At 44.5% G+C, this 72089-nt stretch overlaps 3 protein-coding genes and 1 pseudogene across 7 annotated transcripts; 1 reads left to right on the plus strand and 3 right to left on the minus strand.

Annotated features, from left to right (window-relative positions):
* Nucleotides 1-1984: 1984 nt before the first annotated feature.
* LOC109747716 (F-box/FBD/LRR-repeat protein At1g13570-like) lies at nucleotides 1985-4516 on the minus strand. 2 transcript variants are annotated; one of them, XM_040386038.3, is made up of 4 exons: nucleotides 4253-4516; nucleotides 2791-3633; nucleotides 2543-2707; nucleotides 1985-2452 (listed from the first exon to the last, which is right to left on the minus strand). In XM_040386038.3, the coding sequence occupies exons 2-4, from the start codon at nucleotides 3610-3612 to the stop codon at nucleotides 2180-2182; spliced, it is 1260 nt and encodes a 419-aa protein (XP_040241972.1). In that variant the 5' UTR covers nucleotides 3613-3633; nucleotides 4253-4516; the 3' UTR covers nucleotides 1985-2179. The 2 variants fall into 2 exon arrangements, with proteins under 2 accessions (XP_040241972.1, XP_040241973.1); XM_040386039.3 differs by having other exon boundaries at nucleotides 2552-2707; nucleotides 4253-4512.
* A 13626-nt stretch (nucleotides 4517-18142) lies between these two features.
* On the minus strand, nucleotides 18143-20864 carry LOC109747717 (F-box/FBD/LRR-repeat protein At1g13570-like). Its single transcript, XM_040403098.3, has 4 exons — nucleotides 20701-20864; nucleotides 19095-19936; nucleotides 18853-19008; nucleotides 18143-18752 (listed from the first exon to the last, which is right to left on the minus strand). The coding sequence occupies exons 1-4, from the start codon at nucleotides 20837-20839 to the stop codon at nucleotides 18483-18485; spliced, it is 1407 nt and encodes a 468-aa protein (XP_040259032.2). The 5' UTR covers nucleotides 20840-20864; the 3' UTR covers nucleotides 18143-18482.
* Nucleotides 20865-24466: 3602 nt separating this feature from the next.
* On the minus strand, nucleotides 24467-27285 carry LOC109747710 (F-box/FBD/LRR-repeat protein At1g13570-like). Of its 4 annotated transcripts, XR_006671301.2 has the most exons (4): nucleotides 27072-27269; nucleotides 25336-26167; nucleotides 25090-25122; nucleotides 24886-24988 (listed from the first exon to the last, which is right to left on the minus strand). XR_006671301.2 is itself a non-coding variant. In XM_073511362.1 (3 exons), the coding sequence occupies exons 1-3, from the start codon at nucleotides 25339-25341 to the stop codon at nucleotides 24719-24721; spliced, it is 309 nt and encodes a 102-aa protein (XP_073367463.1). In that variant the 5' UTR covers nucleotides 25342-25472; the 3' UTR covers nucleotides 24467-24718. The 4 variants fall into 4 exon arrangements, 3 of the variants coding, with proteins under 3 accessions (XP_073367463.1, XP_040241975.1, XP_040241974.1); XM_073511362.1 differs by lacking the exon at nucleotides 27072-27269 and having other exon boundaries at nucleotides 24467-24988; nucleotides 25336-25472; XM_040386041.1 differs by lacking the exon at nucleotides 24886-24988 and having other exon boundaries at nucleotides 25090-25233; nucleotides 25336-26162; nucleotides 27072-27285.
* Nucleotides 27286-36448: 9163 nt separating this feature from the next.
* LOC141020842 (uncharacterized) lies at nucleotides 36449-39406 on the plus strand (annotated as a pseudogene).
* Nucleotides 39407-72089: the final 32683 nt, after the last annotated feature.

Genomic DNA, 72089 nt, shown 5'->3' on the forward strand with positions numbered 1-72089 from the left:
CTAGCAATATCGTCGCATATCTGCCGGGGATGGTGCCCGGTACCAATCCTGGTGATTACCTGGGCGATGATGTACATTTTGATACAATGGAGGTGGATCAATTCAGATACCAGTACGGGAAGCCTCTCGTCAAAGATGGAAGTCCTGCTCTAACAACAATGATGCGAAGATTCCATGAATGGTACATGGAAACCTGCAGCAAGTCTGGGAAGGATGCTTTGACGATGAGAATTAAAGAGGAGCACGACTTCGTTGGACAAGATCTGATTACTGTTGATTTTGACGAGTTTTTCCAGTTCTACAATCAAAAGGCCCTCGACAAATCACTCGTGGCTTGCTACTGTCTGCAAGTACTACTTCTGTAATTAAGTCTCTATATATAGCTTAGCTCTTTCATTGCATGTATATATAATTATCCTCGCTATATTATGCAGATTAAAGATCGTCGAATCCAAAAAAGCACAAATCTATGACATTGGGTTCATTAACCCAAATGTCATATATGAATGGACGGTTAAACACAATGTCTCAGAAACCGAGGATAACTTGCTACAATCGTTGCTCAAAAATCAAAGCAAAGATAAAATACTCTTTCCTTACAACTTCAAGTGAGTATTACTGTCTTGTGCATATTCGATTTCCCTTATTATTCAAGGTTATAGTAATGTAACTGATGAGTTATGCATGCGTGCGCAGGTTTCACTTTATTCTCTTAGAGATTAAGCTTAAGTGGGGAGAAGTAACCGTCTTAGACTCGACACGAAAAGATCCTGAGGACTATGCGGACATGACTCGAATGCTCCAGAAGTAAGTTCAATCGGTCATTATCGCACCATATCGGCAACTTCGTTCATTTCCTGATATCAAGTAATTATTTTCTTTGTCTGGCAGGGTTTGGAAAGAGTTCACCGCAATTTCTCCGGGACTGCCGACCGAGCTGCGATTTAAACACCCGAAAGTAAGTACTACTACCTAGTTCCGCGCATCTCCCATTGATTCTAGCTAGTTTCATCAATACCATTTAGCATGCTTGCTTATCAGTTTGATTGACCTCTATTTCTCATAAAGTGCTTGTGGCACGAAGTCGGGAATGATTTCTGTGGATACTACATTTGCGAGTTCATCTACAACGCGACGGCTTCTAATAAGCGGGGCTACTCTGAAAAACAATATGAAGTGCGTAAGCAAAAATATTCACAATTTTATTTTATTACCTTCATTTGTGTTGAGTTTCATCCATACACATGTATTGACCCTCTTCTTCAATTTAGATCTGGCAAATGCGGGATGAACTCCTACCAAAAGATCGCATACGAGCAATTCAAGAGGAATTGGCGGGATTCTTTCTTGACTACGTCATCAATCCAGCCGGAGAATACCATATGAAACTTGACTTCAGATGTTAGGGATTGTAAGAGATCTTATATTGTATATATGTAGCTAGTAGCGTCGGATAGATTTATGAAAACTTGTTGTTCGACCAATCTCTCGGAGAAGGAGAGGTCAATCACTTCTCTCTGTATATGTTCATGACGATCTTGTGTACTTAATGGTTTCCTTCATTTGCTTACTAGCTAGCGTGTCGAGTTCTCTCTATACATATAGTACGTAGCGTCGACCAAGCACGGAGATAAGAGAGATCACTTCCCTCTATTAGATAGTTAACACAATATATGAAACCCCTAAATTAACTCTTCAAAACCCCCAAACCCCCCCCCCCCCCCCCTTCAAAAAAAACAAAAACTCCGGCTCCTGAGCTACTGACGCGTGGATGCTTTTTGGTCCCGGTTGGTGTTACCAACCGGGACTAAAGGCCCCTCCTGCCTGGGCTCGCCGCAGCGGCCACGTGGAGCACCACATGTCCCGGTTCGTAAGCAAACCGGGACTAAATGTTTTGGGCTTTATTCCCGGCCCTTTAGTCCCGGTTCCAGAACCGGAACAAATGGGCCTCTTGAACCGGGGCAAATGGGCCTTTTTCTACTAGTGATGGAAAACTTCCTCAAGTGTTTCATATGAAAAACACATGCTGGTGTCACATTAAATACTCCCACAAAATGTCCTCGACAACACACACTACCTCCACCTGATGATTTGTATTAGATGCACACATATAACCACCAGCTAGTCGTAGGTGGTACATTCGCATGAACTCAGAGCAGGTGATGGGGCAGCATGCTTATCAAAATGTAACAATGACCTTGGCCCTGGCAGACACCCTCGGCATAGCTAATAGCTTGGCAAAAACCATGCTGCAGTCTGTTTCGCCCTTCCATTCTATCTTCACTTCTTCCAGAGCAGGTGCCCAACTCAGTAACTTTCCCACGAAATCGACTTCGTTGTCAAGACCCCGGAAGCATCCAACACTAGCCGTCACGAGATGGTCCATTTGCATTTGCAGCGTATGCTCTAGAATCCTCGCCTGACACTGATCCCATGTGCTCGAAGGGTAACTCTGCAAAAAAAGCAAAAATAACAACTCATAAGGCGTTGCAAACACAAGAAACATGGAGTGCGTGATTGAGGGAGGGAGAGGATTTACTACCATACGTACCCACACCGCAAGCTTCTTCAAGTTGGGGGCATTCTGAAATAATGAATAAGCAGCAAAGACTTGCCTCCGGTCCCAAAAGCATATATTAAGATAAATATTCTCGAGCCGAGTAAACACAGAAGGGAGCTTTGTAAGTATACGCCCTTTTGATAGATACTGCGACAAGGGGGAAATGGCAACACAGATTAGTCAGCAGGCAGAAGAAGACCATAGCAATGCTGGAGGTAATAATAGCTCACCTTCATGAAACTACCAGTGATTCCAAGTATTTTGATCTCACTTAGGCCTCCCAATGACTTCTTGATATGGTTTTCCTTGTCATGCACAATTGGAACAGATTGATATGCTTTAGCTTGGTGACCTAGATAGAGGATGGCCACCTTTAGATTAGGGGCCTCCAAATTAATGTCTTCAAAGTCCCCATAAACACGAAGATATTCTAGCTTAGGAGCTTGAATGTTTAGTTGGTTGATGCCCTCAAAAGTAGTTAATATCAAATCTTTCAGTACGGGGCAGAACGAGATCAGATTTTGGATATTCCTGTCTGTGGATGAGAAATTGTTTAGGCTCAGGTAGGTTAGGCTCTTGAAACCTTGGAATGCCCGGGGCAAGCTGATGATGCAGTTTTCCAGTTGCAGAAACTTCAAATCACCGATGGAAAAGACGCATGAGGAAATCTTATACCTTGGCCCTGAGTTCAACTTGATTGTAACTGACCTTGGTGATCTCCTTGACAGCATGAGCATCCACCTAGCGAACTCATCGTGGTAACTTTTTTCACTTGATATATCAAACTCTTCTATGGTTCCCATGTGGAGTGCTAGCACCATATCGACCAACGTAACGAACCTGGTTCGCGTAAAATTTCCATCGCGCAAAGATATTTTTGGCATATTTGTCCATGCATCCCTCCAAGTACTTGATAAGGTGCTAGTCCTAACCGCTTCTCTGACATCCAAACGGGAGAGGACGTTGCCCTTTATCTTTGGAGGTAGACTGCTCAGTCTGTCTGAACTCACAACAGATGTAGCTTCTGCCCTGGTCTTTTTGCAGGTACTCATTGCTTCAGAATCCAGATTAAACTGTTGTAGCATTTCCAAAAGACGGGGAGCCTAAATTAGCGTGGATTCTACCACATATCACTACATGCAGAAATTAAATTGTGCACTGCATAGTTGCTTATTCATGGCATAACAAAGAATAAGCAACAGCCGAAAGATGACAGTTTTAGGAAACAAGTAAGCCGGCATGTTTCTATTAACAGAACTGAACTCGACTACTTGTGTTGGTAGGCTGAAAAGCTTGATTACTCCAACATTAAAGATAAGCATGATGAGGATGCAATAACTTATAGTCATGGTTACTCAGTTACGACTGTCCTAATTTGATCAACGATTATGTCTGGCATACTATGCACTATACTAAGGTCCAACTGACAATTAAATAATTTTCTTACCAAATCAACATGCTAGCTAGGAAAAGATTAATTCTACGAAATTGTCACTTTAGATGTCAGAGATAGAAAAAAACAATGTAAATAATATAGCAGTAATAAACTGGATTAATTTAACCAACAAATCTAATCAAGCATGTGAACAAGCAGTACAACTAATTGTACAACACATGTTTGGGCATAGATTCATACAACTGATAAAAAAATCAAATTGTTCGACTCTGAAATAGGAAGCCAAATCAACTTACTCCTATGTCGCGTGTTGGTGTTCGATGTGGCTCGACGACGCTCGCGCTCAGTTTCTGCAGGCGCGACGGAAAACGGGAGGAGACGGCGACGCTCGCCTGGTGTGGCCTTGGAGGCCGCCAAGCACGGTCTGCCGCCAAGACAGGGCGCTGAGGAAAGAGGGGCGAGGATGTTGCCGCGGCGCCGGGATGGATGCCTACGCAGGCGCGCCGCCGGGTACTTCTGCCATGCCGTGGTTAGGGTTCGGATTTCCTCTTTTTTTTTTCTTTTGTAGGATAGGGTTCCAATTTCATGTGACTTCAGAATTGGGCTTGAGGGGAGACTGGGCTACTGGGCCATGTATCCTAAAACAAGAAACGAAGCACCCTACAAGCGCTCTAAGAGCTCAGGCACTGGTGGCCGTCGGATCGATTCCTTGATGCGATTCCGTCCGTCCGATCTCACTCCCGGACGACCTTCGCCGTCGGATCGAGGCCTCGCCTCTGTATTCTTGCTCACTCGGCTGGTTTCGACCGAGACTCACTGACGTGTGGGGTAACTCGCTTGTGGGCCGTCTTTGTCAGTGACCGTGTCTGGTAATGTGTTCTATGTGGCCCGTCGGCGCGGTCCAACAGGTAAATATTTGTTGCCACCGCCGATAATTAGCATGACCCGCCGGGGGGCATTTTCAGTTTTTCCTGTTTTGCCCTGTGCGTGGTGGATGCCGGTTGGCCCGTGCGTCGATGAGGTGTGAGACAATGGCTGGCTTGCCCCTTCGTCCTCCCATTCGCCCCCTTCTCTATTGTTCCTCTCCTCCTCGATTTGACGCCGCGTTCTTCAGGTCTGGATCAAGCCTCTCCTATCCTCAGTGTCTCATATGTTTCTAACAACATCATATATCTTGCGCAAGGATGTAATGATCTCCAGGTCGCTTTGCCGCTTCCTGCTTGTCGCCGTCATTGTCCCTTTGGTATGTCTCCCACCAATCGCCTTCTTCCAACTGCGCCTTTCATGTTTGGCCTATTACCTTGCTGCTTTTCTTACCTATATCTAAAAAAACTTGTATCTTCCGACTTCCTTGCCGTTTTAGTACCCTTTGGGCTACTTTTCTATCTCTCTTAGAATATACCAATTGCTCAACTAGAACATTCAAATGCATTGGAAGTATTCACGTCAATAATCTAAAAAAGTGCTCCATGAAATTGCCTTTCCTTCTGATCCGTAGAACAATTAATTCCTGAACCTTGTACTGGATGCCAAAGAAGTAGTTACCACATATGTGCTGAGTTAATTGTCAAGCTAACATACTTTTGTAGGGAATACTGCTAAACATATCTCTGTATCCCTTCAAGCACAAGTTTTCTCTTGATGGACTACTAAAAAAGGTCATGGATGTGGCACTTTAATTGTAGGAATTTATTTTCTATAAAGTAAACTGCCGAGCAGGGGGTCTTGGAAGGTAGTGGTTATGTTGTACTATCTAGCACCATGTTGCTTTCCAAGTGTTATCTTAGCATTCGATCCATGCTCCGAATATAAATTGCGAGTATAAAGCAACATGCAAAGACTGATGTAGATTGTACTATCTAGCACCATGTTGCTTTCCAAGTATTATCTTAGCATTCGATATGTGCTCCGAATATAAATTGCCCAATATGAAGCAACATGACTGATGTAGATTGTAAAATCGTCTAATCTACTGATCAGATGTAGTTATAATATTTCATGTTGTTCTCGGATGGAATGCATTGGACTATCCGCTCTACGGCGTGGATTGGGTGCCCGGACTGTGTGTGTGCATGTATTGTGGTCTCAGATACTTTTGTAACTCCACAAGACTTGTTGTTGCCCAATGTATTATATTGTGGTCGTCCCTATGTATGCCAAATAGAGTAATTGTTATTTGTATCTACATGGATCCCCTTTTGTTATGCTGCTATACATTGAAACTTCACGGATTTAGAATCCAGCACTTCTGTAGCTCCACAAGACTTGTTCTTGCACAATGTATATATTATGATTGTATCATATCCATAGATTAAAATCGCGGGAGAAATGATTTCGCGGCGGCCTCTCCCAGCAGCTATAGCGGCCGCCATAGCGGGCAATTGCGGCAAATGGCGGAAATTTTTCTGGTGGAAGAGATTATTTCTAGAGGGTTTTGCTCATTGTTGAGCCATTTAGAGGGATTTGTGGGGGATATCGCGGCAGCAGCCATAGCGTAGCGGCGAGGCTCCCGGGCAGCTATAGCGCAGCTATAGCGGCTATTTCGCGGGCTATTTTAATCTATGATCATATCCATGTGTATGCCAGATAAAGTAATTCCTACATGTAACTACATGCATTTTACATCCAAACTTTGTTAACTCTAAACAATTATCGTTATGATATATGTTTATAAGATGCTAATGTCATATCCACTAACATCTCAATGCCCTATCCTTTGGCTCGCCGTTCAGGAACGCGCGGCAAGCCACGCCCCCTATTTATTTTTTATTATGTTCCAACTCTTAGTAATTGCTCTCATGTTCACGCTCTTAGTACTGAGCTTAATGTCAAGTGGTTACCTTTTGTGGTCCCTTGAACTCAATAAACATGATGTTGACTTGTAATCTCATGATGATGTTGAACTCGATGATGACTTGCTTCTATTACAATTGAATGTTTTCTCTTTCTTTTATTTCGTTGTCTTGTTTGAATACGTACGCTAAACCAGGATTCCTACTAACTTGAGCATTACCTGATCACCATATCATTGGGACTGGCACCCTATACCAATCTGGTGAGTAGGGAGGGGTGGTAGGCTAGTGCGACAGAATGCTTGAATGGCCTGCCACATTTGGGTTTTCATTATAGTTTTGCATTTAGTAGCTCCAGTAGGAGTGGTGAACTTGATCTCTTTTGAAACGATTCAATAAAGCTCGAAGTTTTAAGTTATTCCTAGTATCACATCGAGCTAAGATAGATGGTGTTGATCCTGAACCGTTGCGTGTAACTCTTGTTTATGGTGAGGCACAAATTCCAAAGAGGTGGTATTAAGGGTCTTGCTGCTACAAGCAACTTGCCCCGGATTGCACTCAGTGATTTTAATGAAGTACTAAACCTTAACGAGCGTAACGTGTTTGGCAATCAGAGCATGACTGTACTGAACCGCCTACATGGCATGCCAAATCAGCACCAAATTGGGGGGGTCAATTCTGTCACAAGGGGATAAAATGTGGCACGCAGGTGATAAACGGGGGTATAAATTGAGGATTTTCTCAAAAATGGGTAAAATCTGTCAAAAGGGTGAATCATGGGGTAAAAATAAATTTACTCATTTCCAAAAGACGAAGAGCCTAAGTTAGCGTGGATTATACCACATATCGCTAAAATTGCAATACATGCAAAAATTAAAGAGAGTGGTCTTTTAGATCCCGGGTGCCTAGACACCCTCTTATCTGTACCATTCATTCAGACTATGACGCATTGAGATTTGTGCCATGCACTGTAGCAATGGAATCCATTAGCTGTTCTGGTGCTTCATTAAGCGCAGGAGCATGGTGTATTGGAGATGACATGTCGACATGCTAGAATAGAAAACTGAAAGGAGTGACCATGCAAACTGTGTCCTGTAGGCGCATGCACTGTCACTGTCACTTCGGCTGAGTAGGCGGCACATGCACTGTCACTTCAACCATCACTCTCGTGGACCGCTGGCGCCCTGTAGCTATGCATGTCAGCTTGTTGAAAAGAGAGGGTGAGGAGAGAGAGCAAGCTTCGTGCATGCATGTGTGGCTGCTTTTAAAGCAAGAAAACGTGAGAAGAGAGAGATACTGTATTGTGCATGCATGTGTCAGACTGTTTTCTGCCAGACCTATTCCTGCATGCTACTTCCTCCTTCCGTCCCTGTTTGCGTCCTTAAAAAAGTCTGCCTAATTACTCTGGTACTACAAAGCATCTGCTGCTGGACAGTGGTTAGCTCGAATTTTATTTTTGCTGAATGGACAAGACTGGAGGGTGCAGGGACACCCGGGTGTCGTCGCACCTTTTCGAAAATTAAATAGTGTTCTAACTGCTAAGTAAGTTGCTTGTTCATAGCAAAACAAAAAAAAAGAAGCTACAACTGAGAGATGGGAGTTTAGGGAAACAAGTCTGGCGTGTTTCCATTCACAGAACTGAACACAACTACTAGCGTTGGTAAACTCAAAAGTTTGATTATTCCAACATTAACTGTAAGCATGATGGACATGTACTAGCTTAAAATCATGTCACGGCAATCCTAGTTGGATCAACGATTATGTATATGGCAATATTAAACACAAGGCTAGGTTCCAACCGACAACCTATCTTGCCAGATCAATGTGCTAGTTAGGAAAATATTAATTCTGAGAAATTAGCACTGCAGATTCTAGAGAATGAAAAAGCAATGTATATAACAGAGTAGTACTAAACTGGATTCAGTTAAGCAATTGAATCTAAACAAGTATGTGACCAGCAGTAAGATCAACTAGAATATAAACAAGCCTCAGTTGCTAATTAATCCTGGTGGTTATGCAGCAAACTGAACATACGGAGTTGCTGCAGGAGCGACGAAGAAGGGGGAAGGCGACGCCGCTCGACCGCTGCTGCTTTGGGCTTGCGGGCGGGCGCTGCCCAACACGGCCTGCAGACCGAGCCAGAGCGCAGAAGCCGCCGCGACTCCACGCCGAATGCCCGCGTCGCCGCGCACCACCAGCCGCCATGCCGTGTTTAGGTTTTGAATTTTCTGGTTGCGCCGGACGCCGGTGGTAGAGACGCTGGGGATTTCCGCATTGGGCTTGAGGGCAGATTGGGCCACTGGGCCATGTGGTGTGGGTGGGTGAGCGGGTTACATTGGGCTGAATGCTTAATAAATAGCAGCTATTTTACCTTTTTCTCATGGTATATATCATATATACGCACATAATAAACCCCTAAAAAATACGCACATAACATTTTTAGAAAATACTGAATACTCAGGACTTGGACTAACAATGTACATTGAATTTTGAGGGGTTGAGGTTTTCATGAACTGGTACACGCAATGCGGAGCACCCCGGAGAGGGAAGGCGACCAACGTGCGAGTTTTGTTTATTTGAGACACAAGGGAAGAGGGGAGCGGGTAAACTATCGGAGAACGCTTTCCTTGGACAATCAGGGCGATCAATGCCAAATGGGCTGAACGCATGCGACACTTGAAAAATTGTTCAGTACATAGATATTTTTGTTCTTACTCGGGGATTCCATCATACTGAACATCAAGCGGGACATATAGCAGTGGCGCATGTTACTCTTTGAATTATATACACGAGCGAAATTGGATGGAAATGTGTGCTGTCATATTTTGTTTCCATTTTTTCGCGGAACCTGAATACCAAAAACTCGGAAACAAATACTGAAACATAAGTGAATAGGTTGCTCGTGACCATCTACTCTGGAACCTCAAAAATATCAACTGGTATCACTGGCGGAGCTATGTGTATTACTGCAGGTGCCATGCCCCCCCCCCCCCCCCCCCCAGCTCTTGGACTTTTTGTGAAGGAACTCTGTATTTGGGTGCCATAAATTGAGGGAAATGTAGTTTTTGACCCCTTTAAAAAATATATTTGGTCATTTGCCCCCTCAGTTATTCGTCGGTAGCTCCGCCAATGACTGGTATATTGTTCTTGTGTATTTGTAGTTAGCTGTAGGTATGTACTAGCACGTAACAGAGGGCTTTAGGCTAGATCAATATATATATATGGTTATTCTACTATGCGTTTGGGGACTATTTTGTGCTCCCATGGTTTGTGGGTTTGTGGTGCTACCATGTTCCAAAGCCACGGGAGGAGAAAATCTATGTGCTCTCACATGGCTTGCGGTGCTACGATGCTCTTTCAATGGGAGTATATGCAAAAACCGAATATTCCTGGCTTCAAAGTTCACTGAAACATTTAGGTCAAAATTGTAGATATGTAGCATGTTATAAATGTTTCCTCCAAGTTCAAACCCATGTCCAAGAAATATAAAAACGATGCTTGGAGAGCCAATTCTCTACTACCGTTCGTAGTAGAGTTTTCACCTTTTTGTTTCTCAATATGTAATTGAATCAGACAAGAGCGGCAGCAATTTGTTTTACCTTTCCACTTTTCTCAATATGCTTCATCGACATTACTTGTCGAGTGTTCTATGATGCATTGGGCACTAGTAACCATGGGTATGCCGTCATCATCAAAGACAGCTTTGAAAATGTAAAGGTCTTCAGCCTTAGTGATGCCGCACAATTTGCCTCCAAGGAACGCAATATCAAATGATGCATACAAAGATGCATGCCATCATCAAAGATGGTCTTCACCCTTCCTAGCTCTGGCCAAGACCAACGGGTAATTCGGGCGGTCAGAGGTCATGAGAGCAACAACATCATCGGGGCATGATTGCCTGAGCACCTTGGTGACCAAATAAGTCTCTAACACATGGCCGAAGATGGTGTCCAGCTCAGGAACCGGCACAAATTATGTAAGAGACATCTATGCTTTTTATAGGCATCGACGCAGTCGGGGACAAGCCAGCTACCGGTAGAGGCAACACATTTTGCTTTCTTGGGGAAGCTGGCGGAGCGAGTCGATTGTGCCGAGCGGCCCTGGAAGGATTTGAGGCAGCACCCGTCGGGGAGAACGACTCATGGTGGTGAGTGTCATGCTTGGGAGCTGTGGTGTCGCATCGCCGATCGTCAGGAGCAGCAGACGGCTCAGAAGCGGGCACAATCGCCGGTGGTCGGGAGGCGGGTCACGACGGAGCCGATGAGACCCGGCGGGAGCTCGGACCATAGCGAAAGCTGACACGTCCTCCATGTTAATGCCTGTCTAGTTGATTAAGCTACTGGAGTAATAGACATAGGATTCGACAGTTGTATTGTACCAGGAGGCATGATTTTACTTACTAGAAGCGCGCCATGAGGAGAGAGCTCTGGTCTGTGTCCAAAAAGAATACAGTATATCGAGCCCACGGAGATTCTTGGAGTTTTATCCAGCTTTTTTGTCTGTGTTCCAAACAGGAGTTCTTCTCCGTTCTGGACCCAAACCGTAGGATGCACGCAGCACGCACATACACCAGGAAACTAAAGCCCAGCTCCATCTATATGTATCAGCCCCGTACCGGCACGTAATTCCTTGCAGTTCAATCAATCAAGAGAGGAAAGCTTTCTAAAGAAGACAAGATCATCGGCAGGACGAGCGTGCAAGCGGAGATAGATAACGTCGACTTCGTCGTGGTCCAAACTCCCGCCGGAACTCCTCGTCCTCATCACCAGCATGATCCCCAGCATCGGCATCGCCCCCAGCACCGTCCATCTTGCATGTTGTCGAGCCGTCTGCCGCTCGTGGCACCGGGCTCTGCATCGTCAAGGTGTTCCGGCGCGCCAGCAGCTGTGGGTCCTCAAATGGGCAGGGAATGTTTATACTCTATCCAATCGCAACCGCAACAGGTGTTGGAATATTAGGCAAGTTCATGATTAATTCCAGTAAATAATTCGTGACTAGAAAAGATACTAGCATGCAATAATCTAGCAAACTAGAAGAACAACAAGACATGCATAACAGCAGCAAACACGTAACAATAGCTGTAGAAACAGACATGAACAGAGGATGTTGGACGTACTGATCGTTAACTATTATGGGTGCGACAGTGTTGATGACGATGTTGGCGACGATCTGCTGCTGACGCCGATGAATACGACGATGAGTAGCACCACCCGACTTGGACGGAAGACGACCCGTGATGACGAATTTGAGCAGTCGCGCACAGCGCTTCCCAAAAACCTAATTCGTCCTCTCCCGGTGCAGGATCGCAAAGACGAACGGTTCCGGAGACCTGCTCTCCCACGCGCCGATGCACGCCGGCGTTTGGGATGGAGTAGACTACGATGGCGGCGCAAGTTGTGAGATGAGGCAAAACCCTAGGTGTTTTTCGGTGTGTCTCTGGCCGCAGCCGGTAGCTGTATATATATTAGGACCAGAGGCGGTATTGTGTCGCGACCACAATCCCAAACCGATTCGGTTTCTAATTCGTATACTTACCGGACAAGAAATCAAAAACTTGTCTGCCAAGACATAAAATTAAAACGGCAAAAGGAAGCTGCGCTCCTGCAAGGAGACGGACCAGATTTCGGCGGACCATTCACGCGCATGTCGCATGTACGCCTCGCCTCGCCTCGCCACGCCCCGGCCAGGCGAGGCGAGGCGAGCGAGCACGCGCGTGTGGTTTTTCCTTTCTCTTCTCACACACCACTTAGAGTAGTGGAGAGAACCCACTATATAAAGAGGTCCAACTCTTCTTCAACTTCCGTGGTGGGACTAAACTTAGCACCACCACTTGCCATTTTACACATGGGCTTTGAGATTTCAAAAATTGCTATGGGCCTAGCCCATTAATTCTAACAATCCCCCACCAGATCTCAAATACCCATTTAGAGATTTGCCTTCTCTCACCACTTGTTTAATATACCAGTGTTTCAGCTGAGACTGTTAAGTTGAACTTCTGCCTAGAACTTTAAGCTACATCCATTCACAACTTGACAATGGACTATGCCTTGAATTGCTAGTTTTGTGTGAACAGGTTTCACTCAAAGTCTTAACCAGTACCTGACCGCCAGTAGGCTACCCCGCGGTTTGAAGCTTATACGTCATACTCCCTGGTCTCTTCGTGAGCTTACTAGAGATCACCCAAATCTCATAGACTGCGACGTTTACAGTCAGAACTCATATAGGTGTGTTCTTTCAAGACTGCTCTGTAGGACAGCATCTTTGCTAATTATAGCCAATAGAACCACATTAAGGCATGTTGCCAACCTGCCTTACAGATCTGAGCCTTACAGCTCTGAGAGTTTTGCATCTTCACTTGGAGACGATCATAAGTTATTACTCTCCTCAGTTAACCAATAGCTTGTTCTTCCCAGATCCTAATTCACGGGATCTCCGATCACAAAGGTTGGGTTACTACTATGGTGTAACATCTATGGGTCTCATACCCATCTCCCTCGATGCAATATCTATCACATTTCGTGATAGTCCCTTTGTAAAGGGATCTGCCAAGTTTTTTGTCTGTTTGTATATACGTAACAGTTATTACTCCGGAGTTTCTCAACTTCCTGACAGACTTCAAACGTCTTTTCACGTGTCTTGATGACTTTGCATTATCTTTAGAACTGTTCACTTTAGCGATAACCGTTTGGTTATCACAATTCATAAGAATAGCCGGTACAGGTTTTTCAACAACCGGCAAGTCCATCAAGAGCTCACGCAGCCATTCTGCCTCAACAGTAGCTGTGTCCAAAGCAGTTAATTCTGCTTCCATAGTTGACCTCGTCAATATGGTTTGCTTGCAAGACCTCCATGACACTGCGCCACCACCATGAGTAAATACATACCCACTTGTTGCGTAAAGTACATCAACATCGGAGATCCAATTTGAATCACTATATCCTTCTAGCACAGCAGGATGCCCTGAATAAGTAATTCCGTAACTCATAGTACCTCTCAGATAGCGCAAGACCCTTTCTAGTGCATGCCAATGATCATCACCCGGGTTGGACATGAACCTACTCAGTTTGCTCATAGCAAAAGAGATATCTGGTCTTGTAGCGCTAGCTAAGTACAAGAGTGAACCGACAATTTGAGAGTATCTTAATTGATCTCTCGTTTCTTTCTTGTTCTTTCTGAGTGTCACGCTGGGATCATAAGGTGTTGGAGAAGGCTTGCTATCCATAAAACCGAATCGGTTCAAGACCTTCTCAACATAGTGAGATTGCGTTAATGTAATCCCACTCTCATCCTTAATAAGTTTGATGTTTAGAATTACATCGGCTTCTCCCAGATCTTTCATGTCAAAACTTTTTGATAGAAAAGACTTGACTTCATTAATTGCATTAATGTTTGTACCAAAGATCAGTATGTCGTCCACATACAAACATAATATGACACTATTGCCCCCACCATGGCGATAGTAAACACACCTATCAGCCTCGTTAATGACAAATCCTGCAGAAGTCAGAGTTCTTTCAAACTTCTCATGCCATTGCTTAGGTGCCTGTTTCAGACCATACAAAGATTTTAACAACTTGCACACCTTTCTCTCTTCACCCTTTACCACAAACCCGTCAGGCTGATCCATATAGATCTCCTCTTCCAACTCTCCATTGAGAAAAGCTGTCTTTACATCCATTTGATGAATGATAAGACCATAAGAGGCAGCCAAGGAAAGTAACACTCGAATGGTGGTCATTCTAGCAACGGGTGAATAGGTGTCAAAGTAATCTTCGCCTTCTTTCTGAGTGTAGCCCTTGGCCACTAGCCGCGCCTTGTACTTATCAATAGTACCATCGGGCTTTAGCTTCTTTTTGAACACCCACTTACAGCCCACAGGTTTACAACCATATGGTCTATCAGTTAGTTCCCAAGTTCCATTAGAAAGAATTGAGTCCATCTCATTATGAACAGCTTCTTTCCAATCATCTACATCCGGAGATGCATATGCTTCTGCAATCGTCTTGGGTGTGTCGTCCACAAGGTATACAATGAAATCATCACCAAAGGATTTTGCAATCCTTTGTCTCTTGTTCCTTCTAGGAACTTCATTGTTATCCTTCTCAAGGACTTCCTCATGTGATTGTTCGAAATATTCATCAGTTGTACTAGATTCAGGAATTATCTCAGAAGAAAATCTAGCAATGCTATGCATATCTTTCATAGGAAATATGTTCTCAAAAAATGTCGCATCACGAGATTCCATTATAGTATCAACATGCATATCAGGTACTTCAGATTTTACCACTAAAAACCTATAAGCAATGCTCCGTTGAGCATACCCTAGAAAGACACAATCCACTGTCTTTGGTCCAAGTTTGCGTTTCTTAGGAATAGGAATATTGACCTTTGCCAAACATCCCCAAGTGCGCAAATAAGAAAGTGATGGTTTTCTCCCAACCCGGCCAGGCGAGGCGAGCGAGCGCGCGCGTGTGGTTTTCCCTTTCTCTTCTCACACACCACTTAGAGTGGTGGAGAGAACCCACTATATAAAGAGGTCCAACTCTTCTTCAACTTCCGCGGTGGGACTAAACTTAGCACCACCACTTGCCATTTTACACATGGGCTTTGAGATTTCAGAAATTGCTATGGGCCTAGCCCATTAATTCTAACAACAGGCACCGCAACCCCTCCATCCCCCATAATGCGGTCTGCATCGACTCTTTCTGACGGAGGACGTCTTCTCCTTTCATGTTGAGTTCGATGGCAATGGGGTTCCCATGGTCATCAATATCAAGCGCATCATTCAAATTCCAATGGGCGGTGAAAATTTCACTGTGTGGAGCGATGACAAAGATGAGGCGACAACTAGTGATGAAAATGTGGGCGCGGAGGAGGACAAGGACGATTACAAGCTGCTTAAACAAGAGGGCGAAGAGGCTGGTGATGATTATGCGCTTAAAGAAGAGGGTGACAAGATTACCTATGACATCGAGTATATATGGGAAGAAGTCGATGGTCGTCCAGCAGCTAGTGCTATACCATTCCCCGCCATCAGGTACTTATTGAATCATGTGGGAAGTGCTAACGGTGAGACGACAACCAGTGCAATAACATTCACGCGGTTTGAGCTTCACCCGCAAAGTGGATGTATTCAAGGCAGATGTTAGCACAGGCATGTGGGTGCCCATGACGGCTAGTCTAGACGGCCATGCGATTTTCATTAGAAAACTCTTTTCCAAGTCCGTTCGGCTTGTTGGGAGACGATAAAAGATGATGATATTGTTTTCGACGACACAGGCGAGGTGTTCAACCTGACGTCCCAGAGCATTAGCGCATCAAAGGCTCATGTCTTCGATATATATTCCTTGCCAATGCCATGGATATTTTCCCCCAGAGTTAGTAGTCTGAACCAGCTGTTTCCTTTTTGTTATTCTATTCTAGTTACGTATCTCTATAGCAATATATATGACTAAACAACACAATTACACAAGTCATGGGCATAAGAAAATGGTATATCTCCTGTAATGATTCGTCAGAGGGTTTGTTTGTTCCTTTGGATATAAGTTTTTTTCTTCATAATACAGTCTTGAAATACCACCGTATTTGGATATACCAAGAAGCGTTTGACACTTCTAGTACCAAAATAGCACAATAGCCTGCACCCACATCCTTTCATGGGCAATATCTTCAATCGATTTAAAAGTTTTATATTGTGAAGACTCTTTTTGAGTATATATTTTGAAGACTCTTATAACCACGTAAAAATATGCATATTGTAAACTACAGAAAGAAAATAACCGCGTCGGGTATAACAAAAGAAAACACCTTTCGAATTTTTCCCAGCATCGCCATGGTCCCAAGCACCATCGATCTTGCGCATTGTCGAGCCATCTGTCGCTTGTGGCATCGCCTTCTAGTCAAGGTCTGCCGAAGTGCTAGCTGTTGTGTGTCCTTGACTAGAAGGGAATGTTATTGCTCCTTTTGACCGCAAGCGCTATTGGCACTGCATCTCTCTGATAATGCGCATTGTGTCGGCTCTGCCGACGGCAGGCTCGCCCTCGACTGCATTGCCAAGAAGAGACACACTTATCTCTTGCTCGACCCTTTCTCCAGAACAACCGTGTCGCTGCTTGAGCTTGACACCGTCATTGGCAATGTACCAGAGTGGTTTCAAATCCGCAAGGTGCTCGTACGATCTACTCCAAATGACCTTGCCGTCTTCATTACAAATGAGGCAAACTGCCCCGTCATAATCATCCACCCATGGAAGGGTGTCTGGTTGCCCGAGCTATAGTGTGCTACCTTCACTCGCATAGTTGATATTACATTCCTCGGAGACATAATTTATAAAATCAATAGGGCTGAGGACCTGTTCTCCTTCCACGTCGATTACAATGGCAACCGGGTCACCAACATGAAGCGCATCATTCAAAATCCAGTGGACAATGATAATTCTAGTGTGTGCAGCGTTGGCGATTCCGAAGTGTCGATCCAGTGGATGATGATAATTCTAGTGTGTGCAGCGATGACGATTCCGACGTGTGGAGTGACAACAAAGAGGAGGTGGACAGTAATGATGAAAATATGAGCGATGATAAGGAGAATGGCAAGGCGCTTAAACAAGAGGGCGATGATGATTCCAGTGTATGGTCGACGAAGATGAGGAGGCGGCAAATGATGAAAATCTAGGTGAGAACGAGGACAATGACGAGGCGCTTAAACAAGAGGACAAAGAGGACGATGGTAATTCCAATGTGTGTAGTTACAAGAAAGGTGAGGCGGCAAAAAATGATGAAAATCATGTGCTTGTGGAAAAATACCATGGTGAGGCACTTAAACAAGAGGGTGAAGAGGCTTGTGATGGTTATGCGCTTCAAGAAGAGAGTGGCAAGATTAATAACGGCATCGATTATATATTGGGGGAAGAAGGCGACCATCACCTCACCGCCATCAGGTACTTTGTTGAATCACGTGGGAAGCTGCCCATGGTGAGGTGGCAAATAGTGCAATACCCTTCAAGCGGTCTCGGCTTCACCCGCAAGGTGGACATACTCAAGGCAGATGTCCGCACAGCATGTGGGTGCCTATGACGGGTGGTCTAGATGGCCATGGGATTTTCATTAGCAAGCCCTTTTGAAAGTCTGTTTCGGCTTGTTGGGAGGACATAAAAGAGGATGATATTGTTTTCGTCGACTCAGGCAGGGTGTTCAACTTGAGATCCCAAAGTATTAACGAGTCAAACCAGTAAACGTTCAATATATGTGTGTTAACATGGATCCCCCCCCCCCCCCCCCCCCCCCTCCCCCCCGAGTGAGTGGTCTGAACCACATGTTTTTTCTTTCTTTTGTTCTGACTTAGTTATGTAAACATTCATTCCAACCTGAAGCCAATGTAAGCCAATCTGATGAATGCTTTGATTTCCAAAAGTAGACTGGTTCTGGCATGAGCTACTCCGATCTCATTATCATGCCGCATCACATGCAGAATGTAAGATACGAAGGTACAACTTGATATCTGTGATTCTCATCTTGTTGATACAACATGAAGGTGCCTTCCTATATGTGATCGCTTCTTATGGACACAGAACACGGGGACCAAACAACACGAGCTGAACTGACGCTGTTGAGGAATGGCAGCATCGCACAAATATATAACCACCAGATAGTCCTAGCTGGTACATCCGCTTAAACAAAGCCAAAATAATTCTACCCACAGCAAATTAGATTGGCAAAGTGGTGAGGGAGCATATTTATCATGTAACGATGATCTTGGCCCTGGGAGACACCCTCGGCAGCGCTAATAGCTTAGTAATAACCATGCTGCGGTCCATTTCGCCCTTCCACTCTATTCTCACTTCTTCCAAAGCAGGTGCCCAGCTCAATAGCTTTGCCACGAAATGGACTTCGTGGTCCACACCCCGAAAATCGTTCACACTGACCGTTATGAGATGGTTCATTTGCATTTGCAGGGTAAGCTCTTGAATGCTCGCCTGATCCTGATCACATGTGCTCCCAGGGTAACTCTGCATATATTTTTTCTCACAACTGAGTAGGTGCCATAAACTCAATAAACATGGATTGAATGATCGAGGGAGGGAGAGTATTTACTGCAGGCATACGTACCCACATGAGAAGCTTCTTCAAGTTAGGGGCATTCTGAAACAATGAACACACGGTCAAGACTTGCCTCTGGTCCCAAAAGCATATCGTAAGATAAATATCCTCCAGGCGAGTGAACATGATAGGGAGTTTCGTAAGTATGCACGCCTTTGACAGATACTGCACCAAGAAAAAAAATGGCAACACAGATTAGACAGAAGGCAGAAGAAGGCCATAGAATTGCTGGAGCTAATATAATAGCCCACCTTCATGAAACTGCTAGAAATTCCAAGTGTTTTGATCTCACTTAGGCTTCCCAATGACTTCTTGACATGGCTTTCCTTGTCATGCGCAATTGGAATAGATTGATATGCTTTAGATTTGTGATAATGGAAGAGAATGGCTGCCTTCAGATTAGGGGCATCCAAATCAATGTCTTCAAAGTCCCCAACAACATTAAGATATTCTAGTTCAGGAGCCTGAATGTTTAGACGGTTGATGCCCTCAAAATAATTTAGTATCAAATTGGTCAGTACAGGGCAGAATGAGATCAGATTTTGGATATCCATGTTTGTGGAGGAGAAAAATTTGAGGCTTAGGTCAGTTAGGCTCTTGAAACCTTGGAATACCCGGGGCAAGCTGATGGTGCAATTTTCTAGGTGCAGAGACTTCAGATGGCTGATAGAAAAGATGCACGAGGGTATCCTATACCTTGGCCTTGACTTCAACTCAATTATAATTGATCTTGGTGATCTGCTTGACAGCATAAGCATCCACCTAGCGAACTCATCATGATAGCTTTCACTACCCGAAATATCGAACTGTTCTATAGTTCCCTTGTGGAGTGATAGCACCATATCAACCAACGTAACGAACTTAGTTCGTGTAAATTTCCCATCGCGAAGAGATATTTTTGGCATATCAGTCCATGCATCCCTCCATGTACTTGATAAGGTGCAAGTCCTAACCGCTTCTACGATATTCAAACGGGAGAGGATGTTGCCCTTTATCTCTGGAGGTAGACTGCTCAGTCTGTCTGGAACAGATGTAGCTTCCACCGTTGCCATTTTGCAGGTACTCATTGCTTCAGAATCCAGATTAAACTGTCCTAGCATTTCCAAAAGACGGGGAGCCTAAATTAGCGTGAATTCTACCACATGTCACTACAAATTTGATACATGCAGAAAATTAAATGGTGCACTGCGTAAGTTGCTTCTTCGCGGCAAAACAAAAAATTAACAACAGCCAAAAGATGGGAGTTTCAGGAAACAAGTCTAGGCGGCATGTTTCTATTAACAGAACAGAACTCAACTACTGTTGTTGGTAAGCTTAAAAGCTTGATGATTCCAGCATTAACTATAAGCATGCCCAACATGTGGTAGCTGAAAGTCATGGTTACCCATCACGACAGTCCTAGTCGGAACGATTATGTGTGACAATGCTAGGTACAAGGCTAGGTTCCAAATCTTTCTTGCCAGATCAGTATGCTGGTTAGGAAAAGATTAATTCTGCGAGATTAGCACTGCAGAGGTTAGAGAATATAGAAGCAATGTAAAGAACAGAGTACTACACTGAAGAACAGGGTACTAAACAAGCATGTGAAGAGCATTAAGACTAACTAGAGCCCAGTCTAATCTCCTTGGCACACACAATTTTGCTAGTCATTAATTAGTCCTTACGGAGCAATCTGATAACTGACAGAACCATACAAGCCCCGAAACTGTTCAGCTACACATACAACTGTTCAGCTACATATACAACTTGAAACTGTTCAACATATAGAAGTACTGGCTTTTCAATAATTCTCATGAATTCGCTGCAAACAGGCCTCAAATTTCAACTGCATCGAAACAGGAAGCCAAATTAACTCACGGGGTGTTGCTGTAGGGGTGTGCGGAAGAACGGGAGAAGGCGACGCTGCTCGCCTGCTACGGCCTGCCGCTAAACAGGAGCGCAGAGGCCAGAGGACGCCGCCACGACGCCGCGCCGCCGGCCCCTGCTGCCGTGCCATCTCTAGGGTTCGATTTTCAGTTGGGTTGCGGTTGCTCTGGGAGATTTCAGAGATGGGCTATATCGGGGTGGGGCTAGCGCTAGTACTTATCTTGGGCTGAATTCTTACATAGTCTGCCATTCATGATACATACATTTTTTTTCTCATACCTAAAAAACATTTTTTTCTTAAAAGAAATACACATGATTTTTTTTGGCAAAAATAATGCGTACTCAACTGACAATGGGCGATTTGGGACATAACAGTTCAGAGCTCCATGGGAGGGAAGGCGATTGACGGCGTGAGTTTCGGTGGAGAGACACAATGAGAGGGGAGTGGGTAAACTGGGGGAGAAACGCCTTTATCGTGCAATCAAGGCATACAAGGTGATTGGGTTGGATGGATGTGGCAAGTGACATATTGTTCCTACATATTCCAGTTTGTGCATAAAACTTTGTAACAACCGATTTATCTAAGCAAGCTCAATAATGGAATGTAATATTCACGGCTCAAAAAGGGGGTACTCGTGAGGTTAGGGGTATCTTCGCCTTTCGATCTTGATTTGTGGCTTGAAAGTGACACTAGGTTTTCCATGCTCGTCTCCCACAGTCCCGCAGCACTAGGTTTTTGAACTCCAGTACTTGTTTTTTTCCCCGAGCAACTGGCAAGAGCTTTGCCTTTTCGTTTAGAAGAAGAGAATTGACCAATTAATAAGATAATCCGGCCGAAAACCGATACAAATGAGCGACACAGACAAGTCAGCTCCAAGGTTGCACCCCATTCAGGCCAACGACACTGCCACCTAAGTGACGAGAGACGACACCCTATCCCACGACCCGGAGTTGCCACTCTGGCTTACAGACCATAACAATGCACCACACTGGCCCCTAGGCCGCGTACCTGACTAGCCAATGACTCTGCCACCCAAGAGGCTAGAGCAGTCACCCTACAACGCATAGGCGATCTCCGGAGCCGCTGCTCCGAATTTCACACCGGCCCTAAGGCCGCACACCAGACGAGCCGACAACGTTGCTACCAAAGTGGCCAGAGTAGACACCCAACAATGCAGAAGCAATCTTCCGAGGCCACGCATCCGCCTAGGTAAAGACAACACTCTAGGAGAAAACGAGCCACCGATGGGTGACAGAAGGCTAGACCTCCAAGATGACGCCCCTAGGGAAAGCGGCGGGTATGCCACTGACGTCCACTCCGGCCAAAGCCAAAACTTGGGTTTTCACCCGGAGAGCACCAGATCAAAGTGACAAGGGAGGTGAAGGGACTCCATGACAACACCTCCAGGAAGGGTAACGACGTCCGAGGATGTTGTCGACGCTGGCTGGAGTGGGATGTGGTGGGAAGGCTCCACAAGGGGCACGTGTCGAGACGAGGGGTGGTTTACATGAGGAAGAGATCAGCCGGTTGATTTAAAGAGTTTTTTATAATTAAACAACACAAGTTATGGTAAAGAGAAAATGGTATGTCTCGTGTAGTGACTCTTCCTAGGGTTTGTTTGTTTGAATGTACGGAGTTTTTTTAAACACGGTTTTGAAAAGCCACCGTATTTAGATATACCAAGAAATGTTTTGACACTGTTAGTAATAAATAGGGAAACGTTTCTGGCCGGACGACCGGCTAACGTTTTTCGGCCGGTCCCGCACCGCTCACCACTCGCACACACTACGCCGATGCCTTCTTTTTTTATTCCCTGCACGAACCGCCTGCTCCCCTCCTTATCTTCTTCCGCGCGAGCACAACCACTAGTTATCCCCTCATTTCCTCGTCTTTCCTCATGCGCCGGTTCATTTTTTCCCCAAGCTTGCCCGATCTCACCATGGCTACCAATATTTTTGCTGCTGCACAAGAAAGCACCCACCAGAGGGGCGCCGCCGTTAGGGGCTGTCGGTGCTCGCACCAATCGAGGGTTGCCGCTGCGATGTCGTCCCGTCGTTGTTGCAGAGCCAAGAACGACGGCGCGGTTCCCCGGGGCAGCCATTGTTGCCAGCCAAGCACAAGAGTTGCGTCAACCATGGAGGGAATGTTGGATGTGTGTTGCAACCGGCTGACGTAGGAGTTGGGACTAGTGAGGCGAGAAGTTGCAAGCACTTTCAACCGGTGTTAGAACCAAACGGCCCATCATACGGCGCGAGATCATTTTTGCTCGAACCGGCGACATTTTTTGCTGGAACCGGTAAGATTTTTTGCTGGCGTTGTCGAGATATTTTGGTGCGATCGGCGGAGATGACACATTTTGCTGGAACCATATTAATTTTTGGTGGAACCAGCGAATGATTTTGCTACGGCGGTGACTTCTGAAGTTTTTTGTTGCTTGAGATTTTTTGCTATGACTGGGCGGCGCCGACGCATTTTTGCTGGAACCGTATTAATTTTTGCTGGAACCAGCAAATGATTGCGGCTGCGACTTCTGGAGTTTTTTGTTGCTTGAGATTTTTTGCTATGACTGGACGGCGGCGACGCATGTTTGCTGGAACCGTATTAATTTTTTGCTGGAACCAGTAATATTTTTTGCTTCAAGGGATTTAATAAGATTGCTAGTTGTTCATGTCCTTTTGCTGGAAACTACTATTTTTTTTGCTGGAACCCGTTTTTGGGTTTGCTGCAACTGACCACTGGAGTTGTTTTTTGGTTGAGATGTGTTTTTTCGCTCGAATCTGGTGGTGCAGGTCGACGGCGGCGGTGATCTAGAGGCGGCGGCACCGTGCTATGGTGGGCAGCGCGAGTTGCAGGAACGAAATTTGACAGAGCTGCATCCAGCAGGCGGTGGTGCTGGAACGACAAGATGAGGAAGGCGTGTGACGACGGCGAATTGGAGCTGCGGAGAGATACGGCGAGCGGCGAAGATCCGGCGGGTCAGGTCGCTCATCCATGGCGCTCATGCCTGCTGTGTGTGCTCACTTGATTTGCAGGGAGGAAAGAAAGAAACGATGTGATAGGGACGAAAAGTGTCTTGAATCTGACAGTCAAAGGGACTTTAATCCGACGTACAGGGTGTGACCGGCCGAATTTGGGCCGGCGCACCGGCGCCTATTAGTCGCCTAATAAATAGCATACAAGCCCGTACCCACACAATTGCACAGGCAATAACTTGAATCATTTTAATGTTCTATATTATGAAGACTCTTTTTGAATAAATATTTTGAAGACTTTAACAACATCAGATAACGGCTTTTCAATGTAAGTTCAGTCCTTTCAAATTTAACCAGGTCAGGTATGACACCAGTAAATGGCCAATTAATTTCGGGTACAAAGAAATAGGAGCACATGCCATTAATCCAGTTGCACAATAACTGGATCGTGTTCACTTCAATACGACAAAACCACAGTACAAAATATTAAAGCAACATATTAAAAGCGACAACAATATAGAAATATTTCCCTTATGAAAAAAATGGAGATGTAGGAGCATTAAACATTCATTCGAACCTGAAACAAATATAAACGAATCTGGTAAACGCTATGATTTCTGAAAGTAGACGGATTCAGGTGAACCTGAAACAAATATCAACAAGAAGTGATGTATGAGCTACTTCGATTCACTTCTTGTTGATACACTTCTTAAATGTGATCACTTCTCATGGACACATATATTTGCTACAACCAGGAATGTAACATAGAGCAAACACAGGCACAAAACAAGACGAGCTGAACTCGCACATTTGAGGAACGACAGCAGTGGTTTGTAGCGTTTCATATGGAAAACACTTGCTGATAGCACATCAGGTACTCCGACCGAACAAAACACACTACCACTACCTGATGATTTGAGTCCAATGCACACACATATATAACCACCAGGTCTAGCTGGTACATCCGCATAAACAAAGCCAAAATAATTCTACCCGCAGCAAATTAGATCGGCAATGTGATGAGGGATCATACTTATCATGTAACAATGATCTTGGCCCTGGGAGACACCCTCGGCAGAGCTAATAGCTTGGTAAGAACAATGCTGCGGGCCATTTCACCCTCCCACTCTATTTTCAATTCTTCCAAAGCAGGTGCACAGCTCAATAGCTTTCCCACGAACTCGACTTCGTAGTCCAAACCCTGGAAACATTTCACACAGGCCGTTATGAGATGGTCCATTTGCATTTGCAGGGTAAGCTCTTGAATGCTGGCCTGATCCTGATCCCATGTGCTCGAAGAGTCACTCTGCATTTTTTTTTGCACAACTCGTTATGTGCCATAAATAACGGAATGAACAAGGATCGGGTGATTGAGGGAGGGAGAGGATTTACTGGAGGCATACGTACCCACATGAGAAGCTTCTTCAAGTTAGGGGCATTCTGTAACAATGAACACGCGGTCAAGACTTGTCTCTGATCCTCAAAATTTATCATAAAACCAATATCTTCCAGGCGAGTAAACACGGCAGGGAGCTTCGTAAGTATGCACCCCTTTGATAAATATCGCAACAAGAAAACAAAAGAAAATGACAAAACAGATTAGTCAGAAGGCAGAAGAAGGCTATAGTAATATTGGAGCTAATAATAGCTCACCTTCATGAAAGTGCCAATAATTCCAAGTTTTTTAATGCCACTTAGCTTTCCAATGACGTGACATTGCTTTCCTTGTTATGCGCAACTGGAACAGATTGATACGATTTAGCTTTCTGATCAAGACAGAGAATGGCCTCGTCCAGATTAGGGGCATCCAAATTAATGTCTTCAATGTCCCCAACAACACAAAGATATTCCAGTTTAGGGGCTTGAATGTTTAGACAGTTGATGCCCTCAAAAGAAGTTAATCTCAAATCAGTCAGTTCAGGGCAAAAGGAGATCAAATTTTGGATATCCCTGTCCGTGGAGGAGAAAATGCTCAGGCTGAGGTAAGTTAGTCTCTTGAAACCTTGGAATACCCGGGGCAAGCTGATAATGCAGTTTTTCAGTCGCGGAGACTTCAGATCGACGATAGAAAAGAGGCATGAGGGAATCCTATACTCTAGCCCTGAGTTCAACTTGATTACAACTGATCTTGGTGATCTCCTTGACAGCATGAGCATCCACCTAGCGAATTCATCATGGTAACTTCTTTTACCTGATATATCAAATTCTTCTATGGTTCCCTTGTAGAGTGCTAGCACCATATCGACCAACATAACGAACTTGGTTCGTGCGAAATCTCCATTGCGCAGAGATATTGCTGGCATATTAGCCCATGCATCCCTCCAAGTACTTGATAAGATGCTAGTCCTAACCGCTTCTTCGACCTTCAAACGGGAGAGGATGTCGCCCTTTATCTCTGGAGGTAGACTGCTCAGTCTGTCTGAACCCACAAAAGATGTAGCTTCCGCCCTGGCCTTTTTACACGTACTCATTGCTTCAGACTGTCCTAGTATTTCCAGAAGACAGGAAGCCTAAATTAGCGTGTGGTCTATCAGATATCACTAAAAATACAATAAATGCAGAAATTAAGTGGTACATTAAGAAAGTTGTTTGTTCATAGAAAAACAAAAGATAATTAAGCAACAACAAGGGATGGCAGTTTAGCAACAAGTCCGGTATGTTTCTATGAACAGAACTGAACTCGACCACTTCGTTGGTAAGGTGAAAAGCTTGATTATTGTTTGTGAACCTGAAGAGAAACCATGTGCCATGCTGCAAGTTGGAAATGGGTTTCTTTTGTTGAATACACGTGCCATCATTTGAAAAAGAGGTGAATAAAATATGAATGAGAAAACTTGTCCTGCAAAATATTGATTGTAAAAACGATATAGGGTATATAATTGAGATGCTGTCAACGTGGGGCAAATGATGAAATGCAACTCTACTTCAGGACAGAGTCAATTTACCCCTGGACAGGCCCTCCTTTCTAACCTAGATGTGGGCTTGCACTCAAATAATTCAGGAGCCACAACGTGTTTAATTCAAACATTAACAATAAGAATGATCGACATGTACTAACTTAAAACATGTAGTAAGTTTTAGAGTAGATTCCAGCTGACAATTAACTAATCTTTCTTAGCAAATCAAATATGCTATAACTCTGTGAAATTAGCACTGCAGATCTAGAGAATATCAAAAGGCAATCTAAATTAGCACTGGATTCAGTTAAGCAACTGGATCTAAACAAGCATGTGAACAACTGGGCTAATAACTTCTCGACAACCCACATAACTTAGCCATACAGGTAGGCCTCATAAATTAGCACTGCAGATCTTTCATCAATTGATGAATCCACCGCCAACAGGTCTCGAATTTCAAATACAAGGGAACAGGGTGCAAAACGAACTTACAGAGTGGCTCAGTTGCTGCAGGAGCGCCGGAGAAAAGGGAGCAAAACGAACAGGGAAGGCGACGCCGTGCGCGCGGGCCAGAGGGGCGAGGAACGGAGGCACGACCCACGCCGGACGCCTACGGCGCCTCGCCGCCGGCCGTGCCGTGTCTAGGGTTGCGCCAGCGGAGGAAACGCCGAAATGGTCTGCGACCCTCTGCGCTGCGGCGCTGGGATTTCAGAACTGGGCCAGGTGGGCTTCAGGAGAGGCTGGGCCACTGGGCCATATCTGGCAATCAGGGCGGTCCAGGCGACTGGTTGCTGCTGCATTTGAAATTTTGAGATCGCCACAGAGAAACAAAACGTGAAGTTTTGAGATTTTTTTTCCGGGGACTCCCGCCGTCGATTCTGTTGTCTGGAAGGATGTTTTTTTTCCTCGAGAAAATGCAAGAGAGCTTGTGTTTCATTGCATTGAAAAGAGAGAGAGAGAGAGAGAGAGAGAGAGAGAGAGAGAGTTGTTACAATCCTCCTATAAGGCGGTTACAGGTTCCGAATTGACGAAATCAATGAACGTCCCATGTTTGTGGGGTCATGGCTCTAAGCCCTAGAGCACCCGCACTTGCCCAAAGGGCTGCCTCCTCCTTGATCTTCGTTAGCAGGGTGTTCACCGATGGTCGTCCTCCATTGAAAACGCAATCGTTGCGATGTTTCCAAATCATCCAATGGACGAGGAGAGTCATGGTGCCAAGGCCCTTGCGCATGGGCGTTGGGACGGATTGCCACTAGTCATGTAGTGAGGGCCCGTTGTCTGGCGGGGCATTTCATGCCAGATCTGTCGGGCGAAGGGGCAAGCGAGGATGAGGTGGTTGTCTAGAAGGATGTCGCCCCAACCTTCAAACGTTTCAAGCTGCCACCACCAACGAGACTATTTTCCAATTTTGAAACACAAAGGAGAAATTTTCCCTATTTTTTCGTGTTGTAAGGTTGCTTATTGCCCATGGCTCTTGCCGCGTTTGGTGTAGGGATGGTTAGTGAAGCGCGTCATACGATCGACGATCAGGCCATGTTCGGTCTATGCACAAAAATTTGCGGCAAGCCATTCATCTAAGCAACCCCGATAATGGAATATAATATCCGCGGCTAAAAAATAGGGTACCGTAGGATCAGGGGTACAAAAGTCTTTCAGTTTGATCGCGGTTTGAAGGCGACACTTGATTTTCCACGGCCGTCTCCAACTACACTGTGTTTTTGAACTCTAATGGCGCGCTTGTTTACTCCCCTGGTTCCCTTGATCTTCCTCTTCTATATCGCCTTTCGTCCATGGCTGCCTATAAGCTAGAGTCATTGCATTCGCTTTTGGCTTTGGTTACCCTTAATTCGCAAGACCAACGTTCGAGTTTCACGACTTCATCATTGACATAAGCTATAATGAGGAGACCATCACAACGTTTTTTCTTCTTCTTTTGACCTATTTTCTCAATGCATCATCACAAATTCAAACAAGGCTATTTTTCGTTTATCAATTCTCACACATTGGGCATATGTGAACTCATACATGAACTAGATTGGTAACCACGGTTAGAGATAACAGGCCTTAGTAGTTGACATAACATTATTCCATGATGATCCTTGGCATCACATTATATATTTGGGGAACAAGGTGATCATCATCTCACTGCAAATCTGCAATCGGGTACTATGTTGAATTACATGAAACTTGTGCATGGTGAAGCAGAAACTACTGCAATACCCTTCACGCGGTCTTGGTTTCATCTGCAACGTGGGCATATTCAAGGTACATGTTAGCATGACCATGTCGGTGCCCATGAGGGATGGTGGTCTAGACCACTAGTACATAATCAGGCTTTGGAGGAAGTTTTTTTTACATGGGTCGGCGGTGGTTCTTTGTTTTGCCTCAAAGACTGTGTCGCTACAATTTTTGCAACCTCCTCCAATGCTTCACAGGCGGTTCTTTCGAACCAACCTGTCACAATGCTTTTGTGGACAGAGGCGGTCTCCCCATACAATCGCATCCATTTTATTTTTTAGGGCTGAGAATCATTTATGTTTTGTTAACAAACCTCCAAATGAAATTGACAAAAACATACAAACACGATATACATTCATACACTAGTATAGGTTCGTGCTATTAAGCCCCCACCTTCTGACATTACGTTAGTACAGGTTCTCCGCTGCCAATAGACCCCATTGTTAGAGTAGTCATTATAGTATACGACTTCTAGTCCAAGTCAGTTTTGTACCCCTACCCCAAGTCGGTTTGTAGCCTCTTATATACTCTTGTATGCCGCACCAAATCATCAATAAGCAACAGTTTTATTCAGTTTTCATGGTATCAGATACCGGTCCCAGGGTTTAGGGTATGGCTCCGCCAACGCCACCGCCGCCGCCGCCGCCCGGCTACTTCGAGCGCCGGGCCGCACTCATCGCCAAGGCTGCCAACGCCGCGGCTGCTTCTCTCTCGGCCCTCACCATAGCTCCACAAAACTACCCTGCACCCATCCTCGCCGCACCAATATCTCTTGCTGACACAATCTCCGACGTCAGCCCCTACATCCCCATAGTTCTTGATCTCGCCGCCCACAACTACTACCATTGGAGACATCTCTTCGATCTCCACCTCGGCCGCTGCAACCTGCGCTCGCATGTCGCCGCCAACTGTCTTCCCCGCCCCGACGATCCGCAATGGTTGAAAGACGATCTCGCGATCGTCCAGTGGTTCTACACCCGCATCACCACCGAGATCTTCAACATGCTCGATCACGACGGCGCCACCGCTGCCAACATCTGGCACTCCCTCCGTCAGCTCTTCCAAAGCAACACCGACGCTCGGAAAAACGCTCTCCACACCGAGCTTCGCAATATGGTGCAAGGAGACGCCCCGGTGAACCTGTTCTGCCAGCGCGGTAAGACCATTGGTGATGAGCTCCGCGAACTCGGCGATGCAGTTAGCGACTCACAGCTAATCAATATCGTCGTCGTCGGCCTCAGCGAAGACTTTGACAAGCAAGCCTCGTTCATACCGATGATACGGCCCCCTCCTACCTTCGCTGAAGTTCGTTCCTTGCTACAACTCGCGGCGGAAACACAAGCTCGCAAGGACTCTCTCCCCAAGGTCTTTCATGCTGCGGCTCGTCCTCCTTTGTCGTCTACACCAGCGCCGCCTTCCAGGCCGGCTCCTGCCGCTGGGCCGTCCGCATCGTCATCTGTTCAACCGCCCCCAGGCTGGCGTCCTAGTCCGAACTACCGCGGCAAAAACCCTATCTACAGGCCGCCGTCGACTCGTTCGGTTCCGCCTACGACATCACCAGCACCGAGTCCTGCACCACCCACCAGTGCTCCATCTGCGGTTGCATGGCGGCCTCCTCATGATCCTTGGACGGGGCTTGTTCAAGCATGGCCCATGCCCTGGTCCGCTCCATCCACCCTCGGTGCTCCGCCGGCATACTCAGGTGCCTGGCAACCCGGCCTTCGGCCGCCTACTGGTGCTCCCGGGGTTCTCAACCCCCGACAGTCGGCCAATGCCTGTCACGCCACCCCGACGTATGCTCCTTATGGTCATTACAGCACCGACGGCGGCGCCTACTACACACCTCAGCCGGCCCCTACTCCCGACGCCACCCCCACCACAGCCGGCCAATGCCTACTACACTCCCCAGCCGGCCCTACTGCCTTCACCATCGTATCCACCGGCACTACTTCCGACGCCACCCTCACCTGCGACGCCGAGCTGGGATCAAGCTGCCTTTCTCCAGGCCATGAATAACTTTGCTGCACAAGGAAACTCAGGTACGGATTGGATCTTTGATTCAGGGGCCTCTAGTCATATGTCTGCATCTAGTAATTGGTTATCTTCTTGCACTAAATCTCCTTTCCCTTCCATTATCCTTGGAGATGGATCATCTATTCCTATATATTGTGTTGGTCAGGCTCAACTTCCCTCTTCCACCAAACCTCTTTTACTTCGCGATGTTCTAGTTGCACCCGCCCTCATTAAAAATCTTATCTCTGTTCGCCAATTTACTTGCGACAATCTAGTTTCGGCTGAATTTGACCCTTTTGGTTTATCTGTGAAGGATTACCTGACCAAGGCCGAGATCGCTCGCTTCAATAGCTCCGGTGATCTTTATTCTCTTAATGGAGTTCCTGCCGCCACCCCTCCAACATCCATGCTGGCCTCCGTCGATCTCTGGCATCGTCGCTTGGGCCATCCCAACCCCGCCGTCTTAGCTTCTATGCTTAGTGAATTTACCATACCATGTAATATGGACTCTCATAATTCTGTGTTTTGCGAGTCTTGTCAATTAGGCAAACATGTGCGTCTTCCCTTTAGTTCCTCTAGTTCTTGTAGCACTTATCCCTTTGAATTAATACATTGTGATTTATGGACCTCTCCCATTGCAAGTGTTTCGGGTTTTAAATACTACCTTGTTATCCTAGATGATTTCACCCACTTTGTCTGGACTTTTCCTCTACGCAACAAATCCGAGGTCCATTATCTTTTCCTTAATTTTCAACGCTATGTGTCTGTTTACTTCTTCCTCCCAATTCGCTTTATCCAATGTGACAATGGTCGCGAGTTTGATAACATTAAAAATCGTACTTTCTTCTTACAACATGGCATCCTGCTTAGGTTCTCATGTCCCTACACCTCCCCTCAAAATGGTAAAGCAGAACGCTCTCTTCGCACCCTCAATGATATAGTTCGCACTCTCCTCATTCAATCATCTATGCCTCCCAAGTTTTGGGCTAAAGCCCTACACATGGCCACCTTCCTTCTAAATATTCGACCTTCTAAAACTAAACCCAACACTACTCCCTATCATTCCCTCTTTCTTTTCCACCCCGACTACTCCGCGGTTCGTGTTTTCGGCTGTCTCTGTTTTCCCAATGCCTACGCCACTTCTGCAAATAAATTGTCACCACGCTCTATCCCATGTGCTTTTCTCGGCTTCTCTGACGAGCACAAAGGCTATCGCTGTCTCGACCTTCACACCGGACACGTTCATGTCTCTCGTCATGTCATGTTTGCCGAGCACATTTTCCCTTTCTCACAACGCACTACTACACCATCCAACACCCCTAGCTCCGCAAACACCCCCTCTCCCCGTCCTTTTCCAACTATATACTCCCCTACCTGCGGAACACAACTTATCACCACCACCATTAACACCCACCATAGCCAATCCCAACCATACACTCACCCCACCCGAGACGTCCCCAACACCCCCGACCCCTGCTCCCTCCCCAACACCCCCGTCCCCTACTCCCACTCCACCACCCAGCCCTGCTCCCACTCCACCACCCAGCCCTACTCCTTCGTCCGACTCTTCCGCTGCGCCGGACTCACCAGTACCCACCTTACCCCCTCGTGCTATTCCTACAGCAGCCCCGATTAATGATCATCGCATGCGTACTAGGGCCAAATCAGGATTTCATCAACCCCAAGACCGCCTAAACCTTCATACCTCCGTATCTCTCACTTCTCTTCCAAAGAATTACAAAACTGCTCTACTTGATCCCAATTGGGCCGCTGCCATGCAAGAAGAATATAATGCTTTACTTCAAAACAACACCTGGCAACTTGTTCCTCGTCCTCCCAATACAAATATTGTTTCTGGCAAATGGATTTTTCGCCAAAAGTTCCACTCCGATGGGAGCCTCTCACGATATAAAGCAAGGTGGGTTTGTCGTGGCTTTTCTCAGCAACAAGGAATTGATTACGAAGAAACCTTCTCTCCTGTTGTTAAACCTAGCACCATTCGCACCGTTCTTAGTGTTGCTGTCTCCTCTTCATGGCCCATTCACCAACTTGATGTTAAAAATGCTTTCCTCCATGGTTCCCTTCAAGAAACTGTCTACTGCCAGCAACCTCTGGGTTTTGAAAATCCATCCTTTCCAACTCATGTATGTCTTCTTCAGAAATCTCTCTACGGTCTTAAACAGGCCCCACGAGCTTGGTTTCAACGCTTTTCCTCCTTCATTCAAACAATAGGCTTCACTCCATCTCTCTCCGACACCTCTCTTTTTGTGTATCATCAAACTTCTGACACTGCCTATTTACTTCTCTATGTAGATGATATCATTCTTACCGCCTCCTCTCAAAAGTTCTTAGATCATATTGTCTCTCTTCTTAGATCTGAATTTTCTATGACTGACCTAGGACTCCTTCATCATTTCTTAGGCATTGCTGTTGTTCGAGATTCCTCCAGCCTTTTTCTTTCCCAACGCCAGTATATTCTTGATCTTCTTAATCGTGCTGGTATGCTTGACTGTCAATCATCTCGCACTCCTGTCGATACTAGTTTTAAACTTTCGGCTACCGGTGAACCCTTTTCCGATCCTACTCTCTATCGTAGCCTAACAGGTGCTCTCCAATATCTCACCATTACTCGTCCTGAAATCTCTTTTGCTGTTCAACAAGCATGTCTCTATATGCATGATCCCCGGGTTCCTCACTATAATCATGTTAAACGCATTCTTCGGTATTTAAAAGGAACTCTCAATCATGGTCTCCACCTCAATAATTCTTCTCCAAACTCGCTTACCGCATACTCTGATGCAGACTGGGCTGGTTGTCCTGACACTCGAAGGTCCACTTCCGGTTTTTGTGTTTTTCTTGGTAACAATTTGATTTCTTGGTCTTCGAAAAGACAGGTTACAGTCTCACGTTCGTCGGCCGAGGCTGAGTATCGCGCTGTGGCACATGCCGTTGCAGATACAATCTGGATTCGGCAGTTACTCTTCGAGCTACACGGGCCTATTGAGCAGGCCACTATTGTCTACTGTGACAACATATCAGCAGTCTACATGACCAGCAATCCAGTTCAACACCGACGCACAAAGCATATTGAGATTGATATTCATTTTTTTCGTGAAAAGGTTGCTCTTGGTCAGGTTCGGGTGCTTCATGTTCCCTCTACGGCTCAGTTTGCTGACATTTTCACCAAGGCACTACCTACTAAGCCGTTTCAAGATATCTGTTTCAGTCTCAACGTCGTCGAGCCTGCCGTTGATACTGCGGGGGGGTGTTAGAGTAGTCATTATGGTATACGACTTCTAGTCCAAGTCAGTTTTGTACCCCTACCCCAAGTCGGTTTGTACCCTCTTATATACTCTTGTATGCCGCACCAAATCATCAATAAGCAACAGTTTTATTCAGCTTTCACCCATGGCTCTGGTACGCCAGGACAACGAGAGGGAGAGCGACATGCACTTGGAGCTACTACTGCGCCACCCGCGCTCGGCAAGCTATGATGGCGCACCGAGGCGCCTACGTTGGCCACGTGGCGCGGAATGCGCCCGATAGGGAGGCGGCAACCGGCATTGCTGACCTAAGGGTCGTGGCAACAACCGACGCGGCGAACAACAGCAATGACGACAACAACGACCCCGAAGGCGTCGTACAGCTCCACTGGGACACCCTGCTAGCCATCGGTCTCTCCCTAAGGGCCGGGCAATTCGACGACCACCTCCATTTGGGTAGTATCTACCCTTGAGAGCTCCAGCACAAAAGCTTTGCGTATTTTCCAAAAGTCTCCATGCTTGCTTCACTAGCATAACATCATTGAAGACCTCGAGATCACAAAATCTGAGCCCTCCCTTTGACTTTGCGATGGCCATCTTATCCCAAGACTGCCAACGCATGCCTCTTTTATCAAGTGATCCAGCTCACAAGTATTTGGACATATTTGTCGTAGCTTCTTGCACTAGTAGAAAAAGGGTCTTATGTTCAACACTTCCCGATTTGTAATAGAACCGGCACTAATGTGACCATTAGTGCCGGTTGCAACGGCTAGGTGGGCGGCTCTCATTAGTACCGGTTCGTGGCGAACCTTTAGTACCGGTTCGTGGCACGAACTGGTACAAAAGAGGTGGTGGCAGGCTTGTGTCAGGCTGCGGCCCCACCGTGACCTATAGTACCGGTTCATGCCATGAACCGGGACTACAAGTTCACCTTTAGTTCCAGTTCTTGTAACCAACGGGGACTAGAGATATCACTATAAATAGTGCTTCTTCCAGCCCGAGCCGAAGCCCTCTGTTTTTCCCCTCCTCTCTGTGTTTCTTCCCCTCTTGCTCGAGCTCCCACCTCCATTTTTGCCAAAATTTTCCAACATTTGAAGGCACCCCATCCATCAAGTGATCCCAAAGGTTAGCAACTCTATCCTTTCATCTCTCATTGCTACATTAGCTCTTGCAATGCTCTATAAGTATAGTGATTTGTGGGTTTTTAGTTTGGGAGGAATTATATGTTGTAGTTTATTTGATTTATATGCAATTTGAGATCAAAATAACTCTTTGTTTGCATATGTAGGTGTGGTTTACTTAGTGCCTTCCCGTCTCCATCCTAACCACCGTCGATCGCCCGCACCGTCCCATCGCCGGCACTACCTTGTGGTGAGCCTCTTGTTGTTATCTTTATAATATAAGAAAAATCATGTTTGTGTTATTTAGATATATAGTTACTTGTATAATTATCTTACCCGTACTTTGTTTGTTATACATAGTGCCATGGTTTTGATACCCGTCCCCATCGGCCCTCGTCCGGGTTATGATTCGGATGTGGTATATTCTCTTTTATAACTATTTGTTGCATTTCGTGTTTATGACAAATTATGCCCATCAACTTGACATAGATATTTTTATCTAGGAGGTATGTGAACCGGAAATTCCAACCGACCCTATTGTCGAGAGGTTAAATTTAGTTGAAAAAGAAAACGAGTATTTGAAAGAAAAATTGAAAAGAATTGAGGGGGAGAAGATGGAATTGGAGTTGCATGTTGCCGATGTTGTCGATGATAAAAAGATCAAGATGGAGAAAATGCGCTTGAAGATTAGAAAGATTAGAAAATATGCCATCGATAGTGAGGCTTGTTATCATTATGTTGTTGGATCAATTGTTACCTTAGTTGCGATCTTGATTGCATTTGTTGTTGCATTTAAATGCTTTAGCTAGAGAGTTATTTGTATGTTGTTTTATGAGAATAAGTGTTGTATGAACTTTATGTACGAACTTTATGTATGAACTTGTATTAATTTGGTCTATTCGGTGTTGTGTAAATGAAGATGAGCCGGCAATGGATGTACGATGACCGATGCTCTCCCCAGTTCATTAATGGCGTGCATACTTTTCTGCTTGCGGCTGAGGCAAACAAGCCGGCGGATGGTTTTATGCCTTGTCCATGTGCTAACTGTAAGAATGATCTGAACTACTCTAAGTCAAGAACCATTCACGTCCACCTGTTTGAGTCCAGTTTCATGCCCCACTATAATTTTTGGACCAAGCACGGAGAAAGAGGGGTTATGATGGAAGACAATGAAGAAGAAGAGGACGATGACATCTATCCTGACCATGGGTTCCCTTAATATGATGGTACAACAATGGGGGAAGAAGGTGAGCCGGCAATGCGGGAAGAAGCTGAAGAAGACGCATCAAATGAGCCCGCTGATGATCTAGGTCGGGCCATTGCCGATGCAAAGAGAAACTACGCAAGTGAAAAGGAGAAGAAAAAGTTGCAGCGCATGTTAGAGGATCACAAGATATTGTTGTACCCGAATTGCGAAGCTGACAAGAAAAAGCTGGGCACCACACTGGAATTGCTGCAATGGAAGGCAGAGAATGGTGTACCTGACAAGGGGTTTGGAAAGTTGCTGATAATGTTAAAGAAGATGCTTCCAAAGGACAACGAATTTCCCGAGAGTACGTACGAAGCGAAGAAGGCTGCCCGCCCTATAGGATTAGAGGTGCAGAAGATACATGCATGCCCTAATGACTGCATCCTCTACCGTGGTGAGTACGAGGATTTGAACGCGTACCCGGTACGTGGTGCATTGCGCTATAAGATCAGCCGCGATGACCCTGGCGATGTCGAGGGCGAGCGCCCCAGGAAGAAGATTCCTGCCAAGGTGATGTGGTACGCTCCTATAATACCACGGTTGAAACGTTTGTTCCAAAACAAAGAGCATGCCAAGTCAAAGCGATAGCACAGAGAAGACCATAAGAAAGACGGGAAGTTGAGAGTACCCGCTGACGGGTCACAGTGGAGAAAAATCGAGAGAAAGTACTGGGAGGACTTTGCAGGTGACGCAAGGAACGTATGGTTTGGTCTAAGGGCAGATGGCATTAATACTTTTGGGGAGCAGAGCAGCAACCATAACACCTGGCCTGTGACTCTATGTATGTATAACCTGCCTCCTTGGTTATGCATGAAGCAGAAGTTCGTTATGATGCTAGTGCTCATCCAAGGCCCTAAGCAACCCGGCAACGACATTGATGTGTACCTAAGGCCATTAGTTGAAGAAATCTTATAGCTGTGGAATGAAAAAGGTGTGCGTGCGTGGGATGAGCACAAACAGGAACAATTTCACCTACATGCGTTGCTATTTGTGACCATCAATGATTGGCCTGCTCTCAGTAACCTTTCAGGACAAACAAACAAGGGATACTGCGCATGCACGCACTGTTTGGATGATACCGATAGTATATATTTGGATAATTGTAACAAGAATGTGTACCTGGGACATCGTTGATTTCTTCCAAGCAGACGTCCCGTAAGAAAGAAAGGCAAGCATTTCAAAGGTGAGGCAGATCAGCGGACAAAGCCTCGCCACCGTACCGGTGATGATATACATGATATGGTCAAGGATTTGAAGGTAATCTTTGGAAAGGGTCCTGGCGGACAATCTGTTCGGAAAGACACTGACGTACGCACACCCATGTGGAAGAAGAAATCTTTATTTTGGGACCTGCCCTATTTGAAAGACCTAGAGGTCCGCTCTGCAATCGGCGTGATGCACGTGCCGAAGAATCTTTGCGTGACCCTTCTTGGCTTCTTGGGCGTGTATGGGAAGACAAAAAATACACCGAAGGCACGGGAGGACCAGCAACGTATGCACGGAAAGGACGGCATACATCAGGGTCATGCCAGCTACGCTCTTACCAAAGAAGAGAAGGAAATCTTCTTTGAATGCCTGCTCAGTATGAAGGTACCGTCTGGCTTCTCGTCGAATATAAAGGGAATAATAAATATGGCAGAGAAAAAGTTTCAGAACCTAAAGTCTCATGACTGCCACGTGATTATGACGCAGCTGCTTCCGGTTGCATTGAGGGGGCTTCTACCGGAAAATGTTCGATTAGCCATTGTGAAGTTGCGTGCATTCCTTAATGCAATCTCTCATAAGGTAATCGATCCAGAAATCATACCAAGGTTGAAGAATGATTTGGTGCAATGTCTTGTCAGTTTGGAGTTGGTGTTCCCACCATCCTTCTTCAATATCATGACGCACGTCCTAGTTCACCTATGCGAAGAGATTGCCGTTCTAGGTCCTGTATTTCTACACAATATGTTCCCCTTTGAGAGGTTCATGGGAGTCTTGAAGAAATATGTTCATAACCGTGCTAGGCCAGAAGGAATCATCTCCAAGGGCCATGAAAATAAGGAGGTCATTGAGTTTCGTGTTGACTTTATTCCTGACCTTAAGCTAATTGGTGTTCCTGAATCACGGCATAAGGGCGGACTGGGTGGAAATGGCACGCTAGGACCGGATCAAATAATATGTATGGATGTGCATTCTCTCACTGAAGCACACTACACAGTTCTACAAAATTCCGCCTTGGTGGCTTCATATATGGAGGAACACAAGAATATTCTAAGCTCCAAATACCCGGAGCAGAATGAAGACTGGATTACACATGAACAAACGAGGACTTTCACCTGTTGGTTGCAGACACGTGTCATGCATGACGCCGATATTGAAGATGACCTATACTTGTTGTCCCAGTTACCATCTTCGAATATAATGACTTTAAAAGGGTACGAGATAAATGGGAATACATTTTACACGATCGCCCAAGATAAAAAGAGCACCAACCAAAACAGTGGTGTCCGCTTTGATGCAGCAACCAGTAACGGAAATGACACATATTATGGTTACATAGAGGAGATATGGGAACTTGACTATGGACCTGATTTGAAGGTCCCTTTGTTTCGGTGCAAATGGGTCAATATGACAGGAGGCGGCGTAAAGGAAGACCCGCAGTACGGAATAACAACAGTGGATCTCAACAATCTTGCATACACACACGAACCATTCGTCCTAGCCAATGATGTGGCACAGGTTTTCTATGTGAAGGAAATGTCTACCAAGCCGAGAAAAAGTAAAGATAAGGAAGCGAATACATCATACGATGAGTCAAAGCGCCACATAGTTCTTTCAGGGAAAAGAAACATCGTGGGAGTCGATGACAAGACAGACATGTCAGAAGATTATGAAAAGTTTAATGAAATTGCTCCCATCAGAGTGAATATTGACCCGAGCATTGATGACCCACAAGTATAGGGGATCTATCGTAGTCCTTTCGATAAGTAAGAGTGTCGAACCCAACGAGGAGCAGAAGGAAATGATAAGCGGTTTTCAGTAAGGTTTTCTCTGCAAGCACTGAAATTGTAGGTAATAGATAGTTTTGTGATAAGATAAATTGTAACGAGTAACAAGTAATGAAAGTAAATAAAGTGCAGCAAGGTGGCCCAATCCTTTATGTAGCAAAGGATCAGCCTGGACAATTTCTTATAATGAGAAAGGAGCTCCCGAGGACACATGGGAATTATCGTCAAGCTAGTTTCATCACACTCATATGATTCGCGTTCGGTACTTTGATAATTTGATATGTGGGTGGACCGGTGCTTGGGTACTGCCCTTTCTTGGACAAGCATACCACTTATGATTAACCCCTATTGCAAGCATCCGCAACTACAAAAGAAGTATTAAGGTAAACCTAACCATAGCATTAAACTAGTGGATCCAAATCAGCCCCTTACGAAGAAACGCATAAACTAGGGTTTAAGCTTCTGTCACTCTAGCAACCCATCATCTACTTATTACTTCCCAATGCATTCCTCTAGGCCCAAATAATGGTGAAGTTTCATGTAGTCGACGTTCACATAACACCACTAGAGGAGAGACAACATACATCTCATCAAAATATCGAACGAATACCAAATTCACATGACTACTAATAGCAAGACTTCACCCATGTCCTCAGGAACAAATGTAACTACTCACAAAGCATATTCATGTTCATGATCAGAGGAGTATTAATATGCATTAAGGATCTGAACATATGATCTTCCACCAAATAAACCAACTAGCATCAACAACAAGGAGTAATCAACACTACTAGCAACCCACAGGTACCAATTTGTGGTTTTGATACAAGATTGGATACAAGAGATGAACTAGGGTTTTGAGAGGAGATGGTGCTGGTGAAGATGTTGATGGAGATTGACCCCCTCCCGATGAGAGGATCGTTGGTGATGACGATGATGATGATTTCCCCCTCCTGGAGGGAAGTTTCCCCGGCAGAACAGCTATGCCGGAGCTCTAGATTGGTTCCGCCAAGGTTCTGCCTCGTGGCGGCGGAGTTTCGTCCCGTAAGCTTGCCCACGATTTTTTCCAGGGTAAAAGCCTTCATATAGCAGAAGATGGACATCGGAGGGCCACCAGGGGGCCCAGGAGACAGGGGCGCCCCCCCACCCTCCTGGCCAGGGTGTGGGCCCCCTCAGGTGTTTCTTTCGCTCAGTAATTCTTATAAATTCCAAAAATAAGTTTCGTGGAGTTTCAGGACTTTTGGAGCTGTGCAGAATAGGTTTCCAATATTTTCTCCTTTTCCAGCCAGAATTCCAGCTGCCGGCATTCCCTCTCTTCATGGTAAACCTTGTAAAATAAGAGAGAATAGCCATAAGTATTGATATATAATGTGTAATAACAGCCCATAATGCAATAAATATTGATATAAAGCATGATGCAAAATGGACGTATCAACTCCCCCAAGCTTAGACCTCGCTTGTCCTCTAGCGGAAGCCGATATCGAAAAATATGTCCACATGTTTAGAGATAGAGGTGTCGATAAAAATAAAATACGGACATGAGGGCATCATGTTCATTCTTATAACAGCAACATAAATAGATTTCATCATGTAATTTCTTATGTTCAAGTAATGATCAATTCACAATGTCAAGTATGGTTCAGATACTTCATTGGGAACTAACAAACTATAATCTCAGTCATTGAAGCAATTGCAATTTATCATAACATCAGAAAGAGTCAAGAATAGAGCTTTTCAGCAAGTCCACATACTCAACTATCATGTAGTCTTCTACGATTGCTAACACTCACGCAATACTTGTGGTTATGGAGTTTCAGCCGGACACTGAGAAAGATAGGGGCTTATTGTGTTGCCTCCCAACGTATTCACCTTTAGGTGATGTCAACAATAATAACCCATGCTAACTTACATCCAATTGGATATATATATATCATGATCTTTTAAACACGAGGAGCTTGCCAAAGGATAAAATGAAAAAGGGGAAGGTGAAGATCACCTTGACTCAAGCATAAAGTAAAAGCGTAAAGTAAAAGATAGGCCCTTCGCAGAGGGAAGCAGAGGTTGTCATGTGCTTTTAGGGTTGGATGCACAAAATCTTAATGCAAAAGAACGTCACTTTATATTGCCCCTTGTATGTGGACCTTTATTATGCAGTCCGTCGCTTTTATTGCTTACACAACAAGATCGTATAAAGCTTATTTTCTCTGCACTAATAAGTCATACATATTTAGATAGCAATTTTTATTGCCTGCAGCATGACAACTTACTTGAAGGATCTTACTCAATCCATAGGTAGGTATGGTGGACTCTCATGGCAAAAACTGGGTTTAAGGATATTTGGAAGCACAAGTAGTATCTCTACTTGGTGCAAGGAATTTGGCTAGCATGAGGGGGAAAGGCAAGCTCAACATGTTTGGAAGGTCAATGACAATATACTTTAACTGAGATGCGAGAAAACATAAACCATTACGTTGTCTTCCTTGTCCAACGTCAACTCTTTTAGCATGTCATACTTAATGAGTGCTCACAATCATAAAAGATGTCCAAGATAATATATTTGTATGTGAAACCTCTCTTTCCTTATTACTTCCTATTAATTGCAATGATGACCAAAACCATGTTTATCAAATCTCAACAACTTTTATGCCTCATACTTTCTATGTGTGAAGTCATCACTATCCAAAAGATCAATATGAACTCTTTTATTCTTTCTACTTTCTCAAGATCATAGCAAGATAGCAAAGCCCTTGACTCAACACTATTCTTTATTATAGATAGCTCACGGACTCGATTACATAAAGAGACCACAAAGCAAAACTCAAAACTAATTGATATCAAAACTTCAATCTACTAGATCAAGATACTACTTAAAAGGATCGAACTAAATAAAACGGTAAAGATAGGAGTGTGATGGTGATACGATACCGGGGCACCTCCCCCAAGCTTGGTAGTTGCCAAGGGGAGTGCCCATACCCATGTGATTATGTCTCCTTCTTCAGGGTTGGTGTAGTGATCTTCTTGGCGATGATTCCCCTTAGGATACGATTCTCCTCCTCGAGCTTATTGACTTGTTGCTTGAGGTCCATAATTTCCTTGCGAAGCTTGCCCGTCACGGCTAAAGCTCCTTTTACCCAAGGATGTTGCATAGCTTCTGGAGAACAAGTGACACTCTTTTTCATAGTTTCATAAGAAAGAAATTTAACATTGGAAGGGATGACCGAGTTTGGAATGGCTGAGCTCCGTAGTTCCCCCATCATAAATCCTGCTTGGAAGCGAGAGGTAACTTCTTGATCCTCCTCCATAGCATCTATCCTTTCTAAGTCGGCCCCCATCTCATCCTCCGTTAATGGCCCAAAGTGATAAGCATCGCTGTTTGCTTCTGGGCCTGGTGTCGGGTGAGACACCCGACTCTCTCCGACTGACTCTTGGCAAGACATCTTGCTCTAAATCTGCGACAGAAACAACTCGAAACGAAAACATAGGATATTTGCATGATACGGTGGTCAAAACCTTCGGAAGTTTATATAATGAATTTTTACCGACCAAAATACGTGACGTGCAAGAAAACGGAGTCCGGGGGGCACACGAGGTGTCCACGAGACAGGGGGCGCGCCCTCCACCCTCGTGGAGGCCTCGTGTCCTTCCCGGACTACTTCTTTCTTCCTAAAATTCTTAAATATTCCAAAACTGATAAAAATTGCCATTAGAATTGTTTTAGAGTCGGTTTACTTACCGTACCACATACCTATTCCTTTTCGGAGTCTGGAACGTGCTGGAAAATGTCCCTTATGTATTCCTTCGGGGTTACGGTTTCAATAATATTAGTTTCAACATTGATAGGATTACCTGAAATATAATGTTTAATTCTTTGACCGTTCACCACCCTCGGACTTGTGCCTTCGAAGTTGTTGATTTTTATGGCACCAGAACGATAGACCTCCTCGATAACATAAGGACCTTCCCATTTAGAGAGAAGTTTTCCTGCAAAAAATCTTAAACGAGAGTTGAATAGCAAAACATAATCACCTACGTTAAACTCGCGCTTTTGTATCCTTTTGTCATGCCAGCGTTTAACTTTTTCTTTGAATAGCTTGGCATTCTCATAGGCTTGGGTTCTCCATTCATCAAGTGAGCTAATATCAAACAACCTCTTTTCACCGGCAAGTTTGAAGTCATAGTTGAGCTCTTTAATAGCCCAATATGCTTTATGTTCAAGTTCTAGAGGTAAATGACAAGCTTTTCCATAAACCATCTTATATGGAGACATACCCATAGGATTTTTGTATGCAGTTTTATAGGCCCATAGTGCATCATCAAGTTTCTTGGACCAATTATTTCTAGATCTATTGACAGTCTTTTGCAAAATTAATTTGAGCTCTCTATTGCTCAATTCTACTTGACCACTAGACTGAGGATGATAAGGGGATGCAATTCTATGATTAACATTATACTTAGCAAGCATTTTGCGAAAAGCACCATGAATAAAATGTGAACCGCCATCAGTCATTAAATATCTAGGGACTCCAAACCTCGGAAAAATAACTTCTTTAAGCATCTTAATAGAAGTGTTATGATCAACACTACTAGTTGGAATAGCTTCTACCCACTTAGTAACGTAATCAACGGCAACTAAAATATGTGTGTAACCATTAGAGGCAGGAAAAGGTCCCATATAATCAAAGCCCCAAACATCAAACGGTTCAATAACAAGAGAATAATTCATAGGCATTTCTTGACGTCTACTAATATTACCAATTCTTTGACATTCATCACAAGATAAGAGAAACTTACGAGTGTCCTTGAAGAGAGTAGGCCAATAAAAACTAGATTGCAGTACCTTATGTGCAGTTCTATCTCCAGCGTGGTGTCCTCCATATGATTTAGAGTGGCACTTGCGTAGGATCTGTTCCTGTTCATGCTCAGGTACACAACGTCTAATAACACCATCTACTCCTTCTTTATAAAGGTGTGGGTCATCCCAAAAGTAATGTCTTAAATCATAAAAGAACTTTTTCTTTTGCTGGTATGTGAAACTAGGTGGTATAAATTTAGCAACAATGTAATTAGCATAATCAGCATACCAAGGAGCAGTACGAGAAGCATTAACGACCGCTCATTGTTCATCATGAAAGCTATCATCAATAGGTAGTGGGTCATCAAGAACATTCTCTAACCTAGACAAGTTGTCTGCAACAGGGTTCTCAGCTCCCTTTCTATCAATAATATGCAAATCAAATTCGAGCAAGAGAACCCATCTAATGAGTCTAGGCTTAGCATCTTTCTTCTCCATAAGATATTTAATAGCAGCATGATCAGTGTGAATAGTAACTTTGGAATCAACTATATAAGGTCTAAACTTATCACATGCAAACACGACTGCTAAGAATTCTTTTTCAGTAGTAGCATAATTTCTCTGGGCAGTATCAAGAGTCTTACTAGCATACTAGATAACATTCAATTTCTTATCAACTCTTTGCCCTAGAACAGCACCTACAGCATAATCACTAGCATCACACATAATTTCAAAAGGTAAACTCCAATCAGGTGGCTGAACAATAGGTGCAGTGATTAAAGCTTTCTTAAGTATTTCAAATGCTTCTACACAATCATCATCAAAGACAAAAGGAATATCTTTTTGCAATAAATTAGTCAGAGGCCTAGAGATTTTAGAAAAGTCCTTAATGAACCTCCTATAAAAACCAGCATGACCAAGGAAACTTCTTGTACCTTTTATGTCCTTGGGACATGGCATCTTTTCAATAGCATCAACTTTAGCTTTATCGACTTCAATACCTCTCTCGGAGATCTTGTGCCCCAAGACAATGCCTTCATTAACCATAAAGTGGCACTTTTCCCAATTCAAGACGAGACTAGTGTCTTCACATCTCTACAAAACTCGATCAAGGTTGCTCAAGCAATCATCAAAAGAGGATCCATAAACGGAGAAATCATCCATGAATACCTCACAAATCTTTTCACAAAAGTCGGAGAATATAGCCATCATACATCTTTGAAAGGTAACAGGTGCATTACATAAACCAAAAGGCATACGTCTATAAGCAAAGGTACCGAAAGGGCAAGTAAAAGTAGTTTTAGATTGATCTTCTGCTGACACAGGTATTTGAGAGAAACCAGAATAACCATCTAGAAAGCAAAAATGTGTATGTTTGGATAGTCTTTCTAGCATTTGATCAATAAAAGGTAAAGGGTAATGATCTTTCTTAGTAGCTTTATTTAATTTACGAAAATCAATTACCATCCTATAACCTGTAACAATTATTTGCGGAATCAATTCATCTTTATCATTAGGAACAACAGTGATACCTCCCTTCTTAGGAACGCAATGGACAGGGCTTACCCATTCACTATCAACAACGGGATAAATTATACCTGCCTCAAGGACCTTTAGTATCTCCTTTCTTACCACTTCTTTCATCTTAGGATTTAATCGTCGTTAATGATCTCTAACTGGTTTGGCATCTTTCTCCAATTTAATCTTGTGTTGGCATAGAGTGGGACTAATGCCCTTAAGATCGTCCAGAGTATATCCAATAGCAGCACGGTGCTTCTTTAGAGTTTTCAATAATCTTTCCTCTTCCTGCTCTGAAAGGTTAGCACTAATAATAACAGGATATATCTTCTTATCATCAAGATAAGCATATTTAAGATTATCAGGTAATGGTTTGAGCTCAAACACGGGATCACCCTTGGGTGGAGGGGGATCCCCTAGGATTTCAATAGGTAAGTTGTGTTTCAGAATAGGACCCTGTTCACGGAATACTTCATCTATTTCCCTTCTCTCCTTCATAAACATATCATTTTCATGGTCTAGCAAATATTGTTCTAAAGGATCAGTTGGAGGTACGGCAATAGAAGCAAGACCAATAATTTCATCCTTACTAGATGATTCTCTATTACGAGGTTGTCTATGAAACTTAGCAAAATTAAACTCATGAGACATACCATCTAAGACAATCGTGACAGTATCATTTTCACAATCAATCTTAGCATTAACAGTATTCAAGAAAGGTCTACCAAAAATAATGGGACAAAAGTCATCTTGTGGGGAACTAAGAACAAGAAAATCAGCGGGGTATTTAACCTTCCCACAGAAGACTTCAATATCTCTAGCAATCCCAATTGGTGAAATAGTATCTCTATTGGCAAGCTTGATAGTAACATCAATATCTTCCAATTCAGTGGGTGCATGTCATGCATAATTTCTTTATATAAGTTATAGGGTATTGCACTAGCACTAGCACCCATATCACATAAGTCATGATAACAATGATCCCCTATTTTAACAGAAATAACAGGCATGCCTACAACAGGTCTATGTATCTTAGTATCAGGTTTAGCAATATTAGCAGCTTCATCACGGAAATAAATAACATGCCCATCTATATTATCATCCAAAATATCTTTAACCATAGCAATACTAGGCTCAACTTTAATTTGCTGAGGAGGTGTATAAGTCCTAGTATTACTCTTACAAACAACAGTCGAAGTTTTTACCATGATCCTTTATCCTAACAGGAAAAGGAGGTTTCTCAACATAAGTAGTAGGAACAATAGGATCATTATATGTAACAGTCTTTTCTTCAGCTGTAATAGGTGCAACTACTTTTACTTCAACGGGAGGATTATATTTAAACCACTTCTCCTTAGGGAGATCAACGTGAGTAGCAAAAGATTCACAGAAAGAAGCTACTATCTCAGAGTCAAGTCCGTATTTAGCACTAAATCCACGAAAAGCATCGGTATCCATAAAAGATTTAACACAACAAACTTAGGTGTCATACCTGACTCCTCACCATTGTCGGAACCCCAATCTTCAGAGTTGCGTTTAATTCTTTCCAATAAGTCCCATTTGAAATCAATAGTCTTCAGCATATAGAAACCGGCACAGGAAGTATCGAGCAGGTTGCGATTATCGAGAGAAAGCCGAGCATAAAAATTTTGAATAATCATTTCTCTGGAGAGCTCATGATTGGGGCATGAATATAACATTGACTTAAGCCTCCCCCAAGCTTGAGCGATGCTTTCTCCTTCGCGAGGCCAGAAATTATATATGTAATTACGATCACAATGAACAAGATGCATAGGATAGAACTTCTGGTGAAATTCCAACTTCAATCGTTTATAATTCCAAGATCTCGTATCATCACATAGCCTATACCATGTCAATGCATCTCCCTTCAAAGATAAAGGGAAGACCTTCCTTTTGACAACATCATCGGGAATACCTGCAAGCTTAAATAATCCACAAACTTCATCCACAAATATAAGGTGTAAATCGGGATGCAATGTTCCATCTCCTGCAAATGGATTAGCTAGCAGTTTCTCAATCATACCCGAAGGAATCTCAAAGTGAATATTTTCAAAAAGTTCAGTAGGTTGAGGAGCAACTCTTTGCTCTTCTGGTCGAGGTGAAGATACCCCGAACAAGCCCCTCAAAGGATTAGTTTCCACAGTGAAAAGTAACAGAAAATTTCAGCACACTATATAAATGTTTCCTTACCAAGTTCCACTCACCAAAAGCGCTACACTCCCCGGCAATGGTGCCAGAAAAGAGTCTTGATGACCGACAAGTATAGGGGATCTATCGTAGTCCTTTCGATAAGTAAGAGTGTCGAACCCAACGAGGAGCAGAAGGAAATGATAAGCGGTTTTCAGTAAGGTTTTCTCTGCAAGCACTGAAATTGTAGGTAATAGATAGTTTTGTGATAAGATAAATTGTAACGAGTAACAAGTAATGAAAGTAAATAAAGTGTAGCAAGGTGGCCCAATCCTTTATGTAGCAAAGCATAAGCCTAGACAATTTCTTATAATGAGAAAGGAGCTCCCGAGGACACATGGGAATTATCGTCAAGCTAGTTTCATCACACTCATATGATTCGCGTTCGGTACTTTGATAATTTGATATGTGGGTGGACCGGTGCTTGGGTACTGCCCTTTCTTGGACAAGCATCCCACTTATGAGTAACCCCTATTGCAAGCATCCGCAACTACAAAAGAAGTATTAAGGTAAACCTAACCATAGCATTAAACTAGTGGATCCAAATCAGCCCCTTACGAAGCAACGCATAAACTAGGGTTTAAGCTTCTGTCACTCTAGCAACCCATCATCTACTTATTACTTCCCAATGCCTTCCTCTAGGCCCAAATAATGGTGAAGTGTCATGTAGTCGACGTTCACATAACACCACTAGAGGAGAGACAACATACGTCTCATCAAAATATCGAACGAATACCAAATTCACATGACTACTAATAGCAAGACTTCACCCGTGTCCTCAGGAACAAACGTAACTACTCACAAAGCATATTCATGTTCATGATCAGAGGAGTATTAATATGTATTAAGGATCTGAACATATGATCTTCCACCCAATAAACCAACTAGCATCAACTACAAGGAGTAATCAACACTACTAGCAACCCACAGGTACCAATTTATGGTTTTGATACAAGATTGGATACAAGAGATGAACTAGGGTTTTGAGAGGAGATGGTGCTGGTGAAGATGTTGATGGAGATTGACCCCTCCCGATGAGAGGATCGTTGGTGATGACGATGATAATGATTTCCCCCTCCCGGAGGGAAGTTTCCCCGGCAGAACAGCTATGCCGGAGCTCTAGATTGGTTCCGCCAAGGTTTCGCCTCGTGGCGGCGGAGTTTCGTCCCATAAGCTTGCCCACGATTTTTTCAGGGCAAAAGCCTTCATATAGCAGAAGATGGACACCGAAGGGCCACCAGGGGGCCCAGGAGACAGGGGGACGCGCCCAGTAAGGGTGGGCGCGCCCCCCACCCTCCTGGCCAGGGTGTGGGCCCCCTCAGGTGTTTCTTTCGCTCAGTAATTCTTATAAATTCCAAAAATAAGTTTCGTGGAGTTTCAGGACTTTTGGAGCTGTGCAGAATAGGTTTCCAATGTTTGCTCCTTTTCCAGCCAGAATTCCAGCTGCCGGCATTCCCCCTCTTCATTGTAAACCTTGTAAAATAAGAGAGAATAGCCATAAGTACTGATATATAATGTAATAACAGCCCATAATGCAATAAATATTGATATAAAAGCATGATGCAAAATGGACGTATCAAGCATCCAGTTAAATGATGAAGATTGTCCATGGTTACGGCGCAAAGGGACACACGTGAAGAAAAAGTTTCACACCCAAAAACAGTAGGGAATCTTTGTAATAGTTAGGGTGCTTATATGTTTTGCATTTGAAACGTGTACTTTTGTGCTTCGGACAAACGTGCTCCATTCAAAGCCACGTCATCAATTTCAACCCTTTCTAACATCATTTGCTATTTTTCATGCATTTTCTGATTTTTTTTGAGCTAAATGACCCTGAAATTGAACAGCACTATAAATGAACTCTGAAAAGGTTGAAAGTTGGCATGGTATCATCATTTCAACCACATAGCATGTGCAAAAAAGTAGAGATGGTTACAGCAAAATCTGGATCCACTTCGTGTACAAAATGGACAATCTCTTTCGAAGTATCAGGGTTTTGGACGAAAGTTCATCTGTTACAAAGGCATTTCATTTTTTTAAATAACCTAAGTATTACCGAATTGAATATAATGATAAAACACACTAATATTAAACATAAGAAAAAAGAATCACTCAAAAATCTATTTTTAAAGTAAAGTTATTCCCAAACTAGTGATTCACACAAATTTCAAATAATTCAAATTTAAACTATTCAAATTTGAAAACTACTGGCACTAACAGAAAGTTTGTAATTTTTGGTACCTAAAGCAAAAATATTCACAAAGAAATTCTAAATGCAGCAAAAAAAACAACTCAAAAATAAATAAAAGAAAAAAAATTAAGCAGAGAAGAAAAAAATTAAAAAAGCCCGCCTACTTGGCCACAGCGGCATGCATACGACTAGAAACCCAACTTGTAGTTGGGCCAGGATGCAGGCCCGCTAGCCCAGTAGACCCAACAGGGCAGACTAGGAGAGGTAGGCCCAGAAGGCCTGCTTAGAGAGGAGCTCGACACGGTAGCCGCGACGGGGCTTATAAACCGGTGCGAGCTCCTTTCAACTAGCGAGGTGGAACTAAACATTGTGCACTGCGGATGACAGTGCACCCCCTTTAGTACCGGGTCGTGGCTGCAACCGGTACTAAAGGGGCCTTTAGTACCGGTTGGAGCCACAACCCGGTACTAAAGGGGTGCGCCTTCCCGCTGCTTGGCCTAGCCAAAACAGGCCTTTAGTGCCGGTTGCTCATCTCCACTTCTCTGCTCTGCTGCTTCGACATCGTGGCCGCCCCATCCCGCGCCATCGCCTGTCGCCGTCCCCGCCGCGTGCCGTCGTCGTCGCCGTCCCCGTCGCCGCCGCCCCGGTCTGTCGTCGCCGTCTCTCCGCCGCCCCGTACGCCGCCGCCCCGTCGCCATCCCCGCCGCCTCGTCGCCGCAGTGAGCTTCTGCCCCCGGCCGCCATGGCTACACGCGCGCGCACACACACACACACAATATAGAAATTAATTGTTTATAGAAATTTTAGTTATATATAGAAATGTTAGTTATATATATAGAAACGTTAGAATTTTTTTGGTTTTTTAGTTATATAAATGTTAGTAATTTTTATGTTTTTTAGTTATAGAAATGTTAGAAATTGTTCTGTTTTTTAGTTATAGAAATGTTAGTAATTTTTATGTTTTTTAGTTATAGAAATGTTAGAAATTTTTCTGTTTTTTAGTTATAGAAATGTTAGTTATATAGAAATGTTAGAAATTTTAGAAATGTTAGTTTTAGTTAGATGAATTAGCTAAATCACAATCCAAACATTTAAAATGTTACAATTAAATTTGCATATAGTATTTGTTCTCGACGTCAACGATGCCCGGCCCGCATCCTCGACGTCGACCCGTTCGCGACGACATCCTGCTTCAGAGGAGCCATGTCCGGGACTGGGCTCCACCGGGCTGGCACTGGAAGGTGCTACCTTCAAGGGAGCACCGCTTGGTGAGGAACCCGACCCTGGGTCCTGTCGTCGACCCGGAGCTCCTATGGTGGCGTTCGCGTGAGCCACTTTCGGTGCGGAGGGAGCCGGCCCTGCCGGAGGTGGTACGTCGTCGTGTCAGGGAGGAAGACGAGCACGTCCGTCGCTACATGACTGCTATGGACGTCAGGTTCTCCAATACCTGGCAGGTTCTTCGGGATCTCACCCGAGCTATGATCATGTGGTGGTTCCTTCTCTTTGGGTGTCCACCGCTCGCGCCTCAGGAACCGCGAGTGAACTAGATAATTCGATAGTATTCGATCTATATTAGCTACCTAGTGATGTATTCTATAATATTCGAGACGATGTGTATTCGAGATTATATATATTATTCGATAATATTCGAGACGATTATGTATTCGAGATTATATTCGATGATGCATATTAATTATCTACTATGATTCAGTTTTTTCTTTCGGGATACATATATATTATCTACTATTATTCGAGATGCATATCAATTATCTACTATTATTTGAGATGCGTACTAAATTGTTTTATATTTCTTCTGGATTAGTTAAATAAAAGCTATGGCGGACAATACCGGCAGAGACGAAGGAGAAGAGGCTATGTTCGATCTCATACGCTCCACAAGCCGGCCAGATGACGATCTGAATAAAAAAGATGACGGCTCCCTGAAATGATCTAGATGACGACTAGAGGGGGGTTGAATATACAAGAACTCCCCTTTAGCAACACATGGTATGCAACGTTCTAGTGATGTGTTGCAAAGTAGCTGGCATAGCTACGCATATATGCGTTGGGCGTTTATGTGTTGTTGATGATATGAACGAACAACGGATGCTATCTGATGCACTCTATGCGTTGCCATTTGCACACCTGACATTCATGATTATATGAAGCCCGAGCCGTTTTCTAGTGGGCTATGTGTTGTAAAAATATATAAGAAACTATTTATTTCTAATAAGTTGATATTTTTCTAAACTTCTGATGACATCATCCATGCGTGCACACAAGAAATAAAAATTGGCCAAACGAGTACTCGAACTTGTAACCTCATGCTTTGTGCAAGAAGCAGCCAACCAACCGGGATAACTAAAGAACGTAAAATATAGTGCTACTTGTACGAAGTAGTTGTATCCAAAAAAAATAAACTTGTACGCAGTAGTTGTACTTGCTACTTTTACGTTACACTAAAGAAACATTGCTACTTTTTTATTCATTAGAAATCAAGCCATAAAAAATATTTTTTTATTTTGCTAATTTTATTTAAATAGGTCAAAAATAACAATTTAATTTTTTCTCAGGTAAACAAAAATTACTTATGTCATTTTAAAGAGTTTTCACGCTTTTTGAAAAATTTCATGGAAGTTAAAAGTGTTCACCCATATAAAAAGCAACAAATCCATGTATTTGAGAAGATCAATGTGTATTTAAGAAAATCATTTAGTACATAAATGTTCATCGTGTTTTTCAAAAACATTCATTGTGCATTTTGAGAAATACAAAGTGCATTTCATCATGTACTTTGCACAGCATGTATATAGAAAAGTTCATGGAATTTAAAAAACTTGCACACATTTTAAAAGAATTTTTTATTTAAATGTCCATCATTAACGATGGATCCACTGCTCAGGATCTAAAGGAGGCACCCAACCTCCATCGGGCACCTATAGCCACATCACTGGAAAGCTTGTGATATGCCGCATGGAGCCAAGAACCTAGACTTTGTAACCTAAGCTTCACCGGTGATATGAGGCAATGTCAGGGATCCCTTTAGGGCGAAATAGAAAAACCGACGAGGGGTACTCTCTCTCTGCCACCAGGAAGAGAAAATGGTAACTAGGAAAACATATCTCATTGGAGACCGGAGTGGTCCCCGGGGTAAGGAACACACCAGTAGGAAAACCCCCTATAGGGGTAACCACTTAGTGGTGGTGCTGGTTATTTGGAACGCGGTATTGCTAATTAGTAGTAGCGTGGGGTGAAAAAATGCACTACTGGTAGGTCATAGTAGTAGCGCGGCCACAGAGGACCCGTGCTACTACTAAGTGGTCCCTACCGTCCCCCGGGACATTGCCATAGTAGTAGCACGGGGTGTAAAACGTGTGCTACTACTAATTTGATAGTTGTAGCGCAGGCGTGCAACCCCGCGCTACTAGACGGTCCAGCTGTTGTGCCCCGTGTAGTACTAGCGCGTCTACCTGAGGCCGCGCTACAACTACTGTCCTTAGTAGTAGCGCGGCCCTGATGTCGTGCGCTACTACTAAGTTTCACTTATTACCAGACCAATCGCCCGTCCCCCCATCCCACCTCTTGCGGTGCACACATTCTACTGTGCCATCCCGCCGTCACCCTGGACCTGCCCATCGTTGCCGCCGTCCCCACGTCCCCGATCGACACCCCCTAATCTAGTGTTGCTCCTCAAATTTGTCATATCGTCTTCCTTTCTCACCTTCACCTCAAAGCCACATCTTATCTGCTCCCTGGCGCTCTCCCTCCTTGTGATCGTATTAAACCCCGTCCACTCCCAACCATAAGGGCTGGGTCGACTGCATTAACGAGAGCCACTAGGGGGGCTGGTGATGGTGACATCGATGATGACTTCAGTGACCTTGTCGACTTTGGCCCTAACTAAACAACCGGCATGGGGACAACAATGACATCACCAACTAATAACCCTTTTAATCAAACACACTTATTTTGGGACGGAGGGAGTACCTTCTTTAAGTTAGTTGTATTTATTTGCTCTTCATTTGAGCAACTTTTAATATTTCCTAAGACTTGTAATATAATAATTTAAACAATTCTTAAAGAATTTAATATAATTTTAGTTTTAAGTAGAAGCACCCAGAACTATTTTTCCCATCTCTTATTCCCTTCAGTATCTATTTATCCTCACATTTTCCTTTCTCTTAACATGTCAATTAGTTTTTTTTTCATCCTAGAAAAATGGTTTTTTTTCTGGGACTCACATGTCAATTAGTTAACCAGTTTATTTGTACAAAAAAAATTGCTAACCAGTTTACAAAAAGGTCAGCGGAAATTCAGTCCCGCCATTTTTTGTTCTTATTTCCCTCCATTTTTCCCACGTCAACGATTCCCCGCCATCTTAAAAAATAAAAACTGAAACTGCTCGGTTGTTCCACAAAATCTGCCCCTCATCTATCTGATCACCACGCGCACGGTTCCATCTTCGCCATCGACGCCTCCACTCATCACGAACCCCGCCGCCGTTGGAAAGCTCATATTCTGCGACGCGCCATCTCTCTCCCCACCTAGCAGTCGTCTGTCGCCGCCCTCTCTCCACCTAGCTGCGCCGCGGGCGAACCTTCTGCATGTCGTTGCTGCAGAGGAACGCCACCCTGTATGGTAGATCGTGCCTCCGGTGGCAACGTGACCGACTGCGCCACGGAGGCGCTGCAGGCTGCAGCTCGTCGTCCCCAACCCCATTGACGTGCTCACCTACCTCGCGCTCCGAGTTCCCAGCGTGTCGCGTGATTGGCTCCGTCACCAACCTCCACTCCTCCAAGTTCAGAGTCCTCATCGCCGAGCACCTCGACGTCAATGCGCAGGACGTGCAGGTAACTTAGTTAATCTTCCTGAATGTAACCATGAATCCATGATCAATTACCTCGATCGAGCTTGAAGTCGGAGTGGTTGGTGGATAATTGTTCCAGCGCCTTCCCTGCACATCTTCTCCCCAGTGGCTGATTTATTCCCTCCCGACAGAAGCGAAGGACCCCTCCCCTGCATTGTCTTCTCTTTTTCGCCCTCCTCTTCTCAGTAGACCAGCAAGTACGCATCTGTAGTAAGCATCTCACAGCTGCACTTCGTTCCTCATGTCATGCAACTTACAGTACTAATCGTAGAATTGTCCCGTCCCAGGATCGGATGGTAGTCGAGGCAGAGGCGAACCAAGGGGGGAGAGGTCAAGCCTATTAGCTCGGATAGATGTAAGCAATTTTTACACATTATGAAAAATAGTGTACTAATTTTTTTCCCTTAATAAAGGATATAGCTTCAGGCTTTGAGATATTTTACAGTTTGTATTAAACATAAGCAGTTCTATTTTTGTTCTTGATATATGTATGCCCACATATATTTTAATTTGATGATCTAACTTCTTAATTTGATGATCCTTAAGATGCATTTTGGACAGTAAAGCAGCTTCTGTTACTTCGAACACATGGTGCGCTCCCCTGATTTGTGTGCACATTCTTATTCTATTAACTATTGTAGGATGCAATTTGTATGGTGGGCTCATGCTTCAGAAGAAAGTCAACAGAACAAGCAATAGATGTCTTCCGTTTCACTACAGACCAAGAACAATACCAAACAAGTGTATGTTATGCATGATTCTTTGCATATGAAGTTTATGTTATGGATGATTCTTTGTAGGTTTTAAATTGGCTACATTAGAAAATCTTTCTCATCTACTTTCTTCTATGTAATAGGTTGGCACTATATTATTTTGAAAGCTTGGGAAATCAAAACTAGAATGTTGCTCTTGCTACACACTAAAGTACCAACTAGAATATAAAAATGTTGTTGTTAAACTTGCTAATAAGTTCTGAGCAGTGCAAGTTGATGCTATGCTGGCAAAATGTGATCTATTGAAAAGACCAGTATAAGGGTTAAAATTATTGGTCAGGCGACAAACTTAATTATCGCATGGCCCTCAAACTTTGTATGTGCTCGTCTAAAATTTACTACTCTATTAACTTGATATTATCTAACGGCTTGTTACTGATATCATTTCTCTATTGTTCTAGATGGCCAAGGTAAATTGATGATGGATGTCTCACATTGACTGAAGGGTCAGGAATGGGGCTACTTCTAAATAGTTTCACATTATGTTTTAGAATGTCGTTTCTATAGTCGATGTTTGAAGCATTAATATTTAAAATGGCCAGGACGCTGATTGCAAGGAAGAGAATCAGGCTACAACTAGATAGTTTCAGTCTTGTAATATTTTGATCGTGTTGTTTGTAATGCAACAAAGCCGATTTAATATATGCAAAAAATTTATTTACTAAATTTTGGTTCATATGCACTATCAACATTGACCTAATAATTATGGATGACAATATATAAAGTAAAATTAATTGTTCATGCCATGTGGCAATGCCTCTCGGCATTGTAATAATCTGGTATGTTCATTTTGGAAATCCTGATGTGGATGGTATGCGCCAACGCATATTAAGTGTTGTGAAGCTCTAACTCTATACGTTGCTAATTTTACAACGCTTATTCACATCGTTTACCAACGCATCTATATGCGTTGTTGTAGACCCTTCCAACGCCACCAACGGCAACACATACTAATCCGTTGGTGTTGCCCTTAGCAACACTTATATGGACATACGACAACACATCAATGCATTGCTAAAGGAGGCGTTTTAAAGCTTTTACGGATTTGTCTTTATCCTAATGCGGAACTAAACTAACGGATACTTTTCATGCACAAATCCTAAATATGCTATGCTCAACTAAGTGCACCAACAACCTATGCTAAACAAGATAGGCACTAAAGGAAACTAGCAAGCACAAACTATATCACAAGATAAGGAAATGTAGGAACTACTACGCAATTCAACTAGCACAAGATATATCAATATGAGCAAGTATGAATTGCGGAAAGTAAAGGGTGCGGGTATGAGATAACCACAAGTGAGTCGGAGACGCGGATTTATCCCGAAGTTCACACTCGTGAGAGTGCTAATCTCCGTTACAGCGGTGCCAAAGCCAAAGCTCCGGGGCGTCACCAAGTGACTCACCGTATTCTCCCTTCCGAGTCACCCCCAACGGATGAGCCTCGGTTCACTCGGGGTTGGTCTTGAAGGCGACCACCACACCTCTACAAACTTCTCCGGAGCACACCACAACCACGGAAGCTTCTGGAGGAACTTGACCACCTAGGCCACTTCAACACCCTTGCCCGAAGCACACCACAAAAGGAAGCTTCCGTGGGAACCTTGGCCACATAGGCCTCATCACAATCTTATCACCAAACCGTCTAGGAGGCGAAGCCTCCAAGAGTAATAAACTCACGGGCTCTCACTCGAACAAATCGATGCGGGGAGCTCAAACCAATGCAACAAATGCAATGCAAGGTCAAGCAACAAATGCTCAACTCACTCTCTCAATCTCACAAGATGCAACTCAAGAAAGTAGGAGATTGAAGAGAGGGGATGCAATGGAGGAAATCAACAAATGACTCCAAGATCCATCCACAAATCCCCCTTCACTTAGAGGGGAGATAGGGGTTTGGGAGAGGTGGTAAGAGGCTCAAAATGATGTTTAGAATGTGAGCCAACAGCCGCCTAACCGGTGGGGAGGAAGGGCTCTTTTATAGCCAACTTCCAAAACTAGTCGTTGGGGCTCCAACGGACACTTCCTGGACACCCCGTGCCCACGGGGTCCCGTGCGCACGGTACAAGCCCGTGTGCATGGGGCCCCGTGCCCACGGGTGTCAAAAACCCCATGCCCACGGGGTACCCAGGATAGCCTACAGCAGCCCACTAAAACATGCATAACTTTGGCATACGAACTCCGAATTCGATGATCTTGGGCTCGTTTTGAAGCTACGGAAAAGCCCAAGGTCCTCACATAGAGAACCACCCAAGATCAACAAGAAATAATGATGCAACTAATGCAAAGGTTTGAGCTCTCTACATGCAATGTGATCAAGCTACTTGCCCGAGAGTCCCTCTTGATAGTACGGCTATCAAACCTACTATCCAGTCTTCCACCAAGCACTATGAGACTGGCAAAACTAGGAAGACCTAGCTAAGTTATACCTTTGCCTTGCATATTCAACTTGAGCTTGGTGATGACTCCAATGCTTGTCTCAAGTTGGAATCCCTTTCTTGTCCACAACCACTTGGTGAAGATGCTCGAATTGCTTCCTCATATTGCAATGAGGGAAGCCTTAACTTAAGCCCATCTTCACATGAGCATTATCATGATGTGGACCGCAAGCTTCAAAGCATATAACCTCCGGCTTCTCATCTTGCACTCGGACTCCTCGAACCCGATGACCATCACCACTTGATGTCATCCACACATAGGCTACTTGAGATCTTTCCTTTTGATGCAAGCCCATGAGAAACACCTAACCACATAGACATAGCAAACACATAGCATGGGTTAGGTTACAAAGCACAATTCCCAATTACTTACCATACCACTGGATCACTTGATCCCACGTGGTACAATGTTTGCGCTTTGAGAGTTGACCATCTAGATATAATCTTCGAGCTTCATCTTGGTCAGCCAACATCTTTACTCCAAGCTCCATCTTGGTTTCTTGAAATCCACAATGAACTCTTCATTTCCCTTCATTGCTTCAAGACAATATCACCAAAGAATCTTTCATGAACATATCAAGTTCCACTATGAATATCATCTTGGTCACCACTTGCCCTTCTAAAAACTCCATCACAATCTCTTGAGAGGCATAATGAATTCTTCACTCTAGTTGCTTGCTTCAAGACTTGATCAACCTAAACCCACATGAGCTCACCATGATCTTGTCTTGAAACCATAACTTGAATTCTTCTCTTTGATTATTCTCTCAAGCCCTTGATCCTTAAAAGCCCAAATATGTCAGTCTTTGAGATCCTCCAATGAACTCCACCATGAACATAATTAGATTAGGCATAGAAATCAATCTTGATGGATTCAATAGAAGTACTCGAAGACCAACTTGAAACCTCACTGGATATGGGATCTTGAGAGCCAACACCTAGGCCTCGTGATCACGGGGTATCCAGAGAGTTGACACTCGACCCCGTGCGCATGGTACAAGCCCGTGTGCATGGGGTATCCAGAGAAGGATACCATGAGGACTTCTTTAGATGCTTTGATGGCAGACTTCACAAAACAACCCAATGCACTTCAAGCATCACTATGGAACATATCTTCATATAAGATTCAATGCACTTGATGCTCCATAGGAATTGTCACTTAACTCCAAAGCATAGAGCAAACATATCTTCATATATATGGACTTCATCCTTGATTCCATCCTATATCCTTGAGGAACTATCTTCATATATATGGACTTCATCCTTGATTCCATCCAATATCCTTGAGGCACCATCTATGGACAAAACCTTCAAATATATCTCATTGAGAAACATTAGTCCACAGAGATTGTCATTTAATTACCAAAACCACACTTAGGGGCTACATGCCCTTTCAATCTCCCCCATTTTGGTAATTGATGACAATCTCAACAAGAGGGTTTATATAATGAATTTAAAACAAGTATGCAATCTATCCGAGAATAAACTGTATACTTGAGGTGGTTTTGATAGCCTCAAATATCACAAAGATAGTTGCTGATATCAAAACCGGTTGTACTAGCATCGAAATACTACACAAGAATTTGATGCTAGTAGAACCACTATATATAGAGCAAACTCCCCCGCAATATATGCATGTGAAAGAACTCGGTGGAGTTTTCTCTATATACACATCCATGCAATGAGCAAGCACAACAAATTTAGATATGCATGAATGACAGGAACCAACCCACTTCTCCTAAACCCTCTAAACTTCTCCCCCATTGGCAACAAGTGCCAAAATGGAAGAAAAATCTAGATAACCAATATAGTATGAGTTCCTCCTTAAGTTGTGCATTTCTCATGTTGAGAGTGGAATCAAGTGCACATATCCAGTTAGGAACAAACGAAGAAATTCACACTATGATGAGGTTCCATAGAATGCACCAAAAAGATATGTCATGAGAATCAAACATCCAAAGGATCCAAAGAACATATTTTGGACAAGGGATAATGGAGATATCCAATATGATAATCATGCTAAGCATGGGTCCAAAATATATCCAAAAACCCATGAGTGAAAAGATATAAGAAATACATACAAGCACTCACTCAACAAGTACTAAACATGCCATGATGCAACGCACACAATGTTGACTCTAACTTAAATAAATGCATGAAGTAAGTACTTGTTACCGAGAGAGAAAGCATTGGTTCAAGGGGCCCTTGATCTAGTATGCGAACATGAGGGACTTGATCTTCTTCTTGAATAGGTACATGATCTCCCATAGCATCTTGCTCTTGTGTTGGGGGTGATGACTTCCCTTGTGGTCGATCCACAAGAGGGGCTCTTACTCCTTCTTCTTCTACATGGACAAGGGGTGTTTCTTGTGGAAGAATATGACCAATCCCCATTGTACTTGTAGCTTGGGAGGAGCCTCGTCAACTACAACACCTGAAACAAATTGCTCTACATGGAAGCCGTTATTCTCATCACACTCCACATTCACCATTTCCTCAATACATCCCGTGGATTTATTGAGAATATAGTAAGTGTGGGAGTTTGATGCATATCCAACAAAAAGACCCAAATATTGTATAACCTGGTTTACATGGTGAGAATGAAACACTTACAACCAAACCGGGTTTTCATTTATCCTCTCTCTCAAATCAAAGAATCAGCCAAGCTTGGCTCTAATAATTTTCCATGGTGTCTCCACCTTCCTAATGAATAAGCCAAGCATCCAATGCTTCTCCAACGTACCTAAAACACATTAAGGTACAATGTGGTCCCCAAACTTATTGGGTCCGAAGTAGTTAGTCCAACCACAATACATAGGGCAAACTCCATATTAAGTATGTGCAAAAGGATATGAACTTGAAGTTCATGCACATTTTTAATCATTAGTGATTTGATGGAGTTTACCCTATATAGAGGGTCAAGTAGAGCAATCAAGGCATGAAAAAGTATATAAATAAATATGCATGCACATGCCTACCAAGAGCCAAAGAGATACTATTTGGACAAAAGAACACTTAAATGAAGAATACTCCAGAAATAACATAAAGCATTCAAGTTGTCCAAATTATATCAAAGAGACGAATCCACACAGGACCGCATGAAAAGTACAACATATGAACTAAGCAAAAACCAAAGAGCATATAGGATATACATTACACACATGCTCAAAGGCTTATCTCACTCAAGTAGATAATAGATAGTACAAGCAGTGAGATAAGGCAAGTTGAAGCACAAGCTGAGAAGAAGATGATCATAAAATTCTACCACGAGAAGAAATACCAATTGGTATTTGGAATTAACACTCGGTGGTAGAATCCGAAGAAGCACAAGATCATAATCAACAACCACCCCGTGCGCACGGGGGTCAAAAGACCCCGTGCACACGGGGTATCCAGGGAGTTACATAGTACCCCATGCGCATGGGTGATAACCCACAAGTGTAGGGGATCGCAACAATTTTCGAGGGTAGAGTATTCAACCCAAATTTATTGATTCGACACAAGGGGAGCCAAAGAATATTCTCAAGTATTAGCAGTTGAGTTGTCAATTCAACCACACCTGGATAACTTAGTACCTGCAGCAAAGTATTTAGTAGCAAAGTAGTATGATAGTAATGGTAACAGTGGCAAAAGTAACGATAGCAGTTTTGTAGTAATTGTAACAGTAGCAACGGTAAAGTAAATAAGCGAAGAACAATATGTGAAAAGCTCGTAGGCATTGGATCAGTGATGGATAATTATGTAGGATGCGATTCCTCATGTAATAGTTATAACCTAGGGTGACACAGAACTAGCTCCAGTTCATCAATGTAATGTAGGCATGTATTCCGAATATAGTCATACGTGCTTATGGAAAAGAACTTGCATGACATCTTTTGTCCTACCCTCCCGTGGCAGCGGGGTCCTAATGGAAACTAAGGGATATTAAGGCCTGCTTCTAATAGAGAACCGAACCAAAGCATTAGCACTTAGTGAATACATGAACTCCTCAAACTACGGTCATCACCGAGAAGTATCCTGATTATTGTCACTTCGGGGTTGTAGGATCATAACACATAATAGGCGACTATAGACTTGCAAGATAGGATCAAGAACTCACATATATTCATGAAAACATAATAGGTTCAGATCTGAAATCATGGCACTCGGGCCCTAGTGACAAGCATTAAGCATAGCAAAGTCATAGCAACATCAATCTCAGAACATAGTGGATACTAGGGATCAAACCCTGACAAAACTAACTTGATTACATGATAAATCTCATCCAACCCATCACCGTCCAGCAAGCCTACGATGGAATTACTCATGCACGGCGGTGAGCATCATCAAATTGGTGATGGAGGATGGTTGATGATGACGACGGCGACGAATCCCCCTCTCCGGAGCCCCGAACGGACTCCAGATCAGCCCTCCCGAGAGAGATTAGGGCTTGGTAGCGGCTCCGTATCATAAAACGCGATGAAACTTTCTCTTTGATTTTTTTCTCCGCGAAATGGAATATATAGAGTTGGAGTTGAGGTTGATGGAGATCCAGGGGGCCCACGAGACAGGGGGGCGCGCCCAGGGGGAGGGGGCGCGCCCCCCACCCTCGTGGACAAGATGTGGGCCCTCTGGCCTTGATTCTTTCGCCAGTATTTTTCTTATTTTCCAAAAATAATCTCCGTGGATTTCCAGGTCATTTCGAGAACTTTTGTTTCTGCACAAAGATAACACCATGGCAATTTTGCTGAAAACAGCGTCAGTCCGGATTAGTTTCATTCAAATCATGCAAGTTAGAGTCCAAAACAAGGGCAAAAGTGTTTGGAAAAGTAGATACGTTGGAGACGTATCAACGGGGTACCCAGAGAGTTACGCAACACCCCGTGCGCACGGGGTATCTAGAACTTTTCTGGTGCAACTTTTTGGATACCACGACAAGCACACAACAGAGGCAAATAACCACCTACAAGAGATAATTAATGGATCCTCTGAGAATCTGAATTTCAAATGAGCTTGACATACGACATAGTGACTAGATAATATTGAGTATCAATACTATGTGGTATTTCTCATATTCACATTTTGGGTTTGTGATGCGCACAAAACATAACACTCCCCCGTAATGTGATGATCCACTAATATCTCGCAAGAGCCAAACAACATACAAATAAGGCTCAAGACAACAAGCAGCACTATATGATGTGCAATGCAACCTACACATGCTAGATAACACAAATCAAGCATACTAGGAAGCACAACATATAAATGCACATGCTAGATACAAAACCTAAGCATGCAAGGGGTGAGTAACTTTCAATTTAAGCAATAAAAATACAAGTTACCGCAAGGAGGAACATTAGATAGATAATATGAAGATAATCCACATGACTTGGCTCGAACAAATAAATGGTGAATATTCTTTTCTTCATAAACTAGCCAAATATCCAATGTCCTCCACACACCTATTGATCAAGGTTGAGCTTGATGGTCCCCAACCAGGTTGGGTCCTAAGAAGTTAGTCAGAATAAGCTTGGCAACCCAAATGGCCTTTTCCATTTCCAAACCACTTTGGGCGCCAACAAACTTGGCAAACAAATTGCCAACAACACCCTTCCTAAGCGAATAGTGATCATTGACAAGAGGAGGCTTAGGGATGTTACCGTTGGGACAAGATGAAGATATGTGTCCCTTCTCACGACAAATATAGCAACATGTGCCCCCCCTTCTCTTCTTCTTTAGTTTCTCAACTTGGGAGCATTTCCTTGGTTCATTATGGGTAGTGGCCTTTCTTCAGCTTGAGATTGAACTTGAGGTTGACCTTGAGATTGAACTTGAGGCCGCTTCCCTTGTTGCTTCACATTTGAAGCCTTCTTCTTCAATGGACAAGATCTCACATGGTGTCCAACATTCTTGCACTTGAAGCATGTGATGTTGACCGGATTATTGACTTGGTCTTGTCCCTTATTCCTTTTCTTGGACTTCTTGTTGTTGGAGATGAAACCAAGTCCACCCTTGTCATGAGGGGATTTTTTACCACTCAAAATATTGTTGAGAGTGGAATTTCCTTCATTACACATTTCCAAGTCTTTCTTCAAATTAGTGACTTCGGCCTTGAGCTCTTTGTTTTCCTCTACAAGGTTAGTATCAACAAAAGTACTAGAGGAAGTAGAAACTACATTATTAGAGCAACAAGGCAAGGAGAGCAATTCATCACAACAATTGGCTATAATATGTCTGGATGAATTACTAGGACTAGCACATGTCAATAAATCATTTTGAGTAGACATAGTGCTAATGTCCACATGAGGCTCACGAGATGTTACCTTAGTCACAATAGCCTCATGAGCTAACTTTAGCCTTCCATGGGAGATTAGAAGGTCATCATGAGAGCCCGAGAGCTTTTCATGACTTTCTTCTAATTTCCCATAATTGCTAGTTAGCAAAACAAGTTGAGCCCTTAGCTCAACATTCTCCTTCAAGATAGATGCTTCACAAGGAGTAGAGTTAGTAGCACAAGCATCATTGACAATATGAGAGGAGCTAGAAGAAACTGTAGACTTCACATGAGTAGCTTGAAGTTCCTCATAAGACTTAGAGAGTTTGGTGAGCTCTACTTTGACACTCTTGTAGACAAGGTCAAGGTGCTCAAAATCCTCTTTAAGTTGATCATGAGCAACTTCAATATATTCTTTAGAAGATTCTAAGTCTCTAAGAGTTTCTAGAGCATCAAGAAGGTTACAATCAAGTTTTTCATTATGTTCTTGCTCTTCGTGAAGTAAATCATTACACTTTCCAAAATGAGTGGTAAGATATTTAAACATCTCATAAGTGTTCTTATTTGCCCCACGAAGAGAATTACCAATTTCATATATTTCTTGACTCATATCCCTATCACATTCATCATCACTCTCATGAATATCATTACAAAGAGTAGATGATACCTCGGTATTACCTCTTACCATGAGGCACATGTGAACATCGGAGGTTGATGATGATTCTTTTGGAGAGGGAGTTTCTTTATCATCCGGAGTAGGATGTCTGTGTCCATCCTCTTGACACTCATAGCATTTCCTCTCCAACGAGGTGATGTCCTTCTTTGCTCCTCTAGAAATTTCCTCAATAATGGTGTGTGCACTATTTTCTCTTGTTTCCTCTACATGGTTAGTCAAACAACAACTAGAGGAAATAGAAGCATAGAGATCATGGAAACAAGGAGTATCAAGCATATCATCACAAAAGGTATTCAAGGAATCTCCAAATGATATGCATGGACTGTCAACATAAGAATGTAAGTCATTTTTGCTAGATATGCTCAAGTCCATAGAATCTACAACACTAGCATGTATACATGAAAGATAATCAATGTTTAGCACAACATCATCATCACAAATAATATTTCCACTCACCATGTCATTACCTTGGGACATGCCATATGATGGTGAGGTGGAAGAAGTAGAAATGTCCAAGCACATGGATGAAGAAGCAATATGGAGTTCTTCATGATTTGAAGATGTGGATAACTCCTCAATTGACTCCTCCGACATATGATGAATATCAACAAGATTGGACCCACCATATATTTCTTCAAGTTTGGTCCACATATCATGAGCCGTCACACAAGTCATGATTGACTCAAACACTTCGAGGGATATAGACCGGATTATGGAATTCTTAGCACCATACCCACAAAGCATATCATCATTTTCCTCATTAGTTGGAAAAAGGTCATCCTTCCACGAAGAAGCCCCTACAAGAACAATTTGCACAAAATTTGGACCCATGGTCCGGAAATGACAAAGCATGCGAATTTTGCACAAGTGATAGTTTGTTCCACTAAAACAAAAGGTGTCATCGTGCACAATACCACTAGTCGACATCTTTACTCTCTAGGCGGTGAAGCCTACCAAGGAGAGACCAAAGCTCTGATACCAATTGAAATGATCTAGATGACGACTAGAGGGGGGTGAATAGGCATTTTAAAGCTTTTACGGATTTGGCTTTATCCTAATGCGGAATTAAACTAACGGATACTTTTCATGCACAAATCCTAAATATGCTAGGCTCAACTAAGTGCACCAACAACCTATGCTAAACAAGATAGGCACTAAAGGAAACTAGCAAGCACAAACTATATCACAATATAAGGAAATATAGGAACTACTAAGCAATTCAACTAGCACAAGATATATCAATATGAGCAAGTATGAATTGCGGAAAGTAAAGGGTGTGGGTATGAGATAACCACAAGTGAGTCGAAGACGCAGATTTATCCCGAAGTTCACACTCGTGAGAGTGCTAATCTCCATTAGAGCGGTGCCAAAGCCAAAGCTCCGGGGCGTCACCAAGTGACTCACCGTATTCTCCCTTCCGAGTCACCCCCAACGGATGAGCCTCGGTTGACTCGGGGTTGGTCTTGAAGGCGACCACCACACCTTTACAAACTTCTCCGGAGCACACCACAACCACAGAAGCTTAAGGAGGAACTTGACCACCTAGGCCACTTCAACACCCTTGCCCGGAGCACACCACAAAAGGAAGCTTCCCGGGGAACCTTGGCCACATAGGCCTCTTCACAATCTTCTCAATGTATCACCAAACCGTCTAGGAGGCGAAGCCTCCAAGAGTAATAAACTCACGGGCTCTCACTCGAACAAATCGATGCGGGGAGCTCAAACCAATGCAACAAATGCAATGCAAGGTCAAGCAACAAATGCTCAACTCACTCTCTCAATCTCACAAGATGCAACTCAAGAAAGTAGGAGATTGAAGAGAGGGGATGCAATGGAGGAAATCAACAAATGACTCCAAGATCCATCCACAAATCCCCCTTCACTTAGAGGGGAGATAGGGGTTTGGGAGAGGTGGTAAGAGGCTCAAAATGATGTTTATAATGTGAACCAACAGCCCCCTAACCGGTGGGGAGGAAGGGCTCTTTTATAGCCAACTTCCAAAACTAGCCGTTGGGGCTCCAACGGACACTTCCTGGACACCCCGTGCCCACGGGGGTTTAGACCCTGTGCCCACGGGGTCCCGTGCGCACGGTACAAGCCCGTGTGCATGGGGCCCCATGCCCACGGGTGTCAAAAACCCCGTGCCCACGGGGTACCCAGGACAGCCTGCAGCAGCCCACTAAAACATGCATAACTTTGGCATACGAACTCCGAATTCGATGATCTTGGGATCGTTTTCAAGCTATTGAAAAGCCCAAGGTCCTCACATAGAGAACCACCCAAGATCAACAAGAAATAATGATGCAACTAATGCAAAGGTTTGAGCTCTCTACATGCAACGTGATCAAGCTACTTGCCCGAGAGTCCCTCTTGATAGTACGGCTATCAAACCTACTATCCGGTGTTCCACCAAGCAATATGAGACCAGCAAAACTAGGAAATCCTAGCTAAGTTATACCTTTGCCTTGCATATTCAACTTGAGCTTGGTGATGACTCCAATGCTTGTCTCAAGTTGGAATCCCTTTCTTGTCCACAACCACTTGGTGAAGATGCTCGAATTGCTTCCTCATATTGCAATGAGGGAAGCCTTAACTTAAGCTCATCTTAACATGAGCATTATCATGATGTGGACCGCAAGCTTCAAAGCATATAACCTCCGGCGTCTCATCTTGCACTTGGACTCCTCGAACCCGATGACCATCACCACTTGATGTCATCCACACATAGGCTACTTGAGATCTTTCCTTTTGATGCAAGCCCATGAGAAACACCTAACCCACATAGACATAACAAACACATAGCATGGGTTAGGTAACAAAGAACAATTCACAATTACTTACCATACCACTGGATCACTTGATCCCACGTGGTACAATGTTTGCGCTTTGAGAGTTGACCATCTAGATATAATCTTCGAGCTTCATCTTGGTCAACCAACATCTTTACTCTAAGCTCCATCTTGGTTTCTTGAAATCCGCAATGAACTATTCATTTCCCTTCATTGCTTCAAGACAATATCACCAAAGACTCTTTCATGACCATATCAAGTTCCACTATGAATATCATCTTGGTCACCACTTGCCCTTCTAAAAAATCCATCACAATATCTTGATAGGCATAATGAATTCTTCACTCTAGTTGCTTGCTTCAAGACTTGATCAACCTAAACCCACATGAACTCACCATGATCTTGTCTTGACACCATAACTTGAATTATTCTCTTTGATTATTCTCTCAAGCCCTTGATCCTTAAAAGCCCAAATATGCCAGTCTTTGAGACCCTCCAATGAACTCCACCATGAACATAACTAGATTATGCATAGAAATCAATCTTGATGGATTCAATAGAAGTACTCGAAGACCAACTTGAAACCTCACTGGATATGGGATCTCGAGAGCCAACACCTAGGCCTCGTGATCACGGGGTATCCAGGGAGTTGACACTCGACCCCGTGCGCACGGTACAAGCGCGTGTGCATGGGGTATCCAGAGAAGGATACCATGAGGACTTCTTTAGATGCTTTGATGGCAGACTTCACAAAACAACCCAATGCACTTCAAGCATCACTATGGAACATATCTTCATATAAGATTCAACGCACTTGATGCTCCATAGGAATTGTCACTTAACTCCAAAGCATAGAGCAAATATATCTTCATATATATGGACTTCATCCTTGATTCCATCCAATATCCTTGAGGAACTATCTTCATATATATGGACTTCATCCTTGATTCCATCCAATATCCTTGAGGCACCATCTATGGACAAAACCTTCAAATATATCTCATTGAGAAACATTAGTCCACAGAGATTGTCATTTAATTACCAAAACCACACTTAGGGGCTACATGCCCTTTCACTCCAATATCTGAACAATACCAGGGAGGGTGATATGATATTCGATTGAGACGACCGAATTGATGAAGTGCAGAACTATGATGATGATCTTGAAATAGCAAATACCGGCGAGGTACATTGTCGGTGTGAAACGACACCTATGGGATCAAGGGGATCCCTTCTACGGTTGCGGGGCGCTGGAGTGGTGAGGAGAGCAGGATCAACAACCAGTGTACACTCGGTCGTTTACCCAGGTTCGGGCCGCAGAGATGCGTAATACCCTAGTCCTGCTTTGGTGGTTGTATATCTATGTTCTTGAGGAGCTCGAACTAGCTACAGGGAGCGTAACTTGTCCCAGAGTCCGAATCCTTCTCCTGGATGCCTTGGGTCTCCTTTTATAGGCAAAGGGATCGCCACAGTGGCACCAGGAGGTGGCATCGAAGTACTGTGGCTAAGCTTATCGCTAGCCATTACGGGACAAAGCGTATTTAATGCGCTGCTTAGGTGTCCCCTTGCCTTATTGGGGACGGGGGCGAGGCCCGTCCTGTCCGTCGTCGCTCCTCCTCGCTTCGACACGCGCCTCGGCCAGTGATGCATGCGGCGCCATTTAGGCAGGCAAGCAGCTGAGGTGGCGCAGTGGTGGAGCTTTCACGAAGATTTGCATACCACCACGTAAGCACGTGATGAGTTGGCGAAGGAGCCCTTCGTCGACATGCAGGTGCCTGCCCAGTTAGTGGGTTGGCAGCTTCATGGGGTTGGCGGAAAAAGCTTGTCGGACGCGGGCCTGGCTGCGGCCTCGCGGATGCCTCGGCAAGGGCCTTGCCGGAGCCCCGGCAAGGGTCTTGCCGTGGCGCTGCGATCATCCCCGGCAAGGACCTTGCCGGGGGTCTTGTGGGCTTCCTCGGCAAGAATCTTGTCGAGGCTCGTCGTCTTCTACTCTTCTGTTAAAGAGTATTGCTCCTGTCTTCACAAAGATCTGCATGCCACCATGGAGGTGCCTCCCGAACCCTGGCCCAACGCAGTTGATGGCGTTTGGAAACCGTAGGCTCAAAGGTGGCTCACTTCATTGGTGTTAGGGCGAGCTGCCCCGGCAAGAGTCTTGCCGGGGCCGCGGAGGCCGCCCCGGCAAGGACCTTGCCAGGGGAACCTGCTTCGTCCCTCTGCTCTCTGTGGCCTTGGTCTTGGCGTTGCCTTGCTTTGTCTTGTTTCTGGGCTTACCTCGGTTCACCTCCCTTGCCTTGCCAAGTATGGCCGCGGCGTGTGGCTCCGACTGCCCGTGCATAAGTAAAGGGGTCAAAGGGAGAGCCCCTACTTTCGTACACCGACAGGAGCCCCCGGGCCTGGGCCATACATAAGCGCGACACGTTGTTGGGCCAGGCCCAAAAACGGTGCGCGGGTAGGCGGGGCGGTTTCTACCGCGGTAACTTTTCATCTGCTGCACTTCCCCATGATTCGCGCGCGACGTGGGGGTCGTGCGTGACATGGGGGTCATGCAAGGCGTGGTTCCCGCATGCATGCGTCACGTCGCAGTAAATGGGAAAGGAGGCGGCCCGCGTCTTCAAGGCGCCCATCCCCCATAATTACGGGGTCGGGGAAAGGTCGTTTCACCCGTCCCCTCGATTCTGCACGTTCGCCACGTGTCCGCCATGCGCCCGAAGCGTTAGGCGGTGGAGGTGGGAAACTGGGCCGTTGCTGGTTGGAGCAGCGGGTCGGTCCCGATTCCCTGCGCCCTTGGTGGCTTGGATTGGCCGAGCGGGGCGGCTGAGCCCCGATCCTGCCCCTTTATAAGGAGAGGGAGGGGGGCGATGGCGTTCCACACTCTTCCATCTCTGTCTTCCTTCACTTCTGCTTCTTCCCCTTGCCTGCCATGGAAAAAGGGAACCCCGGCCCTTCAACGATGGCGGCGAGGGTCGCCGCTCGACAGCGCGTTCCTCCTTCCCAAGAGCCCGTGGTGGCTGAGCCGAACGTGAGGGGAACGGGAAGGGGGCGAGGTCGTGGGCGAGGCCGAGGTCATCGTGGCGCTCGGGGGAGAGGAGGACGGGGCGGCGCACCGGCCTCGCCTCCGCCAGCGGCCCCTCCTCCGGTGGAGGGCCACGTCGGGGATAATCCCCGCGAGTTCTTCGTCAGGCTGCACCACTCGCCCCACCGTCGTCTCCGCCTCCCGACTCCGTTTGCGCGGGAAATGGAAGTGAATCCGCCGCAGGTGCTGCGGCTACGCATGAGGGGTTGCGGGAACAGCGGTACATGGGCCGACGTCGAGTTCCCCGCCCCTCATGTCATGTACCTTCACCGAGGGTGGAAAACCTTTGCTCGCATCCACAGCCTGATGGAGGGGCTTACTCTCCATTTAAAGTTAATTGAGGGTGCCCTCCTCCTCGTCAAGGTCTTCGGGCACTTCGGGACTCACGCAAGGTGCTGCGTGGACAGCTCCTCCGATGGCGAAGACTCTTCCTCAAGCGAGAGCGACGAGGAGGACAGCGGCAACGACGACGAGGGTAGCGGGCGGCAGGATGACGGGTCCGACTAGGCGTCGGGCGCGTCGCGCCTGGGCGGGTGCGGCAGCAGCAACATCTGCACCTGGTCGGTCCTCCGGTAGAGATTGCCGGGGGAGGGGCCAGCTCCTTGAACTTCTCCGGGCCGTCTCCTTGGGCGGCTGGTGTTGGGAGGCTGCAGAAGAGGAAGAGGGAGGGCGATGAGGCCGCCAAGTCGGAGTACACGGGCACCGACGCCTTCGTAGTGTATTGCCGGTCCTGCCGCCTCGTCTTCGAACTCTTCCTCCGGCGCCGTCATCACCGGCCAACCATCGGGCGGCCACCGAGAGGTTCTCTTGGTGCTTTCTGGCGCCCGTAGCTTGCATAGGCGCTCCTTTTGCCCCTTTTAGCCTCCTTGACCTGCCTCCTGAGGAGAGGGACAAGAAAGGGATCACGGGGATCTTATCTTTTTTTAACTTGTAAGCCTGCGGGCATTAGTAGAATTTAAGACTTGTAATCCCCCTTGTTCATGTTTTTCATTCCGTATGAACTGCACCTATATGGGATGTTTTTAATGAAAAGGGATGTTTGCCGGGTTCTTCGTCCG

Source organism: Aegilops tauschii, chromosome 3, assembly GCF_002575655.3.
Source record: "Aegilops tauschii subsp. strangulata cultivar AL8/78 chromosome 3, Aet v6.0, whole genome shotgun sequence".
Lineage (NCBI taxonomy): Eukaryota > Viridiplantae > Streptophyta > Magnoliopsida > Poales > Poaceae > Aegilops > Aegilops tauschii.

Bases quoted from the DNA above. Each gene is read 5' to 3' on its own strand.
- LOC109747716 (XM_040386038.3), bottom strand. From the start codon at position 3,612: ATGAGTACCTGCAAAAAGACCAGGGCAGAAGCTACATCTGTTGTGAGT. The intron at 2,708-2,790 runs GTGAGCTATTAT...CCCTTGTCGCAG, and splicing joins TCACTGGTAGTTTCATGAAG to TATCTATCAAAAGGGCGTAT. The intron at 2,453-2,542 runs GTAGTAAATCCT...CTTTTTTTGCAG, and splicing joins TTGCGGTGTGGGTACGTATG to AGTTACCCTTCGAGCACATG.
- LOC109747717 (XM_040403098.3), bottom strand. From the start codon at position 20,839: ATGGCACGGCAGCAGGGGCCGGCGGCGCGGCGTCGTGGCGGCGTCCTC. The intron at 19,937-20,700 runs GTGAGTTAATTT...TGGAAATGCTAG, and splicing joins CACCCCTACAGCAACACCCC to GACAGTTTAATCTGGATTCT. The intron at 19,009-19,094 runs GTGGGCTATTAT...TTCTTGGTGCAG, and splicing joins TTTCTAGCAGTTTCATGAAG to TATCTGTCAAAGGCGTGCAT.
- LOC109747710 (XM_040386041.1), bottom strand. From the start codon at position 26,153: ATGAGTACGTGTAAAAAGGCCAGGGCGGAAGCTACATCTTTTGTGGGT.